The sequence below is a fragment of the Coenobita brevimanus genome, chromosome 112 (genome assembly GCF_032717465.1).
Source record: "Coenobita brevimanus isolate Jiangsu-jjx chromosome 112, ASM3271746v2, whole genome shotgun sequence".
Classification (NCBI taxonomy): domain Eukaryota; kingdom Metazoa; phylum Arthropoda; class Malacostraca; order Decapoda; family Coenobitidae; genus Coenobita; species Coenobita brevimanus.
In genome coordinates this window covers 35,019,620-35,091,708 of record NC_137065.1, presented here as the reverse complement: position 1 = coordinate 35,091,708, position 72,089 = coordinate 35,019,620, and the positions used below count along the sequence as shown (strand labels likewise).

General features: G+C 41.0%; 1 protein-coding gene across 1 annotated transcript; it reads left to right on the top strand.

The window, feature by feature from the left end:
* Nucleotides 1–37,323: 37,323 nt before the first annotated feature.
* On the top strand, nucleotides 37,324–54,952 carry LOC145418161 (dynein axonemal intermediate chain 4-like). Its single transcript, XM_080286682.1, has 15 exons — nucleotides 37,324–37,455; nucleotides 38,562–38,663; nucleotides 39,652–39,715; nucleotides 41,361–41,455; nucleotides 42,664–42,829; nucleotides 43,472–43,584; nucleotides 45,144–45,244; nucleotides 46,405–46,542; nucleotides 46,940–47,084; nucleotides 48,769–48,877; nucleotides 50,267–50,502; nucleotides 51,322–51,513; nucleotides 51,916–51,920; nucleotides 53,558–53,729; nucleotides 54,797–54,952. Exons 1-15 carry the CDS (start codon nucleotides 37,324–37,326, stop codon nucleotides 54,950–54,952), a joined length of 1,926 nt encoding a protein of 641 aa, XP_080142808.1.
* Nucleotides 54,953–72,089: the final 17,137 nt, after the last annotated feature.

Below are 72,089 nucleotides of genomic sequence, written 5' to 3'. Positions count from 1 at the left end.
TATCTGTCTACGAGTATCTGTCATTATCTTTTTTTCATTCCACATCCAGTGAGGGATTATGGCCTCGACAGCACGACTCCTTGAAGTTTTTCCCTACTCACTAACGACGCCCTTCTTCACACACACACACACACACACACACACACACACACACACACACACACATCGCTCGCTGGTCCAGTGGTAACGCTCTCGCTTGCCAACTGGTGGACGGGAGTTCGCGCCTCGCTCAGGTTGCGGAAAGGTTCACTGACGAAGTGGGTGGTTACTGTCCCCCTTGAGCAAGGGGACGGGTGTGTGCGTGAGTGAAGGTCACAGCCTTGCCCTTAGATCGGACTATATGAGCTCTCAGCTCCCTTCCGGGAGGGTAAAAGCTGACGATCACGACTATCAAAGTGATCCTGACCGACCCGGTGAATTACACACACACACACACACACACACACACACACACACACCACCACCACCACCACCACCACCACCACCACAGCCATCTCAGTTTCGACCTTTCTCTATTCCCATCCACCTCATGCACACTCGAAGTTAGTCTCACCCTCTCCTTTAACACTTCTTGCAAAATCTCCGTAACTTGCAGATTTTTTTTCCCTTTTTTTGTTTTTTTTCTCTTGATAAACCTTAATACATCTCATGTTGGTCCGCAGGTAGTTTTGACAATAAAGGTTTGAATCCCAGTGGGTCAGTGGGGGACGCTACTTCGATAATAATTTTAGTTAATGATTTTAGTACTCCTCAGTAATTTCCTAAATATCCTGAACTATATCCTTGCTGTTACCAATACGCGTACTGCATGAAACTCCCTGAGATCGAGAGTATATTAAACGGTAATGCGGTGAATGAGGAAGAAGCTGGTATCAGTAACTGTGTCTGGTGACCTGCAATTTAAACACAGGCCTCTGGAACTTGAAATCACGGGGTCCCGATATTTACACCGGAACATAGCGCCTTTGTCCAGTGGTCAAGGCGCATAATATACTATCAGGCCAACCCAGCACTGGTGGGATTAGCAAAGTTAACAGTATTGATTATATAGGATTTATTCGCTACTTCCAGTGAACCCACAGGCAAAACTTTTTAGACATATTTTGAAAAAAGGGGTATATATATATATATATATATCTACCTCTCTATCTATCTAACTATATATATATATATATATATTATATTATATATATATATATATATATATATATATATATATATATATATAGAGAGAGAGAGAGAGAGGGAAAGCGAGAATTACTCACTTCCCCAACCCAATATATATATATATATATGTATATATATATATATATATGTGTGTATACTGAGAGAGAGAGAGAGAGAAAGAGAAAGCGAGAATTACTCACTTCCCCAACCCACCACCTCCTCCTCCTTCTAACAACAACAACCACCACCACCACCCTCCCCACTCCCCCTGTCTCACTCCTGTAATCTCCAGTCTCCCAATTTTTTCCATCAATTTTGTTGTTTGCCCTCGGTAATTCCCCCCTCTGTCCTCCAGTCCACTCCTCTCCCCCTTTTCTGTCACCCTCATCCATCTTTCCTCCCTTCTCTTCCTTCTTTATGTGCTTTTGTGCATATTCGTAATATGGGATTCCAATTTCCTGAACTCGGTAATTTTCTTTCCATTGTCCTTTGCTTTATTTTATTTTTTTATTTATTTTTTATTTGTATATCCGTATTTTATTACCGTTTTTATATTATTACATCCGTACTTCTTTAACTTTTTCGTTATTTTGTGTCCGTTTATCCTTAACCTTATTCATCTTCATTTATCTCCAGTTCCTTAACTTATTCATCATTGTTAAATCTTGTTTCATTACCTTTAATCGTAAATTTATTTTATTTATATTTCCGCATTATTGTATACATACTCCCTTCATATTTCTAGAATCTGTTGTTTCTTTTTTTTTTTAATGTTCAGTTTTTTCACCAAGAGAGGTCTTTCCTGGACTAAAAAAAAAAAAAAAGTTTAATGATATCCAAAACTTATCAGGAAAGAAGTTATAATAGATAACCTTTTTACTTTGTTGGCGTATTTATTATTTTATTTCTTGCTTCTTCTGGACAGTTTTAGTCAGCTGAGTAAACCCACTTGCACCGAATGGGTTTTAGAAGGATAAATTTGACCCCTCCAGTTTGACAAGTCCGTCCACTGTTGAGGAAGATCTTTAGGAGGTAGCTAAATGCAACTACTATACGCGTCATTGGAGTGAAGAAATTAAGGGATTATAGAGCGTACGAGTATTTCTATTTTTTTACTTGGAGAGACATCGTCAGTGCTGAATAACATCGGCTTATGGAAAAAAAGAAAAGTTCTTATGAACAGTAATACTGATTATTTTATTGTAGTTATTATTATTATTACTAACATTATCATTAATTATTATTACCTCTGCCAGAGAAGTTGGAGGAGGTTATGTATTCATTTATGTTTGTTGGTTTGTTTAACTACTCGATATCTCCAAAAGTTCTCAATGAATTTCAATGAAAGTTTGTGGAAGGGTGGGCCATGGGCCAAGAAAGAATTGATTCAATTTGGGGGCGGATCCAGACCGGGATCCCATGTATCCCGCACAATATCTCCAAAAGTTCTCAGTGAATTTCAGTATGATTTTGTGGAAGAGTGGGCCATGGGCCAAGGAAAAATTGACTAAATTTGGATCCGGATTCTACCGCACAATATCTCCAAAAGTTCTCAGTGAATTTCAGTGAAAATTTGTGGAAGGGTGGGCCATGGGCCAAGAAAGTATTAATTAAAACTGGGATCCGGATCCGGATCTTATGTATCCCGCACAATATCTCCAAAACTTCTGTGTGAATTTCAATAAAATTTTGTGGATTTGTGGGCCATGGGTCAAGAAATAATCGATTAAATTTGGGGATGATCCGGATCCTATGTATTCCACACAATATTTCCACGGATCCGGATCCGGATCCGGATCCTATTTAATGGGAATGGCATTGGCGGAGGTATGCGCTCTCTGAATGCTGTCTAGCTGTCTTTTATTATTATTGTTATTATTATTATTATTATTATTATTATTATTATTATTATGCGGTTAAGTGTGAGCCCCACTGAAGAGTCCATAATCAGAGAATCAGCCCAAAGGGTCCCAGTGGGGTGCAGAAATAAATAGGAAGTGATTATATACCATCCAACATAGTGGCCATTAACCCCTACTATGAACGCATTGGCACTCTTCTCCATATTTACATCACCATACAACGCATCATCAACCTTCAGCTCCTTACTCTTAACCAATATTACATGTGGCTTACTTGGATTACTCGCTATCATCATTTATATTCTTGTTTTCATGTTTCGATATTAGCCTTTAATATTTATTTTACTTGTCCTTTGTTCATATGTTTTCTCCTGCATTCTCTCTCTTCTGTTTATTTTCCATACTTTCCTTTATCTATTTCTCTTTTGCATAATTTTTTTTGCCTGATATATTGCACAGTTGACCCTTGTGCGGTGTGGTGCGATGAGGATCTGTCCGTTCTCCCCTTTGGGGCTAAGATGCGAATGAATGTGTTTGAATGGATGAGTAAATGGGGAGTGTGTCGTCCTGTCTCGGCTACCTCCCTTTCCTTGGGGGAAGCAGCCTAGGTATATAGATAGATATTGTCCCGCTCTTCTTCTTCCTTTACTTCCCTCCTTTCCTCCATTTCTCACTTGCTTCCTTACCCTCCCTCTCTTTTTCCTCTTCCTTCATTATTTTTCTTTCTATCCTCCTTCTTCTTCTTCATATTGCTATTTCTTTTATTTCTCTTCCTCAGTTTTTTTTTTTTTTTTTTTTTTTTTGTATCTTCATGTCTTCTTTTCTTTTGCCTTACCTCCCATCTTCCCACACTCATCTTTGTGTGTGTGTGTGTCTGTGTGTGTGTGTGTGTGTGTGTGTGTGTGTGTGTGTGTGTGTTTTCTTTCTATATTCTCTTTTATCCATCATTTACTTAAGCTACTCTTTCATTCGTCTGGTTTCAGTCTCGACGTCCTCTCTCTCTCTCTCTCTCTCTCTCTCTCTCCCCTTCCATCATGCCCTACGTCTTCCCTTTGCCTTCTTGTCTGGAATGGGGATAATACTGCCCTTTTTTCCACCTCTCCTTTGCTACTGTTTTTTTCTTTTCCTCACTTCTTCCTCTCCATTTTTTTTTCTCCCCCCTTCCCATCACTTCTCCCTTTCTCTCCCCCTCTCCCCCCACATTTTCATCCTCTCCCCCTCCCTACTTTTCGTTCCTTTCTCCCCTTCTTCCCCTCCCTTCCTCATCTCCTTGTTCGGAATGAGGGTAATTTAAGTGAGGTCATAAAAGCGTAGGAGTGAGGGAGTGGCGGGGAGGGGGAGAGAGAGTGAATTGCCAGGCCTTGTACCTTATATGAGCTTGTGGTGTGTGTGTGTGTGTGTGTGTGTGTGTGTGTGTGTGTGTGTGTGTGTGTGTGTGTGTGTGTTTGTTTGTGTTTAAACCTGAGAGTGTTGCAATCACAGTCAGGTAGTGTGATTAAAGATAGCCTGAATTTAACGAGACAAGTACCGGTACCTAAGAATGAGAGCATGACCTAGTGAACTATGCAACCAATGATGTGAGACAGCTGCCTTCCTCACTGCAGTTACATCTCCATCATCATCATCATCATCATCATCATCATCATCATCATCATCATCATCATCTGGGTTAGTTCTTAAACGTAATAGTACACTAGGCAATTTGGATTAGCAGAGAAGGGATTGTGAGGTAACGAGAGGGCCGTCTGGTGGCAAAAGACATGGTGACATGGAGGCGATTTGTTTGTGTCCACCCCTTCTAGGAATAAGGTTTCTTTCTTTAGTTAGACAGACAGGTAGACAGATTTTTTCCCGTTATATTCTGTTTATTTAGGAACGCCAAACTGTTTCCTCTGGTCACCTCAGAATGAAGGAAGAATCTTGACGTACTCGGTAAATCGTCCTTCACTCAGATGATGTATTATTAACATCAATCCTTGCTGTCTCCAGGTGATTTTGTACTGATTATGTGGACTTCGAATTGGTAAGGTTAGATGCAGCTTTCAAAAACATCGCCAGTAAGACATACCTTTCTTAAGCTGAATGAAATCGTTTGGAAGACAAGAGTAAACCAAAAAAAGGCATTTTCTGAGATGAATAAAGCAGTCTGAGAATAACAGGAATAAAATAAAAACGCCCTTCTTAAGTTGAATAAAATCGTCTAAGAGTACAGTACCAAGAATATAACTTGACGGCTTTTCTGAAGTTGTATTAAATCGTTTGGGAGAAAAAAAAAAAACGGCTGTTAATTAAAATCGTCTGAAATTAACAGAAACAAAGTAAAAAGGCCTTTCTTACTTTGACCAAAATTGTCTAAAAATAGCAAAAATAAGACAAAAATGGCTTCCCCAGGCTGAGGGGGTTACATAATTCGTCACAACACAGACGCTGAGCAATTTTCTCAAGACAAGAAAAAAAAATGGGGGGGGGGGAATCGTTGTTGGGTTGTGTGACTTTTATTTTATAATTTTTTTCCATTTTATTTCCGGTATTATTATTTCTTTCCTTCCCTGGCCGTAACTGACAGGGTTCGTGACGGCGTGACGAGGGTGTGTTTGTGTGTGTGTGTGTGTGTGTGTGTGTGTGAGAGAGAGAGAGAGCATGTCGGCGAGAGTTGTGGGAACATCATTAAAGTCTGTTTGAACAGAATTCAGAACGTCAAGCCGTACGCTGGCCTGGCATCGAACTCGCTTGTTAAACTTGCAGATGTCAGATCAGTGATACATCAAGGTATGGTGTGTTATTGTGGCTGCACGATGCTCAGGGTCGTGAAAGTAGATTATAGATTCTTTGCTATGTTTATCACTTATCTTTTTAACTGCTTCCTTTCAGTAACGTTTTTACTGGTATATTTTTCTCTCTGCTTTTATACGATTTAGCTGAGTCTTGGAAAGCCCTCTAAAGTAAAGCATATGGGATCACATGATAAACTTGGACAGATTTATATACTCACCGTATTGAATCCTGTATTGGTATGACAGGGCCCGAATTGCAATTATGCAATGCATTTGGAAATGTTCAGTTATCCTGAACATCAGTCTAAAAGATGACACCTGATCTTTTTTTCTGTCCTTTTAACTTTGGGACGAAAGAAGCACTTGCCGCCGACACTACCACCCAAGGTTGCTCAAATATATATCAAGCTTGTGGCGATTGTATCTCCTCCTAAGGACCAATACATCTTCCCCACTAAGCTCTCTCTTTGCCTCACACCCTGAAATCTCCATGCGGCCTGTCGGCCTTATAGCCGCCAACCATCCTATATATATACGGTACAGTATATATATATATATATATATATATATATATATATATATATATATATATATATATATATATATATATATATATATATATATATATATATATCATACACGACGTAGATATGAAGACATGATAATAGTAAAGAGGTGAAGAGTTGTAGATTGTGAGTTATTGCCTGTTGGTCTCGATATGCAAGATGTAGGTGAACGGTAAATTTCTCTCTCTCTCTCTCTCTCTCTCTCTCTCTCTCTCTCTCTCTCAACACGCAAGACAATGTAAGTAAACAGACCCCATCGACCGCCCTACCCTGTTTGACCCCCCGACGTAAATGCCCGACAAATATTTACACCACGTTCTTATGGCGCTGGGTCGATCCGTAAATGCTGAAGGAGGGAACCACATAAAAATCTAACTTTATTTTTTTATTAAGTGGCAAGAAGGGCTGAGGCATTCATTCTGTTTATTGCAATTTTGTACTCTATTCCCTTTATCTTGGCGTGAAATTGCTATACCTCCCTTTTGAATTTTGAGCTGGAACAAAAAATTATCAGATACTGCTAATCATGAATGAGTGATATGAAAAGGAAGCAGATCCGTAATATTGTCCCATTCATCAACTGAGCTACGAAAACAAACTGCCATAGGTTAAAAAAAAAAATCTCGACCTTTACTCTTGTCACTATAACTACTTATAGATTTGCATCCTGTTGGTTCTACTGGTGTCATTATGCAGAGTCTGATACACATTTTCAGCAAAACATTTCCACCTTCATACACATCACTCCTCCTACTGGCATCCCTTCCCCATTTGTCCTTTGCGAGCATGAGGAAGGGTTATTTAATTCTGTCACTCTCCCTCTTTGAATAAGATCTGGTCCAGCAGTAGACCTAATATAGACTGATAAAACTACAGAGGCAGATGAGTTTTATAAATGTTGGTATAAAAATAATTCATTGTAATCAATAAAAAGAAATAAGAAGTGAGAGAGGTTGTAAAGTTGTATATTTTAATACCCTTATACCCTGTGGGGTGTTTTCAAGTCTGTCGTCTTCCTGCTCTCTGTTCGTTATTAGTTTTCTCCTAAATATATAGATGGATTTTGGTCGATTTTGGCATGCAGATCGAATGAGAAAATCCAACTGTCATTTAGTATATACATTTGCCGTCTTACTTTCCTACTACCTTTACTTCCCCTTATGACATCCCATGTCAAATGATCAGAAAGTGTTATCAGAAGAAAGCAAATTTGAGGGAGATGGTATACAGTTGCATAATAAAAGTCTAGCGTCCGGTTGAGCTAAAAACGTCAGTAAGTGCCAAGAGCCAAGGTCAAACGCTCCCAATGTCACGGGGTTTTTCTAATATCACGGTAATTTTGATATAAATGGTTAAATATTATTTAAATTGATATTTATATTCAATAATATTGAAGCGCAGAGACAATGATTGTCTTGCTACATCAAGCAACGATTACTTTACGCTGGCTTGTGCACGATTCTCTAAGAACGAGAATTTATAAACTTTCTCAACAGTACACAGCAGAGACTAATTACTCACAATTGCTGAATTACTGTACTGTTAGCCTCTGGAGAAAGTTACATCACCCCTGACAATAAATAACTAATACTAATAATAATAACATCAGGTTCTTGCTGATGCATTAACTCCTGGCACAACGGATTTTAAGTTAATACAACAAGACTGGTCTAAGTACCAGTTATGAAAGCAAACGTTTATGCAAGCTAGGAGCTATATGGAAAATAAGCTTAATTATGGAGAAATGAAACAAGATTTTTACTCTACATTAAGCTCAAGAAATAGAACTGTTAAATTTATTAATTACAAAAACAAATTTAACATTACATTTCAAATCAAATTAAATGAGACGCACTCGCTCACTCACACAGAAGCTAAATACTTACGCCTAGGAAAAACACCTTAACTAAACTCTTAAGACTACAAAATACACAAAGGAAATACTAGTCAATGAATGCGGTGTATCACCCAAAGCTGGAGAACTAAAGGTGGGAGCTTGGAGAAACTGTAAGTGGAGTTTGGGTACTAGCTGACCTCTCGCACTGCTGCACAGGTCCTGTCTCCGTCACAGCAAACACTAAACTGAATTCAAATACATTGAATGGGCAGGACGCAAGGCGTGGCTAACGGTTGAGGGAAGCAGAGGCAAACGATAAAGAAATAATTGTATCGCTCAGTAGCGCACTTAGTGACGTGCATTAAATCGGTCACTTTTTGAAAACGGTGACGAATTATTTGAAAAGTATACCCCGAAATGGAGAGAGAAACGGTTAACTGAGCGATACACAGTGAGTTTTCCACTAATAGTTCGTGGCTTCTCACAAAAAGGAAATGTCGCGAATTGATTCGTGACATTACGCCCCATGAAAATTAAATCTTTCTTCCTTCAGAAGAAAGATTTCAATATACATACATATAAATCCTAACTCAGTCACACAAGATTCACACTGTGGTGTGTGTGCTATCCTGCTACAGGAGAAAGTCGCAGTCGTCAGTGAGCGAAAAAACCTCGTATTTACGTTAATAGAAGCAAGCTTGAGGGAAAAACTCCGTGACGACGGTGAAAATCCTGTACTCAGGTCAAACTGAGCGAAAATTCGCTACATTTACACTGACAACTAATTGTTGTGTAGCGTGGTGTATGTAATACACGGTGTAGGTGTGACAGTTGTAGTGTAACTGTACCTACGTGTAAAATGACACAGTAAATAATATGGCGACGACGAAGACAGAGGAGACGAGGCGGCAGCGTGCGGCAGACGATCAGCTGGTCCGCACAGCAAAACTGCTACACCCATTGCTGAACCTGCAAAACCAATTAAGGTGGAGCATCAAAAGTGTCAATGAGACAAAATTCTTATTATGTTACAATTACTCTCTCTGGCTAGCAGTCAGTACATGCTATGAAAAGTACACTCGAGGTCGCCATTAATTTTAGCACACGATTATGGTCGGCCAGTTGAGAATCCCTGTGCAAACTCGGGTCTTCCATAGCCTCGAACCGCACACGGGTCCTCAACCTGTGCCTTAACCTACAGTACTTATATTAATATCGGAGAGCTGAGAAACCTTGTGCAAACTTGGGTCTTCCATAGCCTCAAGTCGCCTCTGCAGAGTTCTCACTTCCCCCTTAACCTACAATACTTATATTAGTATCGGGAAGCTGAGAATCCTTATGCAAACTTGGGTCTTCCATAGCCTCAAGTCGCCACTGCGGAGTTCTCTCTCGAACTTCCCCCTTAACCTACAGTACTTATATTAGTATCGGGGAGCTGAGAATCCTTATGCAAACTTGGGTCTTCCATAGCCTCAAGTCGCCTCTGCGGAGTTCTCTCTCGAACTTCCCCCTTAACCTATAATACTTATATTAGTATCGGGAAGCTGAGAATCCTTGTGCAAACTTGGGTCTTCCATAGCCTCAAGTCGCCTCTCAACTTTCCCCTTAACTTAAGGTACATAATATGCATGTACAGGCCCTGGACATACTGTGTCCTGTGGGGCCAATGGGCGAGACATCAGGTCTGCACCCACTTCACCACTACCCTGTCTCTCAACTGACTCAGAGATTACAGGTGTGGTTATGAACGGCACAGGAAGGACATGTCCCTGATCAGTGGTGATACTTTGGCACACACTGCAGGAACGGACAAAACTGTCTATGTCTCGTCCCATCCCTGGCCAGAAAAAGTCAGCTCGGATACGGCCCTGGGTCTTCCTTTTGCCCAGGTGACCTCCTGAGGCTGGACAATGACCCCATTGTAACACTGCTGGGCGGTACTTGGCGGGAACGACAAACTGCAGTCGAACCTCGCCCTCGGGTGTTCGTGACTCACGGTAGAGCCGTCCTTGTTTGCGAAGGAACTTGGCTCGACCTCCCCGTGAATACTTAATCACTCGACCCTTTTGTTTATTCCGCACGGCAGCAAGTGTCGGGTCAGAATGTTGTTCTTGTACAACAAGTTGACTGCACATCAGATCTTGCGGCGATTCAATGTTCACTGGGGTGACACAGTCTGGAGCCTCAGTCATGGCTCGTGTCACCGCAGCAGCCGAAGTCTGAGTAGCGCCATCGGAGCAACTATCCTTGACTCCATTAATATTGCCTACTATTAAGTCAAATAGAGGCTCTGGCATGACAACTGCAAGTGTCATACCAGTATAAAATGGAGATGCCACCTGGATACATGCCTCAGGGAACAATCTCACTGATCCATCAATAAGGCTTACATGGATCTGTCGACCTGTATACTGCTCAGGCCGAACTAAACTCTGCTTGACAGAGCAACCTGAGGAACCATTGTCTCTCAGGACCTTCACAGGAATGCCTCCCACAAACCCTGGCTGTACAAGGAAGGTACTGTCACCTGTGGTGGGGCCTGTGGAGGAAGCAGCTAGCCATTCATGAGGCTGCTGAATTGATGTGGCAAACATTGTGCCTTGAAGGTTATATTGGGGAGATGGAACATTGGCCATCTGTGGAGGGGGGTTCACTGTCACTGTGGGACTAGTGAACTGTGGGGAAGTACCCACACTGGTAGGGACGTGACCACCAGACTGCTGCTGAGGAATGAAGGCTGCATTCGCTTCCTGCCTCTTTTGAGTTGGTGGTGAAAAACTTTGTCCCGACGGTCGGTTGCGTGGCTGATACTGCTGCTGGTTAGGGTACTTGTTGTACCGCTTCCACTCAGGTTTCTGAGTGTTTTGCCCCTGGTCCTTCCACTGCGGTTTTGGACCTTGGCCATTATTCTGAGAACGGCCTTGGTGCTGGGATTCAGTCTGAGACGGCTTCCCAGACTTGGCAGTATCTTTTCTGCTCCAGGTGTTTTGCTTACGAGCTTGATACCCGTATGCAGTAAAGAATGCGTCAGCCTTCTCTGCCATTTGGCTGGCATCTTTCACCTGGCAGATCTTAAGCTGTGCTATGAGCTCAGCAGGCCACGACCTCTCTAGCTGTGTACGCAGCATAAGGTCAATTATCCCCTCGCGCGTGGAAGGAGTTTCATCTTTCTCCATCCACTCATTTAAGTAAGCTGTGAGACGATCAAGGAACTGAACAGCTGTCTCCTTGTCTTGGAGACGAGCTCGCATGAACTGAACTTTGGCGTCGTCTACTGTGAGACCATACGCCTTAATGAGTGCAGCTTTCATCATCTCATATGTGAGATTGTCTCCACGAATTCTGTGGAGAATATCGAGGGCGGGGCCCTCAAATAAACTAAGAAACTGAAGCCGCTTAGCTGCCTCATCCAGTTGATACATGTCTGCCATGTCCTCAAAACGAGCTATGTACGGCTCGATTCGCTCGCTTTCCTTGTATGAAGGAAGCTTGATGCGTGGGGTCGCCAGGACATGTGCAGGGAGAAAGCTCGTGGAGCTTGGATCAACTGCAGCAGACGTGTCTGAAGCCAAGGAATCTCGCTTGAGCTTCAGCACTTCAAGTTCATGTTCTCGTTCTTTGTCTCGTTGTTCACGCTCGTATTCGCGCTGTTCTCGCTCTTTTTCTAACTCGAGCTCGCGTTGTTTCTGCTCGTATTCGCGCTGTTCTCGCTCTTTTTCTAACTCGAGCTCGCGTTGTTTCTGCTCGTATTCGCGCTGTTTCTCACGCTGCTCTTGTTCATAAGCACGCTCTCTTTCACGTTCCTCACGCTGTTCTCGCTCGTATTCGCGCTGAATCCTACGCTCTTCACGAGCATCTTTCTCACGTTCTTGCTCGTAATTGAACCGTGAGAGAACGTAACTCTGTATTTTCTCTGGGTCTGTGAGACCAATATCTTTGGCTTCCTGTACATATACAGCTGTAGCCATGATGCTAGCTCAATTTACTAAGTAACCGAAATTGAGTACTGACTGCTTAGCGACGAATACTAATAAACACAAGTAAAGAATACAGACACAAGCTAGTGGTGACCAGTCTTATCTAGTTAACTGGCAAAGAATAAATCAAAAATGTAAATGACTGGGAAGACTCAATAATAAACACAATGGGTACGGCGACTTCCCAGGAGCGAATAAAATCGTCTGGCGTTACCAAGAATAAACTAGAGTTAAGTACTCTATTGATTAATAAAGCAAAATTCACTTGCTAAATTAAGGGTAAACACCAGTAAGCTTGTGTCTATAAACTTTAATGATAAATACCTAAATATGAATGAGTGAGCACTATCTCGTGAATAGCTTTAGAGCTAGGAGTTAATATCCTGGAATGAGGTCGCCAATTGTCACGGGGTTTTTCTAATATCACGGTAATTTTGATATAAATGGTTAAATATTATTTAAATTGATATTTATATTCAATAATATTGAAGCGCAGAGACAATGATTGTCTTGCTACATCAAGCAACGATTACTTTACGCTGGCTTGTGCACGATTCTCTAAGAACGAGAATTTATAAACTTTCTCAACAGTACACAGCAGAGACTAATTACTCACAATTGCTGAATTACTGTACTGTTAGCCTCTGGAGAAAGTTACATCACCCCTGACAATAAATAACTAATACTAATAATAATAACATCAGGTTCTTGCTGATGCATTAACTCCTGGCACAACGGATTTTAAGTTAATACAACAAGACTGGTCTAAGTACCAGTTATGAAAGCAAACGTTTATGCAAGCTAGGAGCTATATGGAAAATAAGCTTAATTATGGAGAAATGAAACAAGATTTTTACTCTACATTAAGCTCAAGAAATAGAACTGTTAAATTTATTAATTACAAAAACAAATTTAACATTACATTTCAAATCAAATTAAATGAGACGCACTCGCTCACTCACACAGAAGCTAAATACTTACGCCTAGGAAAAACACCTTAACTAAACTCTTAAGACTACAAAATACACAAAGGAAATACTAGTCAATGAATGCGGTGTATCACCCAAAGCTGGAGAACTAAAGGTGGGAGCTTGGAGAAACTGTAAGTGGAGTTTGGGTACTAGCTGACCTCTCGCACTGCTGCACAGGTCCTGTCTCCGTCACAGCAAACACTAAACTGAATTCAAATACATTGAATGGGCAGGACGCAAGGCGTGGCTAACGGTTGAGGGAAGCAGAGGCAAACGATAAAGAAATAATTGTATCGCTCAGTAGCGCACTTAGTGACGTGCATTAAATCGGTCACTTTTTGAAAACGGTGACGAATTATTTGAAAAGTATACCCCGAAATGGAGAGAGAAACGGTTAACTGAGCTATACACAGTGAGTTTTCCACTAATAGTTCGTGGCTTCTCACAAAAAGGAAATGTCGCGAATTGATTCGTGACACCCAAATAATCATGAATCAGTATTAGGGCGGCTGCATGTGCTTAAGTTTGGCTTAAATTAGGCCCACTTTTTTGCCCTACCTGGTTATTTTTGGCTCTGCTGCATTTATTTGAATATATGCTCTCTCTCTCTCTCTCTCTCTCTCTCTCTCTCTCTCTCTCTCTCTCTCTCTCTACCACTGTTTACTCTCATTCATCGCACTGTCACAGTTACTCACATTATTCACTCACTCACAATCTCTTTCACTCACCCACTCACCAGTTCTGACTTACTGACACTCACTTCCACAATCACTCAGGCTTTTTCCCATACTCCTCTACATTCCCACACTTATTTTCATTTTTTTTTTCATTTTCACACAGTTCACTCACAAACTCTCTTACGCAGTCGCTCATTCCCACGCCTATTTACTTCCTCACACTCACTCACATTCATACTCTTGGTTATTCCCACTCACTCTTATCACACTGACACATTGCATTCTGTCTCCCCCAACCACTCTATCACATTACTCAACTCACTTTCACTCACTAACTCATTCTCAGTCTCTCTCCAACTCTTTCTCACTCGCACGTTCCAATTTATGGTCTCACGCTATTATTTCTGTCACAAACTCACTCGCTCTCCCACTCGCATCACTCTCACTCACTTCCCCCTCATTCATTCTCACCCTTATAATTACTCCCTTACACTAATTCACTCACACATTCACTTTTACACTCACTCTGTTACGCGTCCGCATTCACTGACTCACTATCACACACCTACAAAATTAAGTCCTCTCTCTCTCTCTTACTCTTTCGCACTTTAGATCATACCTTCCCAGTCACTCTCACACACACCTCACAGGACTTTCACTCATTCTCATCTAGTATAAATTTTCTTAGGGTTTGATAGGCAGTTTCGATCTAATTTCAGAGCAAGATAAAAAGCCAAGTGCTACATGGCAAAAGTGTGATTTAATTCCTAAGTTTCGTATACGTCGTTACTTGGTATACTTAGTCTAAGAAACTAAGAATTATCGCAAATCCAAGAGAGAGAGAGAGAGAGAGTGGGGAGGGGAATCGAGTAAACGATCCAGCCAAGATTATGATTACTTAACACATGCAGAAAATTTATCGAGACACAGGCAGACAGATAGGTGGATAGAGCCAGGTTCTATGGGGGGCGCTGACTCTGTAATGAGAACTTTACGTGAAAATTACCATAGTCCAGAATATTCAGAAACTTTTATTTGCTTCTTTTTGAGGGTAATAGTTTTCTGTGCGTGGTTGCGTGCTTGCTTGTGTGTGAGGGGTGGGGTGGATGGTTGTGTGTGTGTGTGTGTGTGTGTGTGTGTGTAAGAATGATTGTGTGAGTGTGGGTGTGACAGGGTGGGTAGGTGTGTCAGTGTGTGTGTGACTGTGTGTGAGAATGAGTGTGCGTGTGTGGGTGTGTAGGTGGAAACTGTATGTATGTATGAGAGAGAGAGAGAGAGAGTCAGTTAACCAAGGAAATGTACCCACACCCAACTGAGACCATAAGGGGGCTGCAGACCATTACGTCATGCAGGTCAGAGGAAATAGCACACGTAAAGCTGAGTTCCACATGCTTCTTACCCAATGCCACTTGACTCTCTCTCTCTCTCTTTCTCTCTCTCTCATTCGCGGTCTATCCTATGAATTGGCATAACCACCATATAAAACAACAGTCGGAAAAGCCTATGATTAGCCTTCATGAACTGATTATAAACAAACCAGTTATTGGATTAAGTCAAGTCGCCCTTGGGTATGTGTAACCTCCAGTTCATATTAAGCATATTTATCAAGTCATAATAATCAGTCTCCGTTTTTTTTTTTATCATCCTGAAGCTTTCATGTTCAACTAGTTTCATTCAGTCCTTTATACATTCATTCAATCCTTTCGCATTCGTTTTAGCTTATCCACATCAAAACAAAGTTAGTTTTAAAAATTCACAACGAGTTAGGTACATTTAATTTCAAAAATGCCACCTCGGGTTCAGTCAGACCCACCACAATCAATTTGGTGTACTCAGGTCGTTTCAGCTCAGTTTAACATAATTCCAAATCCTCTAGGACCATTCAGTTTAAATTAGATACGTGCGGATCATTTAGTTTCCTTTTTCCACATCAAGTCAGGCTCAGTCAGATCAGTGCAGGACACAATCACATCATTCCTAGTTTGCTTAGGTGTACTATAGTCATATTGTTGCTTATCTGGGCAGTGTTCAATAAATGATATATTTTTCATCAAAACAGGTTCTTTCAGGTCATTTTAGGTTCTCAGATTTACATAGTTCAGTGTACGCTAATTCAAGTTTGTTTAGGTCTTTGCTAAAATTAAACTTATCTTCGTTGGTTTAGATTATGACTTTCTAGATCGACTCAGGTCAACACAGATAGTTTCAGATCATGCCAACAAATCTGTGTGCTTAATGTCAGCCCTATCCGTGGAATGATATTTAAAATGTCGATTCGTGACTTTCAGAACTGAGTGGCATGAGCAGCGAAGAGTGGACTGGATTGGGTGGAATGGTGGTGGATCGCAAGCCACGAAGGGGTAAGTACCCGTATACCTAATTATGTGTGTAGGACGCTATATGGTACTCGAGGCAGCCATTGTTAAAATATTCACCAAGTTAGAATGAATGGGAGTGGACGGAATGCGGTGGGATAATGGTGGATTGTGGAGTATGCCAGGAAACTACATACTGTGAAGATGAGTGCTGTGGAAAGGCCAGGAAGGTGGAAATGAAAGGTGAGAAAACAAAATGGGTTTGGTGAGAAGCGAGGAATGGATTGCTTTGTTTAAGATGATATTTAATAATGGGCTGGGCAGGATGACAACACGTTATGAAGAAGGGCATCGATTGGGGTAAGTATTGTTGATGGCAAACTGGGAATGTGTAACTCATTTATCTGAAAGTTTCGGTGGGGGAGAGGGGAGATGACTACAGTAGGTAAAGAGATGTAAGCAGGATGAGCTGAGATGGTAATGAATGGTGGATCTGAGTAGGGGTACTGATAATAAATTATGGCCGACGTAGTTTGGTTAGTATGGAGGTTTCAAAGGATTTATTCTAACTTTTGCCAACTAAAGCAAGAAAATCAACAAAAACTACAGCTAATTATGCGTGTCACTTATATACCTGGCACCTCACGACGCAAGTAATAAAAATTCTGCTTACCCTGGAGTAATAAGTTCCATCATGATATTCGTCTCTAACAATGCTATTCCTTTTGGTCTCTGAGCCTGAAGACTTATTTTCTTTTTTAATACCGGCTATCACCGTAAGATTTTATCCGACTTAGGAAGAACTTCTATTGATGAAAATATTATTGAAGGCTGCAACTAACCTCTCCATTTGGGGAAAATCTCCTGGGCTAAAGAAGTCAACTCAAGAAAGCAAGAATTGGCAGGGAAAAAGAAAAATAGTCACCGAATTGATGGTGTTAACATCTCCACTCAGCGTGAGAGTCGTCACTTGTCACGATAATGTGTTGGTTACGGCGGCTGATAGCGGGGTAAGACCTTAATAATTTTCGTAGTTTTTTTCGATGGTCGTGTTTCGCTTCCACACCCGACCTGCAGCGTGAGATCATACCATTATTTCAGCAAACACAGCAGACATACAGTGTAATCTCATGCTGTATACTTATAATCACGCGGAAATATAAGGGAAAGGCAGCACCGTGATGGTAATGTTATTAGAGCATGATAGCTGTTACGGACATATTTTTAAATGCTGAAGTATCTCTCAGGGCAACCATGTCCATTTGTCATCCACTAGCGTTTTTCGGAATCAAGGTGCTTCACCCTCATAGAGTTTAGCGTCTCTAACGCAGCTTTATATTTAGACCCTGAAGCTCCTGTTGGGCACCGTACTTTAGCGACTTTAAAGGAGCTCAATATTAGGGTCCTGAAAGTGCCGCGTCCATCTAGTCCTTTTTAACTTACTAAAACTTGTGTGCTTAAAGGCAGTGGAAATCCTTAAATTATACCGGTCAATCCTGATACTCCCATGAGGACAGAAACTTGTTGGCCTACATTCCACCTTACGTAATGCAGTTCAGAAGTCTACCTTCATCTTTCCGGTCAGGCTTTATATTGGTTCCTCAACTCCCTCAGTCATGAAGTGTGGCCTGATATTGTTACCTTCCTGTTGAGGTACAATGGTCTAGGATCTTAACACCTTCAGCCCTAGATCTCTCTCAGCCTGAAAAATATTGTATGATGTGACCTACATTTGAAAGTTTCCGTTCCTCTGTCTGTCTCTCTGTCATTTGATATAAGTAAAAGCACGAAGTAGAAGTTGAGAGTTTCAGCACCTCCACTGGCTGAATAGGAAAGAGGGAAGAGTCAAGCGAAGTGACGTCACGGAATTTGGTGACTCCCATTAAGTGATCATAGAGTGGGGGAAGCCTAGCGGAGTGATGTCACGAGTTTGGGCGTCTCTAATGGGTTGTACTGGATAATGGACAGAATTTAGGAGAGTGACGTCACAAGTTTCAGCACCTCCCATGGGCAGATCATAGACCAGGAGAAGTAAAGGGGTTTGACGTCACGAGTACCGACACATTCAGTTGGCTGGTTAGGATAAAGGGAAAAGCCTCGATTTGTATCGTCATAAGTTTCGACGCCTCCCATTGGCTAAGAGCTTATTAGGAGGAGACTGCTTGTCATCCAGCTGCTGCTAACACACTGCACTCGATCCAGACCAGACCAATAGAGTAAACAAACTCCACACGGGTCTGTTTACATTAGAAAGTTTATAGGGTGATTTTTGCTCCACTTTCACCAAACTACAGTAGTGCTGGAGACGGGATTATGTTGCTAGTTATCTACTTGAATATGTTCCACCTATACAACACTAAACTTTTGAGCTGACGTTTATCAACACACAACCTGGTCATCTTTTATCTTTCAGCTATGGCCGTCAAAGTCCTCATGTGATTTGATTCTTGCAACCTGTTCTCTAATGCAGGAGATAACTATGATAGCAGTCTCAGTCGTTCATATTTTCAAGTAGACAACACTAGAATTGCCTTCTTCAGTCTCTATAATCTCTCTGTCAATGATCTCCGTTCCTTTAAATGCAATGTGTCCAGGCATCTCAAAATTAATTGATCTTGATTTTGGCTTTCTTTTGTGCATTTCTTTTTTGCGAATGACAGTTCTTTTCAGATTTCCAGCCTAAAGTAATTTCTTATGCTAAAAAAAAAAAAAAAAAGGAAAAGCATAATACCAGTTTGGTCTCATAGGCTGGATTTTATATTATGTGGTCTTGCCTGGTCTAATTTTTACCTGCCTCCTCTCACCCGACTTCCCATCACCTACCCTCTGATAACCTACCTTCACTTAACTTATCCTCACATAACCTAACCTCACTTAGTTTTTCCATTCTTAACCTACCTTCACATTACCTACCCTCACATAAACTGCTCCCACATAACGTATCCTCACATAACCTACCCTCACATAACCTATTTGCTACCCTCACATAACCTACCCTCACATAACCTATCTGCTACCCTCACATAACCTGCGCTCACATAACCTACGCTTGCTTAACCTTCACTCACTTAACCTACCCACACCTGACTCACCTCATCTGCCCTGCCTCTCACCTTCCCCCGTATTGACCACCCTGAGACGTGGTGTGACCTTACCTCACGTGTTCACTCACCTGGTAATCAATACTTCACTTATCACTCCGTTTTTTTTAATGCGGAACCATCTATGGAAGGTGTACCAGTTCGTCTGTTGTTTCACTCCCATAGGCTTAGCGAAGTTTCGAATGATCGTCGTGATGGTCCTGATTCAGTACAGAGCTTTTGTTTTTGTTCACAGTCGCTTGCCCTCAGCTTTCTTTCTTCTTACATTGTTACTTCTCATCATCGTCATCATCATCATCATCATCATCATAGTATTATAATAGTGCTGTTATTTTTAGTTTATTAATTCCATCGCTGCCGCGACCACCACCACCACTGCCACTACCATCATCATTATTATCATTATTATTATTATTATTATTATTATTATTATTATTTCGATCCTGAGGTGGGATAAAGGTCACGTTGTTGATTATTACTACCGGCCCATTTATTTACCTTTTTTATTATTATTATTTCTTTTACTTCCTCAGACATCGCCCCCATTTTTCACCTCATATATTTTTTTTCTTGATATTGATTTATCACATTGCCTCCCCGGTTCTTCGTCTCCTTGCATTTTTTTTTCACAACCTTCTGTTCGTTTCTTTGCCTTACATTTTTACTTGTTATTCATTAATCACAGTCGCCCTCGCCTTCATTCATTCCCCTTACGTTTTTTACAGCTTATTCACTTCACTAGATCTCCTTTGAAGTTTCTCTTTCATTTAATTATTAACTTTTTCCTATTACGTTTACGGAAATTATTCAGAATCAAAACATAGAAAAATATTAGACTATGACACAGCGTTAATGTGACGGCCTGGTACTCTTAGCTCTGGTATTTATGAAGAGTTCCTAATACCTCTTCCTTAGCGATTTATTTCGATCATTAGGGCTCCGTACTCTGTCATATATTATTAATGCAAAACTTCGTCATTATTAAACCTATACGATTAGCTTAAAAGAGTATGTCGTGGTGTAATATGCAAAATAACTAGGTAAAGGAAGGGTTATATGGCGACTCCAGTGCTACCTGATAAGCGGCCCTCATCAAAGACACAAACATCAGCCTCACGTAATTGTTTTTCATTTCCCAGGAGAAACATGGAAAGCGTCAGAGCCGGATCGTAATAGCCAAGACTTTGAATTTAAAAAAAAAAAATAATAACCTCTTGCAACTATTATTTGTTTTACCAGGAAGAACAAGGAAAGGAAACACAGAATATTTGTATGGGTTCTCTTCCTCCTGTAAAAATGAATACTAGTTATATGTATAGTAGTTGATTACGAGCTTACTTGCGAATTCGAATCCATATCTCATACATGTTTGCTCTCTCTCTCTCTCTCTCTCTCTCTCTCTCTCTCTCTCTCTCTCTCTCTCTCTCTCTCTCTCTCTCTCTTATCCATTCGCTGTGCATGTTTTCACTTCTTGCTTCAACACTGGTTCCTTTTATGTCCTGTTCTTGCTGTTGTCGGATCTGATAAGTTTTGGTAGGCTTTGTATGCAAACGAATACCACTCTTTAATGTTTGGATAGACTCCCTGATCAAGTACTCTATGCCACGCCATTTCAGTCAACATCTCAGCAGTGTATACTTCGATGGATTTTTATTTTATTTTATTTTATTTTTTTGGTAATAACGTTGTAAAAATGACAGTATTTTGATGTTCAAATTTACGTTTTCGTCATCTATCTCTCACTGTCTCCCATCCGCTTCCACAGTTTTTTTTTTCCCCCTTTTGGAGAGTTGACAACCCTTGTGACAAATCTGAAAAAATAAATAACTAGCCTACGCATGCTAGAAATGTCTGGATCGAAATCAGTTATTGTTTTAACGCTTCAAATGGCGGGTGTCACCTTAGCTGAATAGAATCGTCTGTGTACTGATAAAGCCAACTACAAATATAGTTTCCTGGCCCCTATAGGGTTAAATGTACTTAAAAAGACTGATGTTTTCTTTACTTTTTAAAAATCATCTAGTGGTGTCAAGAACAAACGTCAGGAAAATCAAAAACTAACACACCGCGGAGTCCAGTCCAGCGCTGAGGCTCTCCACGTGGCCGTAACCCCTTGTCCGTAACGTGGGCTCAGGAGACGCGTGGACAGGGCGTAACACTGTCAATATTTTCTGGACCGTGGCTAAAAGGATCTGGTACTCCACAACCGATGCGACAGATGCAGCAGCGGCGCCTTTCGTTAATTAACACTCATTTGTCTGGCCATCGTAAGTCAGGATGAAGAAACGTCTGGCTGGTAATTATAAGAGTGCGGCCTTAACTCCACAGGCTGCCTTAATGGCCCTCTGTCCCGGACCAGGCCATTACCAGAACACGAGACCGAGGCAGGCGAGGAGAGAGAGAGAGGCAGAGAGAAAGACTCATATCTGTTTTATCAGCTTTCCCCTCAGAGATACGTTATTTTTTATACATTATTCTTAACTCACATATTATTTTAACTTATTTATACGTATTTCTGTTATTCATTTTCAGAATTTGTGCCTCTTCTGAACGTTATTTTCTAAGATTTACGTCATAGCTTTTTTATTTTTCGTCTGTACCCGACACGTTATCTTACTTCCCTCCCTCTCTGGCACTTCATTTCTACTCATACGTCATTTCTCTGTTTCCTATTTACTTGTCGTGTCTCATCTTCCTCTGTAAATTGTGTGTGTGTGTGTGTGTGTGTGTGTGTGTGTGTGTGTGTGTGTGTGTGTGTGTGTGTGTGTGTGTGTGTTTTATATCCTTTAATCCTCGTCTCTTGACACCATCTTCTCTCTTCCACGGTCACGCGTTGGTCATGTGGTCTTGTGGTCACGAAAACAGAAAATCGTGGTTTCGGTGTGGTTTCGTATCTCAAAAATAAACCCTTTCCTTGATGCGTACCTGAGTCGTGCTGGCATAACACGCAGGTTGTATTTTCGTCAGCATTTGTTTTATGACACACACACACACACACACACACACACACACACACACACACACACACACACACACACACACACACACACACACACACACACACACACACACACACACACACACACACACACACACACACACACACACACACACAAAGATGAACATAAAGAACGAAAATCAAGAACCGTCCATTACGAAAAGATTGGACCCATTGCCTTTAAATGACTAACAACATAAGCATCAGCCGACACAACCGTCACAAGAACAACAGTTGAATTTCTTACTGTTACCCTTCCTGACTTAATTAGAGGAATCAATTAGCAGTGATCAGTTTAGGTCATCTTAGGTCCACTCATCCCATACCACATCCAAGGCTGCCTCAGGTCCGTTTTGGCCTATCTGCTATATATCAAGCAAATTTTCTTTAGTAATATTTCTGAATCAAGGCATAGGACCGGCAGTCAATTCCCCGATGCCTAACAGTCCTTCAGTGCGCAACAGACAGCACCCACACTTCACATATCACCACATGCTCACGAATACCAAATCGTCTGTACTGAAATATGTTAAGATTGTGTAATATACGAGTGGTTTGATGGGATAATCTATCGTTATTTTCACATAATGGTTCTCGTGAAAGATAAGGTTGTTTTAATCTTCAAATCTTCAAGCAGTTCACTATTTCGGCCGGCGATTGATATCAAGATCTTATAGTAAATTCATCGTCGTCATTATCATCGCCATTATCATCTTAAACCTTCCCCAACCTCACCATTCACATCTTTGGTAGGATCTAGAAGCAGAGAAACCTATAAGTGAGAGAACTATCAAAATGCCACATGGCCACCGTTTCCCTTCACCAGTATGGTCAATAAAGAATCAGTCTGGCCAAGGACTGCAGCACCCCACACCCCCACACCACTATCGCTCATAGCTAAGCTGGGATGAGACCCGCGTTTCATCAGTTAGGCTAACAAGGTCTTAATGACCAAATTAACGTTTGTGTCGTTCTGGCCAGAGAGAGAGAGAGTAGAGCCGAGCTGAGCCCCATCCCTTATCAATTAAACCAGCAAGGACTTAGGGATCAGATTAGTGTCTGTGTGGTTTCGGAAGGACTATGAGAGAAGTAAAGACGGTCAGCCATCCATTTAACCATTTAGTTGCAATGGATCCTCTTCAGCTGGATAAAATCGTCTAAGGCTCGCCAACACGCTACCTAAATCGTGTAATTAAAAGTGCCCTGGAAAAGATCATTATCATTTAGGAGCTCATCTGTAACTTCGGGCTTTTGAGATTTTGTAAAACCTTTTCCTCAGCGATTTATTTTGCACGTCGCATATAAGTACCCTCTTTTATGTTATCAGCGCAAAGTATATTGATATTAAAGTGCTATAAAGAAAATACAAAGTGGTGCTAAGGTGTTAAATGCAAAATAAATCGCAGAAGTGGTGTTACTAGGCCTCCTATTCCACTAAAAATACGACTAATATCTCTTTAGCAGGTGGTGAAATGGTTGGCACATCCAGCCCGCAACTGAACTGGTAGGAGTTCGATCTCAGGGTCGGTCAGACTAATAGACAAAGTTTGTTTATACCTCCTGTTCACCCAGCAGTACAATTAGAGACCTAGATCGAAAATGGATCGTTGCATGTCGTATTCTAGGTGAAGATTAAGGCTTGATGAATATTGATTGTCTGAATGCATGACCCTTGTTGAGGAAGAGCTGAGAGGAAGGGAGGGTGGGAAGAGGAAGACCAGGAAGTACAGGAGGAAGAGGAGTGGAAGAGGGAGAAGAGCCATGATGATGATGATGATCTTGATGTTGGTAATGATGTTGATGTTATTGTTGATATTGATGTTGTTGATGTAATGTTGTTGATGTTGATGTTGTTGATGCTGTAAATGTTGATATTGGTGTTGATAATGTTGATAATATTGACGATGTTTTGTTGATGATGATGATGTAGTTGATGTTTATGCTGATATTGCTGTCGATGTTGATAATAAGGAAGTATTATAAGGAGGACGAAGTGAGAAAAGTGGAAGAGGAGGAAGTGAAGGGGATCATTTGTAAAAAATATATATATATATATATATATATATATATATATATATATATATATATATATATATATATATATATATACTCAACAGTCTGTTTCCTGCAGCCTAGAAGTCCTACTACGTATCCCACACGTTCACATGTCACCACTGCGGCACTAATACCTACCATCCATATTGAGTGCATGTCAGAGCTGTCTCATATAGGACGATTTGAGAGTATTAGGGGGGAGGGGGGTTGTGACATGTCGATGGATCTTGTAGTAGAAGAGTGATGTTTGTTTTAACGAAATTCAAATCAACAAACTCTTCCCTACCCGAGTGTGGGATCGAAGTCGTGTCCTTGGGCCGTAAGAGGAGTAGGAAAAGTGGATATAAAACTGAGAAGGGTTGCTAGATTATATGCTAGCTAGTGTGCAAATAATAATTAGGAGAGGGAGGAGCTGAACGGTAGGGTGATGAAAGTATATGAGACGAGGGTGAAGTGAGGTAGGGTGGAGAGCAGAGGCAAGTACTGTGCTGTGTGCTGGAGAGGAACGAAAACTGGAATTTTTTTACCTTAGAATTTTGTCGGTGTTTGTAGAGTTGTGGACAGTAATATAGTTCCACATATTATTGTCAATTAGTTTTTACCCGAGGGAACTAGACTAGTCCCACAACTACAATAGAACACTAAATCGTGGCTGCATGAAATTCGATGAACCTCAAATATGAAGTAAGAATGAGTCACCTTGGCCTTGGTTACTGCTCCAGTCTGTACACTTGTATGACTACAGTTGACGATCCACTAAGTTCAGGAGCATTAGGGATCTCTGCCAGTCTGGAGTAACCACGCTATTGTATAACATGCAATTCCTACAAAATTTTCCTAGTAGTTTGTTGGGTTCCGATCACATCACTGGGTTCTGAAGGTCATTGTTCACTATTTCATTTTTTTCGTGATGAAGTGAGCACACGCTTGAACCCGGAGGAGGCGCTCACCATCCACTCTTTTAATGTAATGATACTTTCAACTGACTACATTGAGCGGCAAAACGATTTATTTCCAGTACTCCATGCAGTCATTTACTTCGGTGATTCGTAGCCACATAAACCATCAAAGAGTAGCCTGGTGATCAAGTGGGTTAAGTCGCACAACCCGATGTGGCTAAGTAAAATTAAAGTCTTTGGGGTTGGTGGGACTTAATGATGACTGCTTTGCTTTTTGTTAGTTCTCTCAGTTATAGGATTCTCTGCTTCTAGATCCTACCAACGATGTGAATGGTGAGGCTGGGGAAGGTTTAAAGTGATAGCGGTAAGGATGATGGCGACGATCAGGCTTATGACGATGATATGGTGAAGATGATGACCAAGTTCATATGAAATATGGGATGTAAAATATAAGGGTGACCCAAGTGAGAGAATCTGTCTAAGGATCTGAATGATGAGAGTGAGAAAACCTGAGAAACAACGATGATGATGATGATGATGATGTGATGATGGTAGGATTAGCAACAGGGTTAAGGGTGTTTTATATATATATATATATATATATATATATATATATATATATATATATATATATATATATATATATATATATATAAACTCAAGTGAGACAGGGTCGGAGGAAATGAATGCAGATATGGGGCAGGGGGGAGGGGGGCAGGGTGCTAGTCGATGATGAGAGCATGAGGTGATTATTTTAGGATATGCGTGTGGGAATTGAGGGCGAGGCCAAGTAATTGCAGGGAGGCGAAGGGATTGAATGAAGGCTTGCAAACACCACAACAACAATTTGAGGTTATGAATATTGCGCAGAGATCGAACAGAATCCATACTGTTACTAGAAGCGTTAGATGGTGACGGAGGTGTGTGTGTGTGTGTGTGTGTGTGTGTGTGTGTGTGTGTGTGTGTGTGTGTGTGTGTGTGTGTGAAAACTTAGGGCACAGAAACAACGGTTTGCGGTTATAAACATTAAGCAGAATAAAATCTAGTGTTACTGGGAATGCTAAGTGATGATTACGATGTGAGGGAGAGGGGAGGCACGAGGAGGAAGGGGGAAGTATGGGGCATTGCTCAGAAAAAGAAAAATAAATATAAAGTTAATTACTATGTCTGATTTTGTTCCCATTAAGTTGTTTGGTAACTGATAAGAACCATATGCTTTTTACCTTAATCTGGCATAGATTTTCGTCCTTTTGCAGCCTAGTTGATGAAGCTCAGTGGCAGAATAAGGCAATCCTAAGGCCTTCCCTACTTCTCAAAGTACCTCTTCATGACTAGCATCGTTTTCTAGTGTCATTCTTCTCTTGAAACTCTGTACTGAAAATATAGCGATAGCTGTTTTGAGCCAAGTCTTAGTAAAACGAGTATAGTCTGTGCTTATATGGGTGTCTGGAAGCTAATGAGAACTGATCGCCGGCTGACTAGGGTTTGTTGGTAGCTGGTGAGAGTTAAATGAGAGCCCATTACACCTGAGGGGGACTGGCCAAGACTGCATTGGTGATGACGATGGTTAGCTGGGGGGTGATAACAGGTAAACAAGGGCTGGGTGTCGGATGATGAAAAAGGGTGAAATGGGGCTCTGGAACTCTCGTACTTTTGTTCTTATTGTGACCCCTGGCTCAAATGAACGTGAACCCAGTGGAGTGAAGGCTGAATCTACCCTTCTGCATTCATCCATCATTATTTGGGGAGACAGAGTGGAAGGGGCTGTAGGGAGAGGAGGTGGGAGGAGCAGTAGGGACAGGAGAGGAGATGGGGTGGGGGCCAAGAGACTCCCTGGCCGGGAGGTTCCCTGGGGACGGGATCCACGGGGAAGGGGGCCGGGGCCCGGGGGTTCCAGGATGGTCAGTAAGAATCCAGCAGTGACGTGGGAAGGTCGTGCTCCCCGATATCACCCTCCCTCACAGTCAGTTCGCAACCTCACTCATTTATCTTTCTCGCTTCATTCGTCGTTCTTTAAGTATTGTCAGTCAGTTATCTGTGTTCTCTTTTTTACTTTCATTATCTCCTTTGTCAGTTTAGTGTTCCATCATATGATTGTCACTTTTGATTAAGTTCCCTCGTGCTGTTGCTTAGTTGGTTGCCTTTCATTGCCATCCTCCACCGTCGTCCACTATACAGCCTACTTAAGAACTTCGCTACTCCCAGTGGCTACAACTCAGGTGCGTGGTTATACAGTTAGTGTTGTTACTTCATACTCGTTAGCTGTCTATGAAAAGAGCACATTCAGACCCGTTGTAACTTTCCTCTGTCTTTCCTGTGGCTAATTTATACAGCAAGAAAATCATTGTGCCAATGGGTAATCCACATTTGAACTGTTTTATGGCATAATTTGCATATAAAACCAAATTTTACTGAGTCACATGACAAGATAGTTCACTATGCATGATTTTATGCAAAACATAGAGGAGTAATTTTCCATATATGAAGAAATACTGTAGGTACTGTTTCAGAAAAGGTAAGAAAAAGAAGGTAAACCAGTAAATATGAACCTCTTCAATATGATGACGTCGTTTTCATATTAACGACTACCACCAGACGATTTTATTCAACGACTCTTAACTCCATTAATGAACGGATTAACGAAGGCGATATCTAACCCCTCCCATTGGAAAAGTCATTCCCAGGCTGGATAAAATGTATGAAGATAGCACGAAAATAATTTTAAGCGAAGTCCTCATGGTGAAGAGGTTATTGAAGCTCATAGCTAATTCCTCCAGTTAGAAAAAGTATCCCTGAGCTTAGCAAAATCGTTTGGAGAATGCATGGGTATGTTAAAAAAAAATAATAATAATAATAATCGGAGTGAAAGCATTAGGATGATTGTAAATACCTGGTGGCAACACGGAATTCACGAATGAAAAGTAAAGGGACATCTTCGTGCCAAAGACTATGGCGTGAGATTAGTATTGCGGTGTGACATAAACAAGGCTTTGTAACACGTGCACAGTTGAAGTAACAGCTGAAAAGAGACGTTGTTTACAGTAGTTGTAAGCATGCCATGTCTTACATCGGAGGTTAAGTATATATTCAAATGACAAATGACACTTGCATTTATCTTTTTTACATTTACGTTTTATCTAGTCTCCTTACATTAATTCAGCACTTCATGACACCTAGAATTTTCTTTGGTATATGATCAAACCAAGATACCATAACTGTAGAAAAATCTGTAAAATATCATGTGTGAATGCAAAAGAATGTGTAGTTCTTTATAGTCCCACTACAGGACTGGACCCCTCCATTTGGGAAACTTACAGCCAAGAAATCTTCCCACGATGGCTTACGTCGAGCTGGGGAGGGATTTGGAGGGAAGAAGTGGGGTGCTTGTAAAATAGTTGGTGTCGTAGGTTTGTTTGTGATCGGAGTCTTTGACTTGTACCCTCAGAATACGACCCTCCTATACAGTTTTTCTTGAACTTGGCCCAGATTTTCGTCCTTCTGAAGCTTATTTCACGAAGCTAAGGGGCAGAAAAAGGACAATACAGCACCACATCCGTTCCACTACACTTCTTTGTGATTAGTATCACGTTCTAAGGCTAATCTATTGTTCAAAGTGAGCACTGATGAAGAGATCGCAGTTTCAGGCTAAGTTTGAGTAAAAAACATACAATCAATTTACATCCAGAAATCTGCTTTCAACTAGACAAACAGGGACATGGGAGCTTATGAAAAGTGTCCAGCAATGCTACTGGTCCGGGAATCCATCCAGGGTCCTCTTGTTTGGGAAGGAGTATATTTAACCTCTTCACAACTATGACTTATTTTCTTTGTTCTTGCTGTCTCCAGACGATTTTCTTCTGCATAGCAGTGAAACCTCGAACTACAGGGCTTAAAAACTGTATAACCCTACCTTATGAAAGAATATCTTCATTTAACATCAGAAGCGAAGGGGCTTGGGGATAGGCTGTTCAATCCCGATATTTAAGGCGAGGGTGACTTGCCTTCCTTATTAGCTTTCCTTCTGCTTAGGCTAACCTCACTACCCTCCCGTATAAAACTCCAAAATTCTTCAATTCCTACTACCAATTCCTCTAACCCAGATACACAATAATATTTTTCTAACTTTACTCCAGCCATCCTCCCTCGCCCCAGAGTTGCATGATGGGAGCTGTAATCCTCAGCCCTCCCTGGGATGTAAACCCATGCCGGCCTCATCCAAATAAAGCGTCTTAACCCCCTAGACCACCAGGCTTCATTTGATTACATGGTTACTACGCAGCACAGTAAATCCATTTCTGGGTTTCTTACTGAAGCCAAATAATATCGTCTGAGGATAACATAAATTACCAGAAAAAGGCGTCTTTCTGCTGAACAAGTTACTCAGCATGATCTCCCTTCAAGGTAAAATATGGCACGTGTTTTCAAGGCATTTTTCAAGAAAGGGGGTGTTAGTAACAGGGATATGGCAAGCCCTGGATAAAAGGTCAGAGCTGGAGCCCTTGGAATGGTTTCTATTTGTGTGTGTGTGTGTGTGTGTGTGTGAGACAGACAGACAGACAGACAGACGACAGACAGACAGAAAGGTTGAGGAAGAAAATGTGTGTGTGTGTGTGTGTGTGTGTGTGTGTGTGTGTGTGTGTGTGTGTGTGTGTGTGTGTGTGTGTGCGTATATGTGTGTGTGTGTGTGTGTGTGTGTGTGTGTGTGTGTGTGTGTGTGTGTGTGTGTGTGTGTGTCTGTGCGAGACAGACAGACAGAAAATGGTTGAGGAAGAAAATGTGTGTGTGTGTGTGTGTATCAACCTTGAACAGGATTCCCCAACCTAACCAAAAGGATGAAAGCGTTGGAAAGGCCTCACAACCTTCATTATACAAACTGGCCTTAATTTCGCTTCATAGTTTCAGCTTCCTTTGTTCCCCTCAGGTAACTAAATTCTGAGATGAAAAAACTCGCTTGGAATATAAGAATTTCTGAGTTGGAAAAATTCTCTTGGAATATAAGACTTTCTGGGATTGAAATGAAAAATTGTTTGGAATATGAGAATTCTTGAGATGGAAAAAAATTGCTTTGAATATAAATATTTATGAAATGGAACAAAATTTGCATGCAATATAAGAATTCTTGAGAGGGATGATTCGCTTGAAATACAGCCATTTGGGGAATGGAAAAATCTCGCTTGGAATATTAGGATGTCTGAGATGGAAAAAAAAAAAATCGCTTGGAATACAAGAAGTTAACTCCAACAAGAATACAATTTCAATCTTGCTGATTCGTCAGATGGCTTCTCATCTCTTCACCTTTCACCTTTTGGACTCTAACCTCCACCGTTCATGGTATAGCTATAAGAATTATTTGGGATCGTTGTGATGGTACTAGCGGGGGTGTTTTTATTACATGTTGGTAGGTTCTTTTGGAATGTAAGTTATCTTTTTTTGCTAGCCTGGACATACTTTAGTGTTATACTCAAGCTGAATCTAAGCTACTTTAATCAGGCGAGAGAAATCTGAGCAGTGGAAAGGGTTAATCGGGACAGTTACATCAGGCTGACTGGTAGAATTTGCCTGAACTAAAAATAATCGTCTTGTGGTAGACTGAATAGTAGGTCCATAGAAAGTGAAAGATGAAGGCTGTTTTAGCTAAATTCAATTTCTTATACTATTATCCACCTCAGCCTAGGGAGAGAGAGAGAGAGAGAGAGAGAGAGAGAGAGAGAGAGTGAAGAAAAAATGAGTAAGAATGTGAATGAGCGTGAAAATACATGACAGTGAGAGTGTGAGTAAATGAATGTACTAGAGACTGAGAGTGTGAGTGAGACTGGATAAGGTTATGAGGGAATGAGAAAATAAATGAGAAGAGAATAGCGAGCAGAGAATGAGTGAGAGCAAAAGTGCGAGTCTGAGGTAATAATGTGTTTGAGTGTAAGTGACTGAGAGTGGGTGTAATTGAGAGGCTATAAATGTGAGAAAGTAACTGTATTAGAAAGTGTGTGATTGAATGATGAGAAAGGGTGAGAGAGTAAATGAGTGTGAAAGTGAAAGAGTATGAGACAGGATGAGAGAGACTGAATATGAATGATTGTTTGAATAAGTGATTGAGTGAGAGATTGTGAGAGTGTGATGCTCTCTCTCTCTCTCTCTCTCTCTCTCTCTCTCTCTCTCTCTCTCTTTCACATCATAACCTAGTGGGCCTACTCGACCCCAGGGAGGAATAAATTTTTCCGATTGCTTCACACATCTCTATGAAACAATTTGGTCTTGGCTTTGTTGCTTTGTCCTTTATTGCCTTTGTTATTCCTGTTCCTACGTCTCGATCTCTTCCACCTCATAGATTAGCTGGAATGTGGGTGATGATGATGATTTTTATGATGATGATGATGATGATTTTTTTTTGCAAGGGAAGAAGGAACCCAAACCTGAGAGTCTGCAATTTTTCCATGTCAAAAAGGCAAAATATATATATATAACATAAATATTTGTTGATTTCGTGGTGCCTGAACACATAGCGTTTAAAACACTGAAGATTACAGTTATGTAGCGGGAAAGAAAAGCTGTGTTGAATAGAACAGATAAACTGTTGGTATGAGAGACTGGCAGTAGATAGATAGACCGAGACTGATAGACAGATAGATAGAAAGGAAGATAGACAGTCAAACCGACAGATAGACAGATGGATATATGATTTGTTGTTGCTGTTATTATTATTATTATTATTATTATTATTATTATTATTACTGTCATCATCAACATTATTATTGTTATTATTATTATCAAAGAATTTTCACCCTTTCAGATTTTCCTAGTAGAGACGTACAGGTAATTAACATAATCAGTGATCAGAGCAGACTTCTTGCACCGCTCCTCCCTCCTAATCACGCCGCTAATTACGATAAACACCTTGCATTTCCGCATCATTTCTCGGTGCCAGTGCCTGACCTCCTCGCCAGGCTCATACGTCGAGAAATAATTAGGGGTGACAGACGGGCTGATTCATGGCCAGAAGGCGCTGCGGGGTTCATACAAATATACAGGGTTATTTTTACATTACACATCCCAATTTTCATGTGTTGCAAGGACGGCTCAGTCATGAATAACAGTGTCTCTTTTGCATCATTTTTTGTTTCCCATAGCCCATCACATGCATTACAATCTGTTTTCTTTTTCTTCTTCTTTTTTTTACGTCCACCAATCGCATAACTAACTAGAAATTTCAAGAAGCAGCCAAAGTATCTAACCAAGCCGTCTCAGCAACACATAAGGGATGAGTTCCGTAATATATAGCCCACTCAGACCTTCATCATCGTACATAGGGCCACATTCTTAGAGGCATAGGTTCGTAGCACCTCCTCCTTAGCGATTTACTTTAGACCCTACGCATTTATCGTTCTACTGTATGTTGTTTATGATTTTCAATATAGAAATAATTTGCTTTAGTAACGAACAAGGGGACAGAAAGATATGTTGCGAAAAATTCATCGCTAATGAAAAGATGCTACGAAGTCTCCTGTGCCACTGACACTATGGCTCAAATATTGTTCTCAGGATAATTTTTCGTATTATATTTCCTGATAATCCTAACCTAATCAAACCCAGACTTACTAATCTAATCTGAATTACCTAATCTAGATCTTCCTAGAAAAGAAAGTCCCCAAACCGACTAGAAATTGACTACTAAGAGGCGCTGGGGACTGCCTGATGGAGAGAGAGCTTTCCTAAAATAATTAATAAACAGCAAAAAAGTTTACTGAGGCTCAGACCAAGACGCCAGAATGTTCGTCTATGCCTAATCATCCTGTTCCCTATTGCCACACCAGGAGCGTAGGGGACCGGGGCTAGGCTTAAAGTTCAAATGGGTGGGGTTAGATATACTCTCTTTATACCTCTTCAGTGCGAGCAACTTTGCCTAAGTTTAATAACATTGTTTGGCTGTAATGATAATAAACTAAAAAGACGTTAACTGAACCCAAAGGTCCTCATTCTCGTCAATTAAGGAAGCTCCCAAACACCTCTTCCTAAGCGATTTACTATGCTCATTAAACGTTACTATCATGTTTTGTGTTGCTTCATTCTAATATCTTTATACTCCACATAAGTAAGGTACAAAAGGATATTAACCAGCCGGATCCAAAAATTAATCGCTCAGGAAGAGGTGCTAGGGAGCCCCACGAGAATACAAGTACGAACCAAGACGTTAAGAGGGTAGCAGGAGAGATACTGAGGCAGAGTTAGGTATGTTTGAAAGTGAAGTGTTGCTGACCTTGCTTTGTAGATTATAGCCATAGATCCCTGATTCCTGAGAACGAAAGTGGTTGGAAATGTTGGAGAAAGTGCTTGATGACATTAGATGGGGACAGATGATTTGGCAGAAAGAAATTGCAAGACAGTAAATGGTATAGACGACTGCCAGTAGTGTGTTGAAATGGTGTTGTCATATGGAGAGATTGCTTGGCGAGAGAATGATGTACATGATATACAAATCAGGGTAATCTTTAAGTAAACATAGGACCATCTTATTTTGATAGTTTTCTTGTTATTTTTTCCTTTACTTAGTGGAAGGTGTGAGAGGAAGGCGGAGGCAAAGACGGAGGTGGCAGGTGGTGTGAAGCAGACTAAATAACGGAGGTCTGAGCATCCTGAAGAGTGAGGTATGTATGGAAGAGAGCAGATTGGAATGTGGTGATACAGTATGTGAGAGGATAGCCGCTGTCAAATAATGGAGAGGTCGGGGTAAATCACAGACACATGAGAGGGGCATGATCGAGGAATTTTAACCCCTCCAGTCCGATGACGCCTGTTTTAACTTTTCTTGCTATTTCCAAATAATAGAATTCAGCTCAAGGGAGAAATTTCAGGATGGAAAGTTGGATATAACTTTAATTACCCCCTTCATCACAAGGGGGTATTCGTAAGGTAAATGACACCATCTAACTGGAGAATGAATAACCTAGAGATGACGTCCTCAGGGTGAAGATGTTGTCTAGCGTTGCTCATTATTCACGACGGAGACAATGAATGAGTGAAAAAAGAAAATGTATTATCCTATTTTTGGAGCTACGCTGCTAAAGAGGGCAACAGCAAGCATGTATAAAAAACTAGTAGGTAACAAGCATGTAGTATAATCTACGGGTCTCTAATGACTATAGATTTTCAGGGATAAATTGTCACGATAAGCCTAGATGTGAACACATGAAGAATTAAATGGTGAAAGTAGAGTGTTGCTGACCTTGATTTATAGATTACAGACATGGATTCCTGATTGCTAAGAACGAAAGTGGTTGGAAATGTTGGATAATAATGGAGATGATTATAAAACAACGAACGATACGAGACAGACACAATGTGAGGAGGAAATAAGAGACAGTAAAGAGGAGTAAACAGCAATCTTTTGGGGATTATGTGACGGGAGGGGGAGGAGTAGAACTTGCTCTTTCTCTTATCTGTCTTTCCCATTATACCATATTCACTTCGACCTTTCTGCTTAAAAAAAAAAAAAATGTCAATGGAGAGCAAATTTTCACATTCCTCACTGCAGTTCGGCAAATGAGTAGTTACCTTTTTTATTCTCGCCGTATTTCAACAGTTTACATGAAGTGCCGATTTAGTCAGAGCAATTTCAAAGGGAAGGAATAGTTTCCTGTGCAGAATAACACAATCAAGAAAATTTTAGTTCGTAATGAAAAACAATACACTTTCTTAGACTGTCTTTTCATACAAGTACTCGATGGTCACCAGTCCTAGTGAAAATTATGGAAAATTCTCTCTCTCTCTCTCTCTCTCTCTCTCTCTCTCTCTCTCTCTCTCTCTCTCTCTCTCTCTCTCTCTCACACACACACACACACACACACACACACACACACACACACACACACACACACACACACACACACACACACACTTTTATCTACCCAGTCTATTACCTATTCTCTTTACTCTCCCTTCCTTTCACCAATGTTTGTCCCTCCCCTCTTCCACCCAGTCCTCTGTGTCTAATTCCTCCTCTGTTTCTCCCTTCCTTGCACTTCCAATTTCCGCTCCCTTCATCTCTCCCCTCCCTGTTCATCTCCATTTTCACATCTCTTTTCACTCTATTCTCTTCCTCCTCCCCTAGCTTTTTTCTCTTCACCTCCCTTTTCATTCTTCCTTCCATTCACCTGTTTATTATCTCTTCTCCCTATCTTTCTTCCTTCCTCCCATACTTCTTTCCTCCCCTCTTCCCCACCTTTTCCCTCTCTTCTCCCCGCTTTTCCCCTCCTTCCTTTTCTACATTTCCCCTTTCTTCCCAACTTTTTCCCTATCTCCTCTCCCACTTTCTCCCTTCTTTACTCCCCGTACATTTTCCCTTCCCTCATCCCCACCTCTTCCCCTCCCCACCTCTTTCCTCTTTCTTTTCCCTCCCTTCTCCCCTCGTTTATCTCCCTCTTCCCACCTCTTCTAGTCCTCTTCTCCCCCTCTTACCGTCCCCCTCTTCCTCGCCATATAATCTCGTACCATAAAACTTGTGACCTAAGCCTTATACCATTCTATTACATATGTAGCGTGTGCGTTGTTCGTAGGCTTGTGGCTGTGTGTGTGTGTGTGTGTGTGTGTGTGTGTGTGTGTGTGTGTGTGTGTGTGTGTGTTTGTGTGTGTGTGTGTGTGCCTATATATGTGTTTGTGTGTCTGTAAAGTTTATCTGAAGCACAAGGGGAAATGCAACCCTTAAATAGTACTCGTAGTTTATTAAGTTTGTACCGACCTAATGAGACACTGGGGTTAGTTGTGTAAGTGAAATTATGAAAACTAATCATCTCATAAAATTAGCTGACATCCTTTCCAATTCCATCATGTTATCACCAAACGAACATTCTCTTCAATTTTACTTCACTCTGATGGTGGAGAGTTTAACTGATCTGTAACTCCCACTCTTTGAAAAGTCTCTCCTAAGTTCAGCATCATATTGAGACTGCAAGAATAAAGTATACATGAATGAGGGGGTCATTGGGAAAAGGAGAATTGATGAGAAGTTACTGGTTTTATCATGATTATATAGGAAACCTGTTTATGGCAGGCGCCCCCTCCCCCCAGCACACACACACACACACACACACACACACACACACACACACACACACACACACACACACACACACACACACACACACACACACACACACACACACACACACACACACACACATGCATGACAGCCGTACTTTGCACTGAGGAAATTGCAGTTGTCCAAGAGATGTAGTGAGGGACGGGGGTTGTACGAATGGATAGAACGCAGTTTGTTTTATTGACTCGAGAGGTAAGTAGTGGGGTAAGGAATGTTGCGGTTGAGCTGGTGGTAATACTCGTACCTGATCCTTTAGAACAATATCCCAAAGCCTGACCGCTCGAGAATCGAACTAAGGCTCTTCCTACTGCAACTTGAATGTACCACCTTCTCTTCTCAGCTGAATTATAGGTGGCATTAGATGTTTCGTAGAACCTTTTTCCCTTGCGTTTTATTTTGCTTATTACACCTTAACATTTACTTATATCTTGTTTATATCGTTGTAAGGTAATATCGACGTACTTTACATCCACAGCATACATGAGAATATTGAGGGGTGAGAAGCAGAATAAATCACTAGGGATGATGAATCGTCGTGAAATTTGTACACATGTTGAGACTACTTTTCACCCCCTCTTTGCCCAGATTTTCGTCCTTTTGTTGCTTGGTTTCACGTACCACAGTGGAATAAAAAGTACTACAGCTCTACAACTTTTCCCTCGCATTTTTTCCTAACTTGCATCATATCGAAATTTTTATCTATTTTTACTGCTTGGCATTCAAGATGGTGATATGGCAATTTAGGCCACGTTTAGAGTTGTGTTGAATTACCTCGGGCTGTCTGGCCGAGCAGACCCATCAGTAGTAGGCAAGTAACCATCCCTTCAAGGATATCCCCTGCAGTGAACTGAAATTCACCTGCGGAAGACAACATCTCACCACAGTGAGGTGCGGGGGAAAAGATGAAAGATTAGTTCCTGGATGGACATCGCATTTGCGTGTCTCCATCCAGTTAACAGGGACATCTTATTTATAGTAGGTTCCGCATCATCCGTCATTAAAAGAGTATATCCCTCATCCCCAACAGGAAGCACTATGGCGCTAACGCTGCGGGTGCGGCTGCAGGAGACCCCAACGTTACTACTGTACCAGCAGGAAAATACCTCAGTGTCCACAGAAGACCCTTCTGCTGCACAATACATCAGTGAGTGGGAAGCATACCAACAGGTCAGTTACTCCACCACCATCTGGATTTACACACATTACATACAAGCTTACCAGTTCAAAAGTAAATTTACCATCAAATCACATACTGTAGGTCAACTCACCGACAAATTTACCATCAGATAACAATTTAAGGATAATTCACAAACAGATTTATTACCACTTTTACCATATAACCAGAAATGGGATGATGTGGAGCCTAGTGTGGTGCCCCTGTTAACTGCGTAGAGAGATGCAAATGCATCATCCATCTTCCACATATCCTCACTACAGCTGCCCGTTATAAGGAAACATCGGTTCACTGCACAGAATGGCCTTGCAGGAACGATTGCTTGTCTGCGGTTGATGGGTCTGCTCGACCAGACGGTCTGGGGCTGCTTAACAAGAATGCACGTGCAATCACTTGACAGAGAAACAATTCACAAATAACTTACGGTTATTTCATAAACAAACTTACCATCATCTCAGTCAACAACAATTTATGATCAATTCACAAACCAGTTCATGATCAAATCACATGCTAAAGACTAATTAACAAGCTTGCAAACAATTCGCCGAGTTATGATCATATTCACGCGATAGCTGATAATTATCTTGCAATTAAATTGGTTTTGAGGATAGGAAATTAAAAGATGAGTGTAGAATCTTCCGATGTCTGTCTCTCTTCCTGCAAAAACACACAGTACTCGTAGTTACAAGAAGAAAAATTACGCCAAGTTATGTTGTACAGTATAACTCATTCTAGAAACTCTTACACACAAAGGCCCTAATGTTCCACGCAATATATATAAAAGTCTAATTCCTAAAATAGTAGAGGGCCTCAAGTTAAACCCAAATTTTGGTTCCTGAGGGCATATTTATTTAAGAAATTTTGCTTGGAGTTTTGATAGCAATGAATCAGTCTTAAATAAAAAACACTTAGCTTCTTTAAGGGTACATTAGATATTTCAGGTTCTCAAACTGTATTCAGATTAAAAACATATGTCTAATTACTAACTAGTGAGCACATTCACATGCTACTGAAATTTTCGTAGCATTTGTTGGGTTCGTGAATAATGGTTTCGGTCACACCTTTATTATTAGAAACATAAGTTTTGTCCTCCATACAGAAGCGTGACCATGGATACCTGAGGACCCGCGAGGTAACCTGCCAGACAGTCATGAAATACCTAGTAGACAAAACCAGCCAGAAATCAGCCGTCGAGTACAAGGTAACACATTCGGTTGTATGCTTAAAATTGTAAATCGCAAAGGAGACGGCAAGCCCCTTTTTTATAGCAGTTATTTAAAGAACGCCATCGGATATTTGATATGTTTAGCCTGTCTCCCAAATAGCCTATTGCTACATAGTTCAGTCAGACATGTTACATTTCCCTCCTGTGCTACAGAGATTATCGTCAAATACTGGGGCGTTGCTTTCCCTACAACGACATAGGGTTTAAGCAAACGACTGGTTATTTTTCGGCAAACAGTGCACTCACTGCTGGCATTTTACTTTTCTGAGGTACTTACCGTAACCATATTTATCTTACCCCATTTACTCCACCTCACAAACAATCGTACTTGCACATTTTTATCTGTGTATCTGAAGCACAACAATGAAGAAAAATGCAAAGTATTGATAAATAGATATACAAATGGCTTTGCTTGTAAGGTGAAGCCAAGCTTTCGAAAGTTTGACTATTAGTGAATGATTTATTGGGTCAGTTTAACTGGATATGCCGTGTGAGAGTTCTCTTTCTGTGCTTTCTCTTAATTTGTTTCTGGCTCCTAAATCATCCTGTCTTTAAGGTGGGAAAGAGGGTTGTGATGGTAGACAGTACTGATATGGATATACTTTATGTCCTTTATTGTCTCTGTTCAGAACATTTATTTCTTGTAGTCCCTTCTTTGATTAACTGGAAAAAAATGTCATCGGCGAATCGGAATCATTTCATTCCCTCTCCTCTTATGAGAATTCCTTTGCCATCTCGGTCTAAAAATTTGAAAACGTTCTCTAGGCATAGATTAACCTGAGTTAAATTACCTCTTTGTCTAACACCTTTCTTTATTGATATTTTCTATCTATTCTCAGGCAGTGTTGAGATAGCAGTGTTATCTACACACATAATGTTGTATTTAGTACTTTGACATATATTTCATTCTCAGTGGATGTTATTTATTTACTAACAAAATACTGATGTGACCCACTATCTGCAGGACACTGGCTGCTGGGCGACACAGTGGGATATGCACGACGAGTATGAACATCTGAGGCTTCAAGGTAAGATGTGACATTATCCAAGAGGTTTGCACAAAGTAGTACACAAGGAATGTCAGAGTAACGAGAGAGAGGTTAGCATAATTCTGATGTTTTTATAATGTTAATTAGCTAGAGTGATTTGATTATACAGAACTATGAATTTCACCCACATATCCGGTGCTTGCTAAAATGGCACCTAAAGGAGTTGGGAATGAGAGGCTGGGTACTTCCTTCTTTTGTACTGAAGCAGACATGTAGCGATCTCCCCATCAAGTATTTGTGTTGCAACCTGTTTTGTTCCTCCTCCAGTACAGACGAGGAAGGAGACTGTATTTTTTACCCTCCTTACATAGATCAAGGAGAACTGTTCCAGGTCTCCCTACCCAAAGATGACTACGCTAAAGGAACATTGCTTTACCATGGCAGAGAAATTTGTGTATCCGAGCGATCAGTAAAGCCATATTAGTCAGGTTGACTGTATGAGGCAGGATCACAAAAGCACCTCTGAGATAGGGAAAACTCAATCCAGCATCATGACACTTAAAGTTCATTGTCGTGAGCCATTTACACCTGTCCAAATTGGTCGGGACAGGTGATACAGCAGTTCCAACAAGGCATGTCTCCAGAACAGGACTGAATACTCACCGCACACAACGCCGCACCAAACAACACAAATATCCTGGAGCATCCCATGGTGGGAGGTAAACAGCTGATAACACAGAAATGGTGAACGTGATTAAAAGCTTAAAACTGTGGCACAGATAATCAAATTTAGCTCAGTAGATGGCCAGTATGATATGGGAAAGTAATATGTTGATGTTTATTGAGATGAATGATTATTTACACATGAACTGAAAAGATCTCAATCATTTATGCATGAACAAGTGTAATAATTATGCTATTAGAACTAAAATTAGTGAATGTCTAAGGAGTATGATAAGGATGAGACGGCGGTTACAAGTCTTTCCGAGATATATTTCCTCAAAAACTATATTGTCAGTTTAAGGTCACTGAATTTCGATTTTCACCAACACTTTACACTGCAGCATTATTTCACTTTAGAGCGTGATGAAAGCTTCAGTGTCATGACTGACGTGAATAGATTACCGAGTTGTCACATGATAATTAGTCCAGTCTGACGTTCGTCTGTGAGATCCATACAGCTGAGACCGGTCTGGACTGGTCTAATGAAGCCAGCATTAATTGGGCGTGTGTGTGTGTGTGTGTGTGTGTGTGTGCTTGCGTGTGTGTGTGTGTGTGTGTGTGTGTGTGTGTGTGTGTGTATGTAATTCACCGGGTCGGTCAGGATCACTTTGATGGTCGTGATCGTCAGCTTTTTTACCCTCCCGGAAGGGAGCTGAGAGCTCATATAGTCCGATCTAAGGGCAAGGCTGTGACCTTCACACACGCACACACCCGTCCCCTTGCTCAAGGGGGACAGTAACCACCCACTTCGTCAGTGAAACTTTTCGCAACCTGAGCGAGGCGCGAACTCCCGTCCACCAGTTGGCAAGCGAGAGCGTTACCACTGCACCAGCGAGCGGTGTGTGTGTGTGTGTGTGTGTGTGTGTGTGTGTGTGTGTGTGTGTGTGTGTGTTTTTCTTTCCCAGGTTATCGCATATTTTCTTACAATCAGTATCCTTTCTGAACACTGCTGCTCCATCAGGTCGGTCTTTGCGCCGCTCTGACTCCCTATCCCGCCGCCGCTCCCAGCCCGTCGTGCAATACTACCGGGGTGACCTGGACCAGCAAGACAACCAGGTGAGTCCTCTTGCCCTCACGGGGTGGCTTAGCGGAATGCTTTCTTTGGGTGGGAAACAGTCAAGAAGAAAATGAAGATGATGATTATACAAAGGTCATTACGGCCGACAAGCAGTTTCTGAGGAGTCGCAGTCTTCTCCCAGGACAACCTACACTGGTCGATAGTAATGTAAATCCAGATCCCTAATACTGTACTTCTGTGTGGCCAGGGACAAGGGGAAACAGATTTTGTCCTGTCACCGACTGGTCTGAAATGCCTACATAATAGTACTTTTTTTTTTTTTTTTTTTTTTTTTTTTTTTTACTGGACCCTGCTAGCGGCAGGAGTCTGCCCACTAAAGCATTATTCTCAGAGTCACCCATTGTAACCAGGAAAGATAACACACTAGTTTTCAACAGGTCGCAGTTACATCATTTCACACTTAGATTAGATTGGTTAAGCCGGGTTTGAGTTGATGTATCCATGTGTTTAGAGAGCCATATATCTACGGATCTCCAAGTATTCAGGAGGTAATGCGCCTAAAAACCCTAATGAATTAACCTTACCGTAAAGCAATATAATAATTGTGACCTAACACTACTGACACCGGTACTTACTGCTATGTCCATCAAGCATTCATGTTATGGAAGGTCCGCGGATTGGTTTCAGCGATATTCTTCCATACACTAATTCACTTATGTCTTCTGTTTTCCATGTTTAATCTGTACTGCCTGATTTTTTGCACATGATTCTGCAGAGATGCTACCTAGTGCACTGTTTTGTTTATACAGACTCGAACTCTGTGTAGCCTAAAAACTGTGTCGTTGTTTGTCATACTGCTCACTACTGCTCCCTCCACTTTAATGCCTTCATTCACACCTCTTCCAAACTCCATAAAAACTGTTCATTTCTCCTTCCATTTGTCAGTGTATTCTTGCTGTTTTGGTTACCTGTAAAGAAAATTACCAATACGTTCATCATACATCAGTCCTCGACCTTTTCATTTTAGCAAGTGTACATGAGCACTTTGCTGAGGCTATCATTAGAAGATTTTAATTAACTGTGAGAAATCCTAGCATTTAATAAATAAAAAAAAAAAGCTGTCACGATTTACTATTTTTCAGTACACAGGAATTTTATACTCACAATAACATGTTTTATGCAGTCGCCAGCAGTCCTAGAAGTCAGAGAGCTAAAGTTGTCTCTCAACACTGTCTTGATCCTCCAGAAAGAGGAGGCAGGTGAGTGGTGGAGAGACCGTGGTGGTGGTAAAGGTGGTGTGGAGGTGAGAGGACTTCTGAGAGGTCTGGGATGGATGGAGCGACAACTCTCATCCACACACAACATCCACCTCCTTCACGCCTACCTCAGCGGGCGCAGCTATGTCAAAGAAGGTAAGCTGTTTCATCTAAAAAAAAAAGTTCTACGTATTGAGAACCTCCTGTGGACTTCTTGTGTTGCAGGAACAGTTCTGTCATCGTTACTACTATCTACCCTGTGTCCTATTCTACTACCCATGTCCCTTATCATATCTCATAATGTCAGCTTTCTTCCGTCTACTGAATGCATGGCTGGTTGCTAATTTCAGTAAGTAGCCAAATTGTCTGTGTTTCTCTCACCTGGAAACTGAACCGTTGCCACAACACAGAAGGTATTGGTCGCAATATACGGAAAACCGTCTAAAATCTACCATTCTCCTGACTTTTCACGTTCTTTCCAAACCAAGCCCTATATACAAAATTAATGTGTGTGTGTGTGTGTGTGTGTGTGAACTCACAAGATATATAAAGTTTTCAGGTATCAACAGTAATCATAGCTGTATCCTCCGTAGGGTCCCACCATTATATATTAAGCTGTATTTTTTATTTCATTCATGGGACTTACAGTTTTGTCAATAAAATGGACTCTAACTGATACTGTATTTGATATCCAGTGAGAGTCATTTAAAACAGCCTAACCTTTGTCATCTTCTGGAGGGTCACTTAGGCAATGAATTAGCCATCACATACCATGCCACGTTTCTCCTCATGCTGCAGGTCGTAAGGTAAGCATGTCAACCCGCGCCTGCATCGATCAGCTGTGGCAGTTTAAATCAGTCAGGACGCATGGCAGGAGGGTCAACTCGATTACCTTCTGCAAAACATCGCCCGTAAGTTGTTTTTGCGCAGTGATACCCTTTCTACTTTAATCATTCGTCCCTTATATGATCAATTTAGCTTAAAGATCAGAAACAATCACAGTTAACCCTCCCTGTACGATTAAGCTTTTGATAAGTTTCTTAGTCTCAGCTACACCAGGAGGGACAAAAGAGATTCCAAAGGCAGGTCACTTTTTTTTTCTCTCTCTCAAGGGCTCCATATATGATATCATCATCATCATCATCATTAGCGGCAGCAGCAGCACCGTCACCATCATCATCATCATCACCATGTCTATAATAATGATGATAATTAATAATAATATACATTTCACTGCATTATCACGTCACATTATCGACTATATCCTAGCCACATGTTCGAATTCTGGTTAGCATTGATGGGAGGCAGGTAACTTGAATGGCTCACACACAGCACTTAATAGCTTGCCGCCAGGCGTACACTGTGAGGTTTTGCGAATTTAAAAGCCATAAGTGTGGTAGGTGGGGGCGCTCACCATCCACTCACTCGATGTAGTGCTGCTCTCAGGTGACTGCCCTTTCCTCTCCTCCATCCTTCTTTCCTTCCATCCTCTTCTGTCTTCCTTTCCTTCATTCTTTCCTTGTCCTTCTGCCTACGGGTAACTTTACACTCCCTCTTCTGTCTTTGTTTCCTTCATTCTTTCCTCTTCCTTCTGCCTGTGGGTGACTCTACACTGTGTGACAAGCCAAATGGTATCCTGTACACCAGGAAACCATTTACTACGCTGGGCGGTAACAATATAACCAAATTTTGGCGCCTGGTGGTTTAGTGGGTAATTATTGCGCTCCAATCGGATTGAACCGGTGAAGACTTATATCCAACGAGTGGTTGGGGTTGATTGCTCATGTAATGCCACTCAGGGATGAGTGAGGCTGGTCACTCATCTTAAATGTCGGGACCAACTGCCTAGCCCCGGGCTCCTACGCTCCTCATTGGGCAATGTAGGATTGGGTGATGGATGGATTTGCCAACTCTCAACTTTATCTTTTTTGGTTAGTCTCTTGCCATGACTCACCCAACATTGACTCGATAAGATCAGTGACTTTCTTTCAGTCATGATATTTCTGAATGTGACTCATTTTAAAGTTACTGCTTAAACTGGACAGAATCGAGTAGAACAAACATAATTATGTCACCTGCGCGAGGGGATTGTCACTTCAATTACTGCTATATGTAATTATTTTGGTACTTGCATGCTTCAAACTTTTTTTTTTTTTTTTTTTTTTTCAGAATTAGAGGAGACCTCTTACACTGAAATAGTTAAAGGCAAATTTGTCCATAACAGAATGCAGCCGTATATATGATGAAATCCTTCACTACGAAAGGTCTTCCCTGAGCTAAATATTTCAACCTTGCACTAACTAAAAGACAAAATTCTCATCTCATAACCCATCTGTTAACAGAAATTTTAACCTTTTTACGAGTATGGGTTTCTCTGAGCCAAAAATAATTTCATGTTAGGTCAGATAAAATAAAAAGTTCACATGTGGCTGGCACGCACTGGAACACTTTCGTCTGTGTTTGTCCACAGTGGCTGGTGCTGGCGAGCTACGGTGCACTGGGCTTCACAGGGCGGACTGAGGGCATGCTGGTGGGCTGGAACGTGAAGAGGATAGGCCAGCCCGAGCTGTGGTGAGCTTCAGGTGCTGACTCGCTCACCCTAAGCCTGTACACAACACTAATTGACACCACAAAAGACCTACAGATCCAAATGTTTCATAATACTGTTTGCTATAAAGCCATACAATATGAAATGTTGCTTAATATTGCCTACTATAAAGCTTTGTAGTTTCGAATGTTGCATAAAACTTTACCATAAAGCTTTGCAGTTTTGCATGTTGCATAATACTGTTTACTATGAAGTCTTGCAATTCCGAATATTGCGTAATACTATTCCCTATAAAGCATTGCAATTTCGAGTGTTGCGTAATAGTGTTTACTGTAAAGCATTGTAATATCTAACGTTTCAAAATACTTCTTTCCAGTGAAGCTTTCCACCTTCGAATGTTGGACAATATCGTCTACTGTAAAACCTTGGAAGTTTCAAATTATAACACGGCGTTCATTATTAAACGTAGGAATTTCTAATGTTTTATGCTATTTTCACTATGAAAACTATGTAACGTAGAACTTTTCTTTAATATCCTTTCACTATAAAAGCTATGTTATATAGAAACTTTAATATTCTTTCCCCGATAAAGCCTTGCAATTTAGAACTTTTCTTAATATCGTTTTCATAATAAACCCTTGCAATTCAGAGCATTTCTTGAAACCGCTTGCAATATAAAATCTTGCAATTTAGGCCCTTTCTTTATATTGTTTTCTATCTGTCTTTCTATTACCAGACGCCTTAATCCCGCAAGGGGTGGCCACAAACAAATCGCCTCCATGGCGCCCGGTCCCCCACAGTTTCACTGCCCTGCTCCCCTTTCACACACATCCTCTCTCATATACCTATCCACTCCATCTCTCCATCTCATCCTTGGCCTCCCCCTCCCTCTCCCCCCCTCCATCTCACTTATACTTTCCGCGTTAATGTCTCGCTCTCCATACACCCCACATGGCCAAACTACCGCAATGTATTTCTCCTTACGTTTTCTATCACATCCACATCACAACGCTCCTTCACTTCCTGATTTGTCAGTCTGCCTCTCCATGTAACTCCACTTGCTCCTTTCAAATAACTCATGTTGTTTTCACTGTAAATAATTGCGATTTCGCATCTTAAATAATGTTGTATTTCCCCTAATCTTGAGAGCCAGCTTAAATGATGTAAATAATGTTTCTTTTAGGTTGGAGCTAGGGATGGCAGCAACGGTGGTAAGCTGCTGTCCGACTGCACCACAGCTGTGTTGTGTGGCTCTGTTGGACGGCACTCTGCATGTCTACCAGCTGGACACCCCAACACCACTACTGCTACTGGACACAAGGTAATAATCGATTTGTTTTCTCCTGAGGGAACTGCGCCACACCCATTACTTGCTTATTAAGTCGATAAGTCTTATATATGAGGCAGGAATGAGTCTCCTTAGTTACTAATCAGATCAACCCACAGCATGACCACTCTGTGCCATCAGCTGGGCTAAAAGGATCTTTGTAAAAGTACTTTCTTTAGAAATGAAACTGTTATTTCTTCATTCTGAATGCTGAACTGTAAAGAGATTAACACTAGATCGATGCTAGTCATGAAATTCCACAGAAAGGATGTAGAACGGTGGTATTGCCTTATTCTGCCTTTGAGATACGTGAAAAAAAGGTGCAAAAGGACGAAAATCTGGACTTAGGTAAGGTGGATGAACTATAATATATTGCCGGTTTTCTGTACAGCGTGAGTGTGGATAAGCATTGTCTGCCGGTGTGGGCTGTGGAGTGGCGGGAATCACAGGTACTCAGCAGCGGCGCCACCAAGAAGACGCTCTCTCCCTCAGGTGACGGGCCACCTTCTTTTCGTCGCCTCGTTTTAGACATGAAGGTAAGAATTTCGTATCAATCAAGTAAAGGTTTTGTTTAGCCTGACTGGTACTTAGTTTGCTGTGATATGGTGGTGGAAAGGGAAGCTTTCACATGGTAACACAGATATGACCAAGTGGTGGAGCTACCCGGTTATACAAACGTTCCTCATTTCCTTCCCTATCCTCCGAAAGGAGGAGGATGGACTGTGGAGGAAGGACATTTCCAGCAACCAGTTCACTGGATTCATATTCAGATTAGCCTGGGGTTACTACTATTACTACTACTATTGCCACTACCAATTACTTATGGTGTATTCTTTCTTTGATACTTTTGCATTCATAAATATGTTAAGATTTTTCTTTCTTTCTTTTCTACAAAAAATTAAACGCATACTTTTTTTCTCTTTAAACATTTGAGTGCAATTGCTGACAAAAAGAAAGGTGTTAGAAATCGCTTATTTATTTCTCTGATAGTGTCTGCCTTTTTTTCCTTTTTTAGTATATCTAAATTACCTTTGTTTTCAAACACTTAGCTCTCAAAACACGTTTCCTGTTATTGGTGTACTATTTGCAGATTATACTCACAGTTGTTTTAGATAAATGTCCTATTGTATTCTGTCTATCTAATGCAAGGCGCATTAATTCCGGAAATGGGTGGCCATGAAGGAGCCACCTCCTTGTCACCCTGTTCTCCACCTCAAGCTGCCCTTTCTCCAACTCACGCCTCCATTTCTCATATATCTCCCCTCCCTCCATCCATCCCACCCTCGGTCTCCCTTCCCCTTCTCCCCCCCCCACGTCACTCTGTGCATTGCACATCCACACTGTGCACTGTGCAGCCCCCTTTTATCTAAGACACCCGTCGTATATATTTCAATCTCCCCAATGCAAAGAAAGCAATATAAGCCCAGATTAGGATCTGCACAGATAACCCTGAGTTAACGGTCACTACTCTTACTTTCGACCTGTGATGGGCTGTGGATCACTGAGGGTCCCTGTTAGTCAAGTGACCACCATCAGGATTTTTTTTAATGTACCAGGGGTCACTGCTTCAGGATGAAACTTGTGTACTTGTCCCACATGGGAGAGTTCCTTGTCTCAGTGGAGTGAACGGAGCTAGGGCCTGATTGACTGCTGCCTACCTCAAAAGCGCCAGGCAAGGCTGCCGCACCACCCCTAAACATCCACACTGTGCAGTGTGTAGTTTCCACGTAATGTCCACAGACTTCCCATAAACTCAATGTACCGATTTATAATGTCATGCCGTAACTATTAGTTGATTTGATTACTTTCTCTTTTAGGTTACTCAGTCGGGTAGCTTATAGACAAAGTATTATAGAATGTGACTTTTCCTTTCCAGTTTTTCCTATGAAATTTCCATGTCAGTTTTTCCATGCTGCATGGTGTTTTTTCTCACTTTTTCTTGGAGGGTTTTGGTAGTGGGGGGAGCCTTCTTGCTTTACTATCCTTATCCTTCAGCATGTAGAGTTAGATCTTGTAGTTAGAGTTAGATCTTGTAGTCATAGCTTTCTCTAACAAGCAGCCTCGAAAGGACCATAAGGTCTGTTGCTGTTTGCTTTCTTATATAATCCTATGTAATCCTATGCATGCGCTTTCCATATTAGTCTCTCGTTTTCATTAACTCCACATTTCACTGGCCTTCAGTGAATCATAGGCTGTTACAGTATTCATAACAATCGTCAGGGGCTGCCAACCAGCGGGAGTGAGATCGCATACGTGCTGGTGTCGTGCTCTGAGGACGGCTCGGTGAAGGAGTGGATCTTCGTTAAAGATGCCATCCTCTGCTGCACCAGTGAGTACCAGAGCACTGTCCTATTGGCGCCACAAAATCCAAGGGGGCACTCCTATCTGCACCAGTAAATCCTAGTGTGCCGTCGTATTAACACCAACCTGTAAGTCCAGTGACATCATCCTTTGCTATTTCTGTAAATTCAAGAACACCTTAATCTATTATACCGTGAATGCATTCATTGCGATGATGCCCTTTTATATTTATTCTTGGTACAGCCAGATGATTTTATTCAGAGGTGAGACATTTTCACCTGGAAGGGTTAGGTGTTGCCTTCATTTAGGGGAGGGATTTACGTGGAGACTAAAGAGGCTGAACCCTCACGCCCCTAGACTGTTAGGACCCCCTCGGTAAATAGACAGATAAATAAGTAATGAACAAATAAGTAAACACTAAATACTTGTGAGGAATCAGAAAGCTCTAGAAGTGATGCTTCTTTGTTAATAAAAATTAATCCAGTTATGATTTTTTTTCATTAAACTTTAGTTATTTTATATAGCATAAATGAATGTGAATTAAAATTACAACATTGTACTTTTTGCCTCTCTGGATTTAATAAACAGGAAATATGATGGCAACTTGTTCTTTTATGCTTTCTAATATTTTGCATGGCCGTATTTACCGGCGATGTATACATATATGTACTGTACAATACATATGCAAAGGGGTCTTTAAGCATTAACTTTAACCTGTAAGTATTCCGACTCCTTACGTGTTCATTGATCCATTAACTGGTCAAATTCCCCCCAAAATAATATAAAGTCGTCTGGTGATAGCGGAGAACATAAAAAAAAAAAAAAAGACTTCGTGAAACTGAAAGAACCAAATCAAAAGCCGTCATCCGTCTGCAACAGTAAGCAGATCGCAGTACTACTTCACACCCATCCTGTTATCTCAAGGGACACACTCCAGACGGTTTTCTCTTTGGCTTTAGATATTTAGTAAAGCCTTTCCCTAAGCAATTAATTCTATCTATTTTTTCTCTAGATGCCCCTGTGTTTTACTGGTGCAAAGTAGGCTTATATTACAAAGATGTGGATAATACTTTATACCAAAGAATATCAAAGGGTAATGTGCATAGTAGGCCAGTAAGGAAGAAGTGCTCTGAAGTCTCCTTGTTTATAAGAATACAGTTTATTTCCTCTGTCTTATCACTCAGTAAGTGCGTCTAATTTAACCCCTTTAGATCATTAAGGTAGTTTTAATCAAAGTCTCATTACTACCATCTTATTGTAATCAACCTTGGAGAAAATCTAGGAAGTCTAGAATTAGAAGCAAGTTTTGTTAAAGGGCCAGGCACTACATTTTCATACAGATTAAGGAAAACATTTATCTATATTTCCTAAAAGCCCATATGCGAGGGGTTAACCTTGTACTTAATCTTCCCACAAGCACTGCTAAACGTCCGCATACCTCTTTGGCTGTCCGTCAAAATCTCTGGAGGTCTGGAGGAACTACTGGGGAGGAAGAGGAAAGGAGAGACGGAGGCAGGAGGAGGTAAAGCAAAGGAAGGAGGCACAGTGGGCAGCCTGTCACTGCCTCAGAAGATCCCCGTCACCTCCATCAGTTTTAGACCCGGGGACAAGGCAACCTACCTGCTGGGGACCTCGTCAGGACAGGTGCTGTTGGTAGGTGCAGCAATAGTATAAGTATATTCTTTTCACCTTAAACGTGCAATATTCATCTCTCCATCTTGAACCGTGAAATGTAGCAAGAGATTAACACCAGTCCTTGGTGCTAATCATGAATAGTATTATGGAAAGACTGTAGGGCTGTATTATTGTTAAATCCTGTCACTGAGCTTTGGGGAGTAAGTTGCAAAATTTCAGCCGTTAAAGTGAGTGAATGACAGTGTTGTTGGCAGAGAAAGATAAGATTAATGATATACAATGTGGTAGGTACATGGCAGGTCTGGGAACACGATTACCTACTTGCTGAGGACCACGTCAGAGAAGCTGCTAATGGTAGGTAGAGAAGAAATGGGTGTCAAAATGTATAAAAAATAAATAAATAAACAATAAATAAACATTTCACTCATAACTAAGAGTTGCTAGAGAGATGATCTTTGCAGGTAAACAACTTGGAAAAGATCACTCCTACGGAAAAAAAAAAAAAAAAAAAAAAAAAAAAGACATTGAAATAAGGATATTTTACATATACGTATGTACTGCATGTGTTTATTAAAGGTTTAAGTTATCTCTTATGTTCAACCTCTATACCTGGCCTAAGGCTTCGTCCAGCCCAAGTGTTTGAGTATTTGCGGGTGGGAATGGAATTTTGTGTTCATATAAACCATAGAAATTCTTCTCCATACCTATCCGCGTCTGACAGGGTCACTTGAATACGTTAACTACGGTTAGGGTGATGTAAAGCTCCTCCCTAACCAGCTAGCAGTTAGTGTGGACACAGCCTAACGTAACCTAATCTAACAACGGTACCACCCATAGTGTCGTACCTTCGAGCGAGGGCGTGTGGGTGGTGTGTACGAGGGGCACAGCGGGCATATATCCAAGGTGGCGTGGCGGTGTGCTGGAGAACTGGCTAACTCAGTCTTCCTCTCCGCCTCCCTCGACGACTCAATCAGGGTGTGGCATGTGGACAAACCCGCCAACCCTATGTGTGTTCTCAGGCAGGTGGAGGTAGGTGAAAATCATTACTATTATTATTATTATTATTATTATTATTATTATTATTATTATTATCATCATCATTATTATTATTATTATTATTATCATTATCACAAGAAGCCCAGCAGTACGAACTAGAATGCAAGTGCTATCTAATGGTGTCTGATGGGTGACCCTGAGGAGAGCTGTGACTCTGAGGTAAGCCAGACTAGTAGTCAAAACTTTGTTCAAGAATGTAGGCCAGACTGCTCTTAGATGAGTGCTGACTCCTGGATGAATCAGGATCTAAGATACACCAAGATGAAGGCCCAAGATCACGACACCAGAAGAGCTGCCACCAGGTGAAACACCCTACGCATGCTTGAGGATGGAATCATTCCTGGTTGTTTCTGTGAAAGCCGAGGAACATTTGAGACAACGTAGGCAAGATTAAGGGACTTACATATCACCTGTTTCGTGGTAACATAATCTGAGGGTTCAAGTAACAGAACCTAAAAAGCAAGTAGTGGTGATCATTGGTATGGGAGGGGGAGAATAATATTCAGGATGAGGAGGGTGATCCATGAAAAATATAACTCCCATGGAAGTGGGTAACCCGCTCTTTATATCTCCCTGCATGAAAGTTATATATCTTCCCATCACAGTCCCATTTATATCACACCTTCTTGAAAACTTAGGTTCTGGACGCGATTAACGAACTTACAATCATTTTCATGTGGCAACTAAGATATTCCTTTTTTTTTTTTTTTTTTTTTTTTTTTTTTTGAGAGAGAGAGAGAGAGAGAAGGCATGCTTTTCCATTCTCATTTCTCTGTTCTTTTTTTTTAATAAATAACTAGTTACGCGATGATGCTCTTCTCGTAACCAAGATTTGCTTTTTAGGAAGGGCAACGAAAGGAGAGTGTCAGAATTATCCCAAGTCTCTTCTTCCTACAAACACAAATTTCAATAACGACCGGGAATTGATTGATAATTTATTTGTGAACCTCCGCTCTGCACTACAAGAAACCTTTCGTATCACCCGTCTTGGAGGTGTAATCACAAGTGTAGCTGGCCAACAGTCGAGAGGTCTATGGTTTGATTGTGGTATCCGGCTAAAAAGTAAAATAAGTTATTACAGTAAATATAATTAAAAATAAATAGAGTGAGCTGTATCAGTTTTGACTTCAAGAACACCGGCGAGGTTAGGTAAAGCTAGGTGAGGATGGTTAAGTTAGGATGGTTAGGCTAGGTTAGATCAAATTACACTCGTATTATTACTGGGTCAGGGTAGAGTAAGGTAGGTTATGCAAGCAATATTTCTTCTTAAGGTCAAACACAGGGTACCCAGTTTTATGTGTTTTACCGTGGGTTCCACTAATCATGAGACACAATTGTTCCTCATACCATTTCTTTGGGAAATTAGAAATAACGGACATGTGATAGTTAGACTTTCATGAGATTAAGTTAGGTTCTGTATAGTTTGGTCAGATGAGGTTAGACTAATGCTTAAAATCGCTAGATTAGTTGTCTTGTTTTCTTGCTGTGTGGTTTGGTTAGATGAGGTTAGATTAATGTTTGGGGTTCGTTAGGATAGATGTGGATAGATTCCGATGCTTTTTATATGATGCTTTCTTATGCGATTCGTTCTGTGCTAAACATCATTTTCCGGTGAAAATGCTTCTCTTTCCAGCATTTACGCCACTAAAACTCCACATTCCCACGGGTCCCCACTGTAGTAGTCTGGGAAAATCTTTGGACGCTTTTCTTGATAGTCGTGTCCACCTTGATTCCATTTATACCTCACTTCCTTGACTACTTTTATTGTTTGAAATGTGAGGAGCCCTTTTCTCCCTGCCGTTCCGCAATTTCAGGAAGCCTTCAAACTTCAAGCACTATGGCAGTTTTGTTCCTATTTATACTCGAATGGATGGGCCGATTTGCACGAGATATTCTGTGGAAACTGTACAGTAGGTAACTAAGATATTACTCAACAAAATTTCAAGACTTAAAACTTCAGATTTGTCTATAAATGCAGCATTGGAGAGAATTCTATACGGTGCTACTCGCTGCAGAGTGTGTCGGGTGGATACGTGGACGCGTGCTGGTGTCCATGGTACGGTAACCTTATCGCGGGGGTTCATGGTGGCGGCCTGGACCTGTGGGACATCTCGCTTTCCACCCACACCCCCACCCTAAGCCACCCTCACTCTGGGGCCACCTCCGTCTGCTTCAGCCCCCACACCAGGGTATGTAATGTGTCCTTCAGCCCCCACACCAGGGTATGTAATGTGCTCTTCAGCCCCCACACCAGGGTGTGTAATGTGTCCTTCAGCCCCCACACCAGGGTATGTAATGTGCCCTTCAGCCCCCACACCAGAGTATGTAATGAGTCCTTCAGCCCCACACCAGGGTATGTAATGTGCCCTTCAGCTCCCACACCAGGGTATGTAATGTGTCCTTCAGCCCCCACACCAGGGTATGTAATGTGCCCTTCAGCCACACACCAGGGTATGTAATGAGTCCTTCAGCCCCCACACCAGGGTATGTAATGTGTCCTTCAGCCTCCACACCAGGATTGGAATGTGCCCTTCAGCCCCCACACCAGGGTATACAGTCTTGCCTGTAACCCCTCACTCTAGAGAACACAGTGCTGACTTCAGACTCCATCTCTGTCACGCAGAACGAAACAAAACTCTCATTTCCCAAGTCCGATCATTTTTGTTGACTATAAAGGTGATATTACCGACACAGCTCAGCATTTCTCTGTCTGCAAAACATAAACCTCTCCTAAATACACACTAGATCACTCGCTACAGTTCGTCCACCTTAACGTTGTGAAGATTTCCGTAGAAAATATAACACAACGTCCCTACATCTTTTACATAGCATTCCTTCATAACTAGCATCATATTCTATCATTAATATGTTGTTAGATATGAACATTCCAGATGGACAGATGGCAATTTTAGACCAATTTCAAGTGAGGAGGGTATAGCTTTGAGTCGTTACAGCATATTTACAAGGTAGTTCATACATTACGCAACAGATTTCCTATGTGTTGCGTGGACGGCTTAGTCAGCGTAAATATTGCCTACATTGCATTATTTTCTTTTTATTATTGACTGCTTTTTATGTCCGTTGATTGCATAGTTATTTCAAAATGTCATGAGGCAGTCAAAATCCCTCTGCTCCTCTCAAAAGCAAACTAGTAGTCCCAGGAATACGCAGATATGAAGAGTGTGATTTATGGACCATCCTGCGTTTTATGAAATGAAGACCCTACCCTGCTCACAGACGTACCCAATCCCTGCAGAACGTTGTGGTAGGCGACTCTAATGGCTGCCTCACCGTGTTCCACCTGGAGGGACTTGAACTCTCCGCCAGCATCTTCCTCAAGTACTCCACTAAAATCTCGAAACTGGCCAAGATCGGTGTCATCCCCGTCGACGAGAAGGGAAACAGGCTGTGAATTAGTGCGCTGTAGTGGTATTTTCTGACGATTGAGACTGTGGAGGTGTGACTGGTTCTGAAAGGATGTGGCGATTTGATTTCAAGGATATTAATATCTTGATACAGTTGTGCTGTCTTGAGCTAGGAAACCGAAAAACAGCCTTGAAGAGCTATGTCCTCAGAGTTGGTTGGGGGAAAAAAATAATGAGCTCATTAGGGAAAGAGTGTGTAATGACAACATGTGATAGAACTAATGAGTGAATGAGGGACACACTGGGCTGTGATAACATGGCAAATAATGAACAATAATAAACGAACAAGGGAAACTATGTGTTAAGCCTTATGTGAGAGATAACGAGAAATAATAAAGAAATAAGGGAAACTTTGTGTTACGACAGTACGGGAAATAATGTGAAATATGGAGGAAGTAAGGGCGACTCGGAGTTATTACAGTATTTGAAATGATAATTAATGAACGGATTAGGGAAACTGTGTACTATGGCAACATGAGAAATAGTGCACATTTGACCTTAAATCATGTCACCTTTCTGCTTTCGCTCTCGCTTTGAAGGTCAGGACTTTATTTAAATCGGATAATTCATCGTCCTGAGTGTGCTGAACTAGAAGAAAAAAATGAAACTACGGGCAAATCTTATAGTGTGAATATGAGTATTTTAGGTCTGTTAGTGCAGAAGCTTGTATGATGAGGAACAAGTATCAAAATATCCCACTCAGCTCACGTATTAACAAGATTTTTATGTTGTTCCTTCCTGTAGAGATTAAAAAATGTATTGCGAATAGCGAAATTTTATGCTTCAATATGATACATGGGCAAGAAGAATTTATATTGAAATACAAATAATGGTTGCATTGAAAACCGAAGTCAGGGTATCAGTGCATGTAATCAGTACAGCCTTAGTGTCCAGTATCCCCCTAACGTCAGGCTGTTTTATTTAGTCAAGTGAGTCATCGGACCCTGAGTATTACTGCCATTACCACCAACCCCCGTATGCTAAGAAAGCTTCATGACAGTGTTCAGGTAACACGAGATTCTGTATGTTCCATTACATGAGCCAATTCAGAGGCGTTCTACCCGGCCAGCACCCCTGCTTTCTCACATTGAAGATTGGTATGTGGATGAGTTTAGGTGAGTATGTAAGAAACGGAATCTAAAGGTGAATGTGGGGAAGAGTAAAGTTGTGGACTTCGAGAGAGGTGAAGTCAGTTAATGTACAGTGAGGTTGGATGATGAGGAAATGGAAAATGTTAGTACGCTTAAGTACTTGAGTAGTGTGCTGAGTAAGGATGGAAGTTTGGAGGGTGAAGTGCTTGAAAGGGTACAACAAGGAAGAAAGGTTGCTGGTTCCTTGAAGGCGGTGATAAGAAACAGGGAAGCGAGCATGGAAGTGAAAAAGTTATTACATGACAGTATTGTGATACCAACTCAAACGTATGGAAGTGAAGCTTGGAGGTTGTTGGAGGGATACAAGTCAAGAGTGAGAGCAGTGGAAATTAGTTATTTGAGAGGAGCCTGTGGAGTCACATGGAGAGACAGACTGACGAATGAGGAAGTGAAGGAGCGTTGTGGTGTGGATGTGGATGTGATAGGAAGCGTTAGGAGAAACTTACTGAGGTGGTTTGGCCATGTGGAGAGGATGGAGAGAGAGAGATTGACAAGGAGAGTGTATGTGGGTGAGGTGGAGGAGGAGAGAGAGAGGGGAAGGCCAAGGATGAGATGGAGGGATGGAGTGGAGAGGTATATGAGAGAGGGGTGTATGAACTGGGAGCAGGGCAGTGAAATGGCGGGGGACAGGGTGACGTGGAGGCGATTTGTTTGTGGCCATCCCGTATGGGATTAAGATGTCTGGCAATAGATAGATAGATAGATAGACTTTAAATACATAGACTGCCCTTTTTACTGGCTATCATGTTTATATCTCTCATACAAATGCCATGCAACCCATCTTTAGTTGACGAACGTTTCTTGGCTGTGAGAAAGAAAATACCAACTCAAATTACGGTGCAAAGTGATTTGGGCAAAACCTTAGATATATTCCTTGATCCGACCCTCCTCTGAGTCACAGTATCTTCACCGTTAACATTAAGAAGCCATTTTTTTCGATTCACCATTTTGTTATTTATCCTAGTATTACAAGAAAAAAAATATGAATAGTTTCTAAATAAAGCGATGAACAAAATTCGTTGTCTCCTAAATCATCATCTTTTTTTATATTCTTTTGCCTGCCTATTCATAAGTTAGTCGTTTGGTAAGCATGGTATATACTGAAGTTATTTTGGGTATACTTTTTTGTGTAGCCATCTACTTTATTCATTTATCCAAACTCTCTCTCTCTCTCTCTCTCTCTCTCTCTCTCTCTGCCATACTCCTTCCCCAAGCTAAATGAAAAAAAAAAAAAAAAATCCAACATTAAATGATAATCCACTCACCATGGAAGGTCGGCAAACGTTTCACACAAAATTAAGCTACACATCGCTATGGTGATCGTCGCGGCTCTAGTACTTTATTCCAGTACGCCAGACGGTCTTCTTCAGCTGATAGTGGGTCATAGGAGTCTGAGTTAATGCTACATTTCATATCTGTATAACGCCATTATCAAATTCGAAACAAAGTTCGGACAGTTCAGTAGTTTACCCTTGCATAGGTTGCTGATTTCGTTTTCTTTGATTACTGTTAAAAATTTTGTTTTCTGTTATGTGATCCAGGGGTATCCTAGACGTTTTCGGGTGCTTATGGGTACCCTTACTTGTAAGCTTATGGGTTTGTCTGTCTGCAACCCTACCTACCCAGCTGCTTTGCATACTTGTTTTCCGACCTACCCACATACCAACTTATCGACTTATTATTATTTCAGTGTCACCAGACAGTTTTACTTAGCACTTTATCAACACCTTGGTTTGAAGGGGTTGGGAAGGGGCAATGGATCTGACCAGTTATATCAGTGCCACCTCATGAAGGCATCTCAGTGACACCTTGAAGTGAAGGAGTTAGGAATAGGCAACTTCACCGCCTGGTTGCATCAATGCCACCACGTGATGGCACCTTGTAGTGATGGGGTTAATTCAATATTTTATGATCAAATTTTTTTCCTAACATTACCAAGGATGAGATAGAGGGATGAAGTGGAGAAATACATGAGGGAGGGGGTGAGTTGGAGGGAGGGCAGCCAAACAGTACAGGACACAGCTATGTGGAACTGATTTTTTTGTTTTTGGTAACCCCTCATGGGATTAAGGCATCTGGCAATAGATAGATAGATATATAGACAAGAATCACCTTAAGCTGTGTAATGTGTTCACAGTAATGGTACATGACAATCTCATATTACCCCTCTTGGAGTGTATCAGTTTACATCCCTTGACTGCATTATTTAAGAGGAGCCTGTGGAGTCACACGGAGAGACAGGCTGACAAATGAGGATATAAAGGAGCGTTGTGGTGTGGATGTGGTTGTGATATGAAGCATTAGGAGAAACACACTGAGGTGGTTTGGTCATGTGGAGAGGATGGAGGGTGAGAGACTGATGAGGAGAGTGTATGTGAGTGAGGTGGAGGGGGGAAGAGGGAGCGGGAGGCCGAGGATGAGATAGAGGGATAGGGTGGAGAGGTATATGAGAGAAGGGGGGGGGGTGAGTTGGGAGCAGGGCAGTGAAATGGCGGGGAACAGGGCGACTTGGAGGAGATTTGTTTGTGGCCACCCCAAACGGGATTGAGGCGTCTGGCAATAGATAGATAGATAGACTGCATTACATGTGTAGTATAGTACTGTACTTGAAACATTAGTAGCAAAAAATGCCCCTTTAGAGTTTGGGTGCTCAAGGCTAGACAGTTGTAGTCCAGAACATCAAAAGGTGGGGTATTAGCCTATGCCCCTAGTAGTGTTTTACATGGTAGAAAAACCTGTTGTCACCTCCATGGCTCAGACTATAGGTGTAGGCCACAGTCCTGTCTGACACAGAGGTAGCCAGTGCCACCCACACCACCCCTCTGGTTGCATCACTGTTTGATACTAAATGTTGATTATGATCATGTGGATGTGTCAGAAATGTGAGAAGGACCTTGAAGTGGAATGACCAGAGTATCAGTGGAACATGATTATGCTTAGGCTAATGATGCAATGGCCAGAATATCCAGTACACTGTACCTTGTAGTATGAGAAAGCTAGTTTATTTTTATCTCAAGACTTTTTTTGATACAAGTTAGGGGAACTTTGTGACCTGGATGGATCACATTCATACTTGAATTAACTCACTCACTCTGTCTTCCTTAATGTGGAAAAAAAATGTTGTTTTGCAGTAGTAAGAAGGAAATAAGATCTTCAACCTGGCAGGGTCACCTGTATACCTTGTACTAAATTAATTTGCCCTGAAAAGGTTACCTGTATGTAGTAAGAAATAAACACTGTAAGATGTTCCTGGGATGAAGGAGTAAATCAAAATGGCATTATGTTGATTATATTGAATAGGCCAGAATATTAACTCCATATATTGTCTTTGTTAATCTTGCTATCTCCAGTTCATTTTACTTAGGTTAAGGGAATGTTTTTTATCTGTGGGGCTCTTCAGTGTAAAATATCCCCGCTAAGTTGATTATAACTGCCTGTAAATACCAAGAAAGAACTGAAGCCTGAATTCTCATCAGGTAAGGCAGCACCCTAACATTTCTGTTTTTGGACATGGCTGGTTAGTATCCTTTTGTACATTATCAGTGCAGAGTGTGGCAGTGTTATAAAGCTTTATATAACACAGAATAGGACAGTAAAGTGTAATAAGCAAAATAATCACTTAGGAAAAGTTGTTAGAGAGCTTCCCTAACCAACAAGAGAGACACCTGACAACATCGTTTGTATTGTGAGGCCAGCTCATTGTGTTGGTTTGGGTGTGTGACAATGAGAGTAGGAAATTATAAATGATGCAGGGTAGACATGGATAACTCTGAGCCATCCCCACAGCACACAAAAAACCACCTAGCAGAGTGGATGAAGTGCATTATATAGGAACCACCATGTATAATATGATTCTGGTTTGTGGGGTAAATTAAAATAGCATTAGGGTGACTGTAGATGATGTAGCAAGAGTATTAATGCCTTTACTTCAATGACATATTTTAAATTGCACTTTGGTTTACATCACATCAATTAAATTAAGACTGGATGAGTTTGTGATGTGGAAGAGGTTATTATTATCTGTATCTAACCCCTCCACATAGTTGCATCTCCTGTATACTAAATACAATCATATGGAGGTGGCAGGAATATAGTAAATGTCCTTGATTTGACAGAGTTAGTGTAATACTGTACATTACGCAAGTCTTCCAGTAAGTGAACATTACTCATTCTGCTGTACCTTTCATTCATACTGATACTGGACAGTTTTGCTTTGGTGAAAAGAGCATCCAAGTAGGAAAGGGGCTAATGAAGGCTGTATTCAACCCCTTGTTGTAGAATTACCACCTGAACAGGGAATAAAATCATCTGAAGGTAGCATAAAATTATGTACATTTGGGGGTTCAAGAGTCTATGTAAAGATGATGGTGATGATGATAACTATACTCCATTCCATGTACTGCCTTAGCTCAAGGATGTATATTATTTATGCTGCTGCTATATGATTTCATACCTACATATATACATACATCTAATCCTGTGGTGCTGCATTAGGAGCATAGGAGCCCGGGACTAGGCAAGTTGGTCCTGACATTTAAGATGAGAGTTACCAGCCTTACACATCCCTTAGTAGCACTATGTGAGCAATAAACTCCAACCATCTCTTGGATATAAACCTACACAGGCTCAATCTGGTTGGAGTGCCATAATTACCCACTAAACCACCAGGCATTATAGTGTGGTTATATGGTTACCACCCAGCATAGTAAATGGTTTCGTGGTGTACAGGAAACCTTTTGGCTTGTCACCCAGTGTAGAGTCACCCATAAACAGAAGGAAGAGGAAAGAAAGAAGGAAAGAAATTCAGGTGAAAAAAAGCATTAACTTAGGGAAAAGGTTAATGGAGACTCTATCTTACCCACCTACAATTAGAAAAGTCACTCCAGTGCTGAATAAAATCATCAGGATATAACAAGAATAAAATGCAGGTAGATCACTAGGTTTTCTTAGTAAGGTTGATGTTGTATTTTCTGAATGAGGTTAATGTTGTATTTCCTAAGTGAGGTTAATGTATTTTCTAAGTAATCATGTACAGTATGCTCTTGTAAGTACCAGTACAATCATGCATACAGTAAGTTCATTATGCCACCTTTTTGAATGTTCATTTTTGCCGGCAATTTCCTCTACAGAGAGTATAGAAGACCAAAGCCGGTATTCTCAGTGGATAAGGAAGAGCCCTAACACCTTTTCCCAAGTGATCTGTTCTGTTTATTACACCTTGCTGTCTTCTTCTACTTTGCATAAGTCCTTCCAACATTGCCATAGTGTACACAGATAATGTACAAAAGGATATTACCTACCATATCCAAAAATAAGTCACTAAGGAAGAGGTGTTAGGGAGTTTCCTTGACCAGTGTGAATTCAGGCCCAGAGAGTGCAACTTGTTAAGTACACCACAGTCCAGAACATTGAAGGAAAGGAGACCAACCAGTTCCTCTCCTCATGTTTTGCATGATTGAAAAACCTCCGGCCACCTTTGGAACCTGAAACATTAAATACATGTTTTCTGTTAAAGTTACATTGGTACCTGTTATGCAGATTGGCCTGTTTATCTCAATTAATGATATGAATTGTATGTATAAAGTGTTTATGAACAAATCCATGACACAGTATAAACTTATTGATAAAAAAATATAGAACTTTAGTGCCATATTTTGATACAAGTAAGTTGATCAGTCATGTCTTGATCAGTCATGTATTAAAATATTGCTAATCTTTATAACAAATTACACTCAGTATGTTAATGTCAGTAAACCATTCATTGAGCTGTTTCTATGAATTTTTATTCAGTCATACATGTTACAGTATACCTGTACAGGTACTTGTGAATGTAACATCTGTTTCATTCCATGTGAAAAATGGCTGAATATCTATTCTAATAAGCTCTGTGTCTGTACTTTTTATTACCCATCTCTTCCTGGTGGTAGGTGTGGGTACTCATCCGCTCACTCAGTGTAGTACTGCCTTTAGGTGACTCTACACTGAATGACAAGCGTAATGGTTTCCTATAACCCAAGAAACCATTTACAATGCTAGGTGGTAAACTTAGAGCCAAACAGGGTGATGTGGAGCCTGCTATGGTGTCCATGTTACTCAGGTGGAGAGATACAAACGCATTGTCCATCCAGGAACCAAATCTCCACACTGTTCCCCACACTGTACCCCACACTGTATTGTGGTGAGGTGCTGTCTGCCACAAGGAACATGAGTTCACTGCACAGAACAGTTCTGCTGGGGATGTTTGCCTGTGGTTGATGGGGTTTCTATCCCAGACATATCAGTACTGCTACTGCTGTACTTCTACTGCTACTGTTATACTAATCTCCTCTTGTCGTACTTCCCTCTGTTTCCCATCTCAAAAACTCACTTCTAAACCCTGTTTCCCCATTTTTCAGTGTCCCATCCCTCAGTTTGCCTCTGTCTTGTCTCATTTTGCCTCATGTTGTCATAATCTCTCCCAGTCTTCTTGCTTCCACCAGACTATTTTATTTATGTGAGGAAGAACCATGTATGTGTTTAAGATTTGTGCTCCTCAGTTTCATTCTAAAGATGGTGGGTGGTGGTGACCATCATCCATTCACTTGATGTAGTACTGCCCCCTTCTTCCTTCACCTTTATCTTTATCTTTTTTTTTTTTTTTCTTTTTTTTTTCTTTTTTTTTTCCCCCATCCTTCCTGTCATATTTTATTACTCTTCTTTTCCAGTTCAGGGGACTCTACATTGAGTGATTAATCTAATAGTTTCCTGCAATCCAGGAAACCTATCCATGCCTCCCCTCGTGCTGCATGGGCATCTGGTAGCACTCATGACTGGAATGTCACTCAGCCATATTGCAGAACTTCTGCGTATCAGAATTCTTTCATTCCCCAAACTGCATCTCTGGAACTCGCTTCCCCAGATTTGCTTCCCTCCAAATTTCAACCCACAGCTGTTCAAATCTAACTGTTACAGATATTTTATGAATAGAGGACACCAGTAATCTGGTGTATGGATTATTTTTTTTATTCATTTGTTTTTCCTTCCTCTGTTCTGTTATTTAAAAAAAAAAAAAAAAATGTGACATGTAATGGCAGGGATGTTGTACATTCACGCAGGCTGTTGCATCATAATGTTTGCCTCCTATCAAGATATCCTCTAACAGGGAGGACTTTGGTTTCAAAATGTGAGCTGTGAGAATGGTATTGGTACAGCCACTGATGAGCATAGAGCATAGTTCTGTTTGGCATGCAAGGTGCTGCAGTGGGTATTAAATAGGATGGAGGCAGTGCTGGGAGACAAAGGACATTGCTGGTCTGATATATTGTTTGTAGAGAGGGGAGATTGTTCCTTTTTGTTGCCTAAAGTCTGTCCCTATAACCCCTTTCAGCTCGGTAGTCCAATGTGGTAAGACTTGGGGGTTGATTTGACTGTAACCAAGAAGACTTCTTACTCTGACTTGGCCAGAAGTAGCCGTCTCCATGAATTCAGAGTTGTAACAATAATTAACACTAGAACACTTTGATTGTCACAGGGAAGTGCTATGGAAAGGATTTATAGTAGTAGTGTTGCATTTACCACTAAGCACTATGAAATAAGCTATGAAAAAACAATACAACTATTAACCAAGGAGACTCGTTCCTCCATAGGTAATGTACGAGTAAAATTTACTGACTTTTATGCAACTTATTAAAAGTGGTAATGAATCTCCTCGGTTACTAGCGAAGCTGAGGTGCAAATGAGATTTTATTAGAGACAGAGATAAGTAAAGGTAAAATGAAAGAAGACCAAAGGAAGGAAGGATTGAGGGAATGAAAGATGGAACAGGTAAGGGGGAGGGAATAGGAAGGGAGGTAGGAAAGACAGAAGAGAAAGGAAGTTAATAAATGAAGATGGAAAGGAAGGAGGTAGGCAATGTGACTTAAAAGAGGGTAGGTATATGAGAAGGGAGGGAGGGAAATAAAAGAAACACGAAAGAAGGAATGAAAAGAAGGAAGGAAGGAAAGAAGAAGAGAAGCAAGGAGGGGGAAGGAAAGAAGAAGAAAAGCAAGGAGGGGGAAGGAAAGAAGAAGAGAAGCAAGGAGGGGGAAGGAAAGAAGAAGAGAAGCAAGGAGGGGGAAGGAAAGAAGAAGAGAAGCAAGGAGAGGGAAGGAAAAGAAACGAAGGCAAGAAAGAAAAGTAAGAAGGGATAGAGGCTGGAAGGAGCTAAGGAAAGATGAAAGGGAGAAAGAAATCTGAAGTGATGGCAGGGAGGGAGGAAGGAAGAACAGTAAGGAATGAAGGAGATGTAAAGGGAAATGGAAAGAATGAATGGGAATGAACAAATGAAGATGGGAAGAAGTGTTCCGAGACAATTCGCCGTCAAGTCAATTCCCCGTCAAAACATGGACGCTTCCCCGTCAGGACTGGACAATTCCTCGTCATTCTCTTTAGTTATTAATAATTAATCAATACTTTAATAACTATATTTCTGGGGGATCCATCAAAGTCTATGTTCAATAGCGTAGGCTTTGGATATTATTTATTAGTTGCACCTTTGGCCAATAATTAACTTGTTTCTTCATCGCTGCAGCCACCTTTGAATTATAATCTAGCCTCACCCATAACTGTCTTCATTAATGTCTTGCTATTGTTGTGACGGAGAATTGACTTGACGGCAAATTGTCCCGAAACCAGAAGAAGTAAGCGCTGAGAGGCATGGAGAGAGGTAGGGTCGTTCGCCTTCAGTTTTATCAATGATGTAACTTAGTACAAAACAACATAAGAAAATTAATTGGAAGTCTTCAGAACCATAAAGGTACTAAAAGTAACGCTGCATACGAAAAAAAAGATAGACAACTTATTGTATATTACGATTTGTATAACGGTGAAGATGGTTTGCGTTGTCTTAACTCCATATTATAAAACCAAAAAAAAGTAGCCTGGACCAAGAATAAATAAAAACAGAAATAAAATATATATACTTCTTTTGATATCTTTATTAAGAGCAGTCAGTTAAACTATAATATATTTTCTCCAAAGCGGCTAGAAAATAATTTTTGATACGTAAACTTGAGCGAACGTTTTGTGGCGTCCTTGTACATCTTTTCGGGCTAAATAATTGTTTATTTTCTGGACACCGAAGGCTTAATTTTTAAAGTGAGTATTTCAGTTGTTATCCATATGTTTGTTATCCATATGTCTGTAAGATTAAGTACAAGTAGTTAGAATATATATAGAAAAGAGTGATTGGTGGAATAATGACTGATTGTGTATATAGGGTGGCTGGGCCAGGGAATCCAAAATTCTTGTTTTACATGAAAGCTGTAGTACTGGTGAGGATTTCCTTCATGTGGTGGCACCGATATGACCAGGTGGTGGAGCTGCTTGGTTATTCAAACGTCTTTCAGCTCCATACCCCTAAAAGGAGGATGGTGGAGGGCAATTGCTATAGGTCCCAAGGTATCTAATGGAAGGCCGTGGTCCCAGAGCAGTCTCATATGAATGTTAAGTTGGTGGACTGCAGGCTGAATTAAGCTGCCTTCTCCTGCAGCCAACCATCCTTCACGTAGAGGATGAGGAAGGAGCTGGGGGTCGTTTGTATATCTAGGCAGTGGTTTTGCTCAGCTGTATTGGTGCCACCACATGAAGGCACATCTGATTACAACCACTAGGGTGTGTAGGAATATAATTACAAGTCCACTCTTTTTTTTTTTTTCTTTTTTTTCTTTTTTTTTTTTATGAAACTGCAGGAGAGCTCCCATGCGTAAAATTTACGATTTTTTTTTCTCAACAAACCATAAAGTAATTATCATTGTTTATCGATCTAGCTATAGCCAGACGCCTTAATCCTGTAAGGGATGGTCACAAACAAATCACCTGCATTTCGCCAGGTCCCCTACCATTTCGCTGCCCTCCTCCCAGCTAACGTCCCCTCTCTCATGTACGGTACCGTACCTCTCCACTCCATCCCTCCATCTCATCCACGGTCTCCCCCTCCCTCTTCCCCCCTCCACCTTACTCACATACACTCTCCTCATTGGTCTCTCACTCTCCATCCATTCCACATGGCCAAGCCACTGCAGTGTATTTCTCGTAACGGTTTCTGTCACATCCACATCCACACTACAATGAAGCTTCAGTTCCTCATTTGTCAGTTTGTTTCTACTTGTAACTCCACATGCTCCTTTCAAAGAACTCATTTTCACAGCTGTCGCTCTTGACTTGTGTCCTTTCAACAAGGTCCAAGCTTCGCATCGATATGTATGTTAGAGTTGGTAATGGGAATGCTGTCATGCAGTGACTTTTTTACTTCCTTGCTCACTTCTTTATAGCTTATCACAACTTTCAAAGAACCAGCAACCTTTCTTCCCTGTTGTGCCCTTTCAGGTACAGTACATCATCCTCTAAACTTCCATCCTTACTTATCACACTACCCAAGTAATTAAATGCACTCATATTTTCCATTTCTTCATCATTCACCTTCACTGTGCACTGTGACTTCATTTCTCTCGAAAACCATAACCTTTCTCTTCCCTGCAGTCACCTTTAGATTCCCAAACTTCATTCACCAAGCCTTGCAGTTCCCCTTCACCTTCACTTAACAATACTATATCATCTGCAAACAACAGAACAGGAAGTGTCCAAACGCTGCCCTCTCTCATTAGGGCTGTGCCAGCATCCACTGCCCTACCTTGTATCTCTTTTTTAACCCCATCCATATACAGATCGAACAACCATGGAGACATGATACATCCCTGTTTCAGTCCAACCTTCAGATTGAAAAATTCAGTCAGTTTACTATCCACACACACTGCAGTCTCTGCACCCTCATACATACTCTTCATGGCATTCAGCAACTTCCCATTTACTCCAGTTATATTCTTAATACTTTCCACAGTCCATGTCTATCCACCCTGTCATATGCTTTCTCCAAATCCATGAAGGTCGCATACAACTTCTTTTTGTTCTCTACAAAGATTTCTACTGGAGACCCAAGAATGAATATCTGATCTACACAACCTGTTCCCTTCCTAAAACCTCCCTGTTCTTCTCCAAGTAATTCCTCTTTCATTTCCCTAACTGTCGGTAAGTACCTTATCCTACCATATACTTTTCCTGTTACACTAAGAAGACAAATGCTCCTATGATTACCACACACTTCTTTTTCCCCTTTTCCTTTGTACAGGGGAATAATTATACCTGACTTCCAATCCTCCAGGACTTTACCTTCCTCCCAGGCCGGTCTGCACATCTTTCACATCCATTCTACTACTGTTTCTCCCCCATGCTTCAGCATTTCACCACACGCTTCATCAATTCCTGGGACTTTCCCCGTATTGACTTTCTTCGTTGCTTCCCCAACTTCCATCTGAATGATGTCTTTCTTCTCACATCACTCCTTCTCCCAGCCATTCTCCAGCCACTTATACTCACATTACTTTCATTCTGTATGTACAACAGTTCCTTAAAGTGTTATCTCCTTCTGCTCACATTTTCTCCTTTCTCCAATAGAAATCTACCATTTTTATCTTTCACTCCCTGAGTAACTTCTTTAACACCCAGTCTAACTCTTTGTACATCTTTCCAGAACATTTTCTTACATTCCCTCCACTTTACACTCAGATTCCTTCTAAATTCCTCATCCACTCTCATCTTACTCTCTCATACTAATCTTTTCTCACCTCTGTCTTCCTCTCTACATAATTCATGGACCAATAAAGGCTTCAAGATGCATGTAGCCCTGTGTTGGCTTTGGTATCTTAATGGCAGCCCTCCATGCTGCTCAGTCTTTAGCAGCTTTTCTGTTTCTTCTGTTTTGACATTTTTTTCTATTGCAAGTGACACCTAACTGACCCCATTAAGTTTATTAATAATCTCAGACCAGTTTGCGAAGCAGTCTCGACGAAGAAGCATTTGCAAAGATGAATAGTAGGTAGCTGCTTATTGGAAGCAAACATTTGTCATTATTTAAAAGTGGTTTTGTACATGAAAACCCAAGTTTGTGTGTTTATGTGTTTACCATACATACAGGCAAACACAGGGTTAGCTGTTTTATGTGTTTTTTCTGAGTTCCTCTCGCCAATAGGAACATTAGTTTTCTGAAACACATCCTTCGGAAATTAGTACTCTAAAAAATGGAGATTGCGTTAGTTAAGCTGCAGGAGGCTTGGTTAGGTTAGAATGGATCTGGTTTGCATAGATGATGTTTGATTATTGCTTAAAATCACTTTAGTTATTTAATTTTCTATAAGTGTAATTTAGGTTGTTAGACGAGGTTAGAATGGTTAGATTAGTGCTTACAGTCACCGTAATTGTTTGATTTTCTTTAAGTATGGTTTTGGTTAATTAGATAAGGTTAGATTAATGTTCTGGGGGGTTTGGTGGGGGAGAAATGGGAAAATGAGTCATGCCTCTAAGATTAAATTAGCTATTCATAAAAAGCAGGAGAAAAAATCTTGTATTAGCAATCCACAAAATTTGTGTTTGATCAAAATTTAAAAATTTACCCTCATTTGTTTGTCCCAGTGGTCTTCTGTGTGTTTCATTTGATTTTGACATTCTTTTTCATTACAAGTGACATATAATTGACCCCCAAGTTTATTAATCAATTCAGATCAATTTGCAAAAGAAATGCTATAGAGAAAACATCAAGTTGAACAAACATATCACACACAGTACTACTGGGAAAACAAATTTGAACACAAAACAGTGAGAGTAGATCTGTAAACATTTACCATAGCTACCTCATTCTTTTGCCCAGTGTGATGGCTCTTTAGTGGAGGTTGGTGGTGTGGAGTTGCTCATTTACATCAGTGCCACCACATGAAGGCATCCCTCAGTAGGGTTTGTAATGGAGGGTGGTATGGTATGGCATGGTGTGGGATAGGTAGGGTTTGTTAAATGAGTTATATCAGTGTTGGATGGCATTTCAGAACAAAATATTTAATGGTGCTTTTTGCTTTCCAGGCGAGTGTGGAGACGTGCAGAAGAAATACTGTACGTTACCGGTACTTAGCGGCAGCAAGAACAGTGGAGCAGTGGGCATCTGGTAATAAGATGTATCAGCCATGGTTCTCACTAGCATTCCTCAACCTTACAGGCACAGTTCGAAGGTAAGAGTATCCGTGTATTATCTGTCTATCTACCTGGTTGTTTGTGTCTGTATGTGCATGTATGTATGTATCAATCAGTAACTCTATCCAATCATCCATCCATCTGTCTGTTGCCAGACACCTTAATTCTGTAAGGGGTGGCCACAAACAAATCACTGCCACCACGTTAAATGCTGTACAGTAGTTATGAAGAACTTTAGCTTGGATTTAGATGCCCTTGAGGTGGAGTCAGGATTCCAGGGGCTTGAATGCTGAGTGAATGAAAGTGAAGCCCAATTAACTGTACAGACTTTTGGTTAGTTTCATCTTCTTTCAGGTTCTTTTTTGCTCTCTGAACCCTACCTCATCCCATCCTTTAGTAGGAAAAAAGGTCTGGAATATCACATTGATGACAATGACAGTGGCAATGATAGTACTGGGTAATGATGATGATGACAGTGATAATGATGATAACAGTGATAATAGCCTAACAATGATAATGATGGTAATGATGATCATGATCACGATGATTGGCATTTGAGAGCAAATTATTAATTGGTGCCTTTTGCTTTGCAGGAGAGTGTTGGTTCAGATGTATAAGAGAAACTCACCAGCTGCAACAGTAGTGGAGAATTGGTTATCTATGAATGGTTCTGATAATAAGAACATTGTAAGAGCCACAGTCCTCACAGGCTTACCTTGGCCTCACCGACACAATTTCGAGGTAATCATCGTATGCATAACCACTAAGACACTTAGTGAAATGTAAGATCCCAATTTGTTTTAATGATAATTTCTGAATCAAGTCAGATGGAATGTGTTTAGCCTTCCTGTATAGTTGCTGACTGCACTCTGTTTTATGGCATGCAGGCAGACCATCCAATAACTATCTATCTATCTATTGCCAAATGCTATGAAGGCAGACCATCCAATAACTATCTATCTGTCTATTGCCAGACCCCATAATCCCATAAGGGGTGGCCACTGACTTTGAGTTATGTGTTTTACAGAGAGGGGCATTAACCCTACACCAACCCACTTGTTGACACGTAGGGAGCACGTATGGTTTGGTTATATGGTTACCACCCTGCGTTGTACATGGTTTTTTGGCTTACAGGAAACCATTTGGCTTGTCACTCAATGTAAAGCCACCTGTAAAGGAAAGAAAAGCAATAAGAAGTGACAGGGGAAAAAAAAAAAAAAAAAAAGCTACCATCCAATAAAACAGGCATTGAAAAACAGACTAGAATATTAGGACCTTGCATTCCACTTTGCAATTTAATGTTTCAGCACCTCATGTGACCCTGTGATTCACATTAATCACTGGCTATAATCAGCTTGTTTTCATATGTTAGAACTTGGCCACTCCCACAACTTGAATACTGAAGTTTGTTTGAAATTCAGTGACTTTAGTTATGAGGCAGGAATGACTCTCCTTAGTTACTTGTAAAATTTACTTTCCAAGCTAATTACACCTAGCTCTCAGCTGAGTTGAAAGGGGTCTTTGTCTGATAAAACAGAGTATAGCTAGTTAGCTGCAACCCCAGTCTCATATGGGCCTGAACCCAGTGGACTGCAGGCTGAAGTTATTCATCTCTCATTCAACCTACCATCCTCCTTTGAGGGGATTGGGTCTAAGGGATATTTTATTACCAAGCATTTCCACCACATGGTCACATTAGTTCCACCACGTGACTATAGAGAAGTTAGATACAACCTGCATTAACCCTGTCACTCGAGGACATTCTCTGAGACTGAATAAAAAATCTGTCTGTACCATGAATTATGTCTGTCACTTTTCCTTTATACTAGATTTCAAGCAATGTTGTTGTTGTTGTGACCTGAGGTGTTTCAGGACATGACCCTTGTGGACTGCAGGCTGAAACTGCCTTTTCCCTGGAGTTCACCATCTCCCTTTGGGAGGATAGGGAGGAATTTGATGGATATTTAGCCTGTGTAATAGGTGCCATGTTATGATCATGTCACCACATGAAAGCATCTCTTTCCACCATCAAGAATGACAAATAAAGGTGACAAATAACCAGACATGACTCCATACGTTCCCACCCATAATTTGACTCCTGTAGGCTATATGTATAGGGTCATACATTTTGCTCTTTACTGGTGCCATATTTATGTCTAAGAAATAAGACATAAGAGATGCATCTGTCGTGTTTATAGGAGATAAATGTCATCCTTAATGCATTGCTTCACTCTTCTAGTCAGTGTCTTAATCTCCGTCCTCTCCACTCCATCCCTTCATCTCATCCTTGGTCTTCACCTCACTCAGTTTTTTCTTGTAGTCAGTCTCTCATTCTCCATCCTCTCTACCTCATCCCTCCAACTCATCCTCAGTCTCCAACACACTCACTCATGCTTTTCAAATCAGTCTCATTCTCCTTCCACTGCACATGTTGCCTTTGTTATTTCAGTGTAACATTTCCTTATCTCTGTGTAACATTTTCTCTCCTCTTTTCAGGTGATAAAACAGTATGGGGAGTTTCAAGGTCTACAGCACAGCTACATCATAACATCAGCTAGAAACACTTCATAAACGAACATCATCTTTGCTGCTACAAGCATCATCACAGCAAGTTGTCAAGACGCCATCAATTGTGCATTTATTATTATTTTAAAATTTTTTATTGCTGCAGGTTAATATTTGTTGTCAGAATGTTGTTGTTATTGTGGCCTCGGGTTAATTGGATTTTAACTCAGTGGACTGCAGGCTTAAGTTGTCCTTCTCTTGGAGGACAGGACAAGGGTTGAGGGATGTCTGTAGTGGAGCCACCTGGTTGTTTCTGCCACCACATGAAGGCACTCCTTTTCGGCACCTTCCCTCCCAGTGTACAAACTTGGATATGGTCTTTGTTTGTACTATACCCCCATTAAATTCATCATCATCATTATTATCCTTTCCTTGT

Coding starts and splice junctions, on each gene's coding strand:
- LOC145418161 (XM_080286682.1), top strand. CDS start 37,324: ATGGCGCTAACGCTGCGGGTGCGGCTGCAGGAGACCCCAACGTTACTA. Junction 39,716..41,360: donor TGAACATCTGAGGCTTCAAG/GTAAGATGTGAC, acceptor CTGCTCCATCAG/GTCGGTCTTTGCGCCGCTCT. Junction 50,503..51,321: donor CGTCAGGACAGGTGCTGTTG/GTAGGTGCAGCA, acceptor TACCACCCATAG/TGTCGTACCTTCGAGCGAGG.